The following is a 72,089-nucleotide window of genomic DNA, read 5'->3' as shown; positions in this document are numbered from 1 at the left end:
TGGGACCATAGGCACAGGCTCAACGTTCAAGTGACTCAGTGCCTTTTGGGCAGACACAAGTTGCAGACTTTTCTTGTTGAGAGAAGAGTATGGGTTGGAGTTGCCCTGTGATTCTATGAAGACTGGTGCCTGAGTGGAAAGATGGCAAAAAGGAGAGTTTAGAGGCCCACCAAGGCAATAAGGAGTGAAGGGATGACCGAAGTTTCCCTAGAGTACTTGGGAGACCTGCTAGCTTTGCATAGAACTGTTCCAGATTCAAAGGGAGCAAGCACTAGGTACATGTCTCTTCTAAGCCCTCTACCCGCAAGGCACACAGGACACCACGACTACAAGCAGAAAACCTTCATGGCCAGACCCACAGAGTCTTAAGAGAGCTTCCTTCCTACAAGAGGAAGTGCGGTGGGTGTGGCTTGGAGTTGGCCCAAGAGAGTATGCAAGAAAGAGGACAGGTTGAGAACTTAGTTTTATATTTGAAAATAGGCTATAGTTTTACAGAGAAGTTTCTGCACAGAGGGAATAATGGAAAGTAAAATAAATAAATAAAGTTCCTTCCCACTAATTAAGAAAACTTTTATTTTTTATGCTATTTAAGAAGTAACTGTCTCTATTTTTAAAAAAGGGTGGTAATTTACATCTAAAATGTTAAGGGGAATGTATATATTTTACTTAATAAAGGGAGTTCTAGGTATTGCTTGAGGTGATTATTAAAAGTTGTCAAATTTCATCAAATTTTTTAATGAAAAACTAGTTTTGTTAACTAAGTAACTAAATGATATTTGATTACATTAAACCATTATGTGGTTACATAAAGAAGATTTAGAAATGAGATGTAACCGGGCTGGGGATGTGGCTCAAGCGGTAGCGCGCTCGCCTGGCATGCATGCGGCCGGGTTCGATCCTCAGCACCACATACCAACAAAGATGTTGTGTCCGCCGAAAACTAAAATAAATAAATAAATATTAAAATTTTTTAAAAAAGAGATGTAACCAATATACCATACAGTATTAATATTAGACCAGATACATTGAATAGTAAGATTATTTTTAACATATAAAGAGAGAAATAGTTAAACTTGTGTTAATTGAGAGATATAAGAAAAAGAAAATCTGAAACAAAATAACAGTTATTTTCTACAAGTAAATAGCAGAAGATCTGTTGAGTAGAGGGAAGGGAACAGGGGGAGGGTAGAGGAAGGGATAGGGGAAGTACTAGGGATTGAATTAGGGCAAGTTATATTCCATACTTTTATAATTATGTCAAAACAAATCCTAATGTTTTGTATAACTATAAAGAACCAATAAAAATAAAATAAAAGTTTTAAAAATAGTTGTTTTGTCTGTAAAAATGTGCGATTATTATGTCTTACTCTAGCTAATACAAAGATAATTAAAATAGTTCCTTAAATTTCACAATTAAAGCATATGAAGAAATACACATTTCTGTGATTTATTTCTAACAACTGTAAGAAAACTATGCATATGAACTAATGATAAACATATTTCTTAATACTATTAACTATAACTTCCATCAAAAGTTAACAGTCGGGGCTGGGGATGTGGCTCAAGCGGTAGGCGAGCGGCCCGGGGTGGATCCTCAGCACCACATACCAACGAAGATGTTGTGTCTGCCGAGAACTAAAAATTCTCTCTCTCTCTCTCTCTCCTCTCTCACTCTCTCTTTAAAAAAAAAAGTTAACAGTCAATGATGGTGAAAAAGGAAAAAGCATGGATAATACTTAGGTTGTTTTATTTAATTTCATATTGGATAACCACTTGGAAAATAAATAACACTAAAAATCCTTTATTGGGATTTGGTTTATGTAGGGATTTGGAAATGAGTTTTTAAATCTAGTTTCCTGTCCTAGTTGACTTTTACACAATTAAATAAAATTTAAAAAAAAAGTTAACAGTCGTATTATTCCAGAATCAATATACAAATATTTCAAATACAGATTATAAACAAGTTTTTTAAACATTTTCTCAGAAATACCTTCCTGAAACAACTCACTCCCCGTCTAAACTATATCTTCCTCTCCTTATTCTTTGTTATAGCATTATTTTACTATCCTAAGCCATCATAATTTTAAATTGTGCATTGATTCATGTGGCTCCTTATTTTACACTGGTATCCTGCTACCCAGCAAGGCTACAAACTGTTGACAACCACTCTTTTTTTCATTATTTTGTTCCAGCTCCTAGAATAGTACCTGACACTGAGTGGGCACTTAATAAATAGTCATTAAATCTATTCATATTTTCCAGTCCCCTTAAATTATTATTTTTTTCACCTTTCCACTTATTAAACCCCTACCCTTGCCAGCTCCCCTAACCCCTGCACAGTATTCACACACTACTGGAACTAAGAGAACATGACTGATAAGAGGAGATTAACTAGGTGGAGAACTGCCTCCGGGATAATACCTCTATCACACCGGTGAAGATGACAGGACTGCATGCTTGGGGCAGGCGGGGGTCACTGGTCCAATGAACTCAGAGATAAACAGCTGACTTTACAGTGGAGTCCTGAGCTCAGTGCCATTGTTCCCCTATGTTGGAGAAGCACTGGCAGCAGATCCTCTGGAGCTGAAAGTGTAGAAGCAAGGCAATGAAGGGCCTGGATTTTAATTCAGATCCTGCCACTTACTAGATAGGTAAACTTAAAAATATGCTTAGGGGCTCGGGATGTGGCTCAAGCGGTAGCGATCCTCAGCACCACATACAAACAAAGATGTTGTGTCCGCCGAAAACTAACTAAATATATAAATAAATAAATATTTTTAAAAAATATGCTTAGGTCCTCAAAGGTTACTTTTTTAATCTGCAAAATGGAGAAATTATTGCCCACCTCATGTGGTCATTGTGCGAATTAAATGAGAGGGTATTTTAGATTTGAACATCGAGAGATACACACTAATGTCTCAGTTAATGGAACACAGTGACCATAGTTATTTGTAACAAGTCTGTAAACATTTAAAATAGACTTTGCATAAATAAGTATTGAACTGGGTGACTCAGTCTCCTTGATCAAATTTTCCTGTTTTGTAGAATGAATCATCTACCCAACTTTTTCTCAATAAGATATCACGTCTGATGTACGCAAAGCAGTTGTTTTTGTTATTTTTGTCAAAGACATTAGTCAAAGAGATATTGTTCTGTTCCTTCTGTACCTTCATACACTTAGCTTGATTACTGGGACAGTTTACAATCTCTCTTGGAAGATAAAAGATGTTTTTCATCTTGCTCCCTGTACTGTGGGCCTGAACCCCTCCTTGAAATACCTCAAATATGTTTTCAGAAATCAGATGGAAAAAGGTCCTGTGCCTTTTATTGACAGCACCTTTAGAGAACTTTCATTTGTAGAGAATTTTTTCCAAAGCATATTCATATATGTTACACAGTATAAACCTCACAATAACCATGAGACAGAGATGGAATTATTATCCTTTCCAATTTCATTGCTTCTGATTATTTAAAAAATATTTTTCCCCAGAACTTGGGCTAAGAGGTTAACTTATTTGCCAAAGGCTTATCACTAGCATGTTAATGTTTTGAAGGAGTCAATGAGCTAATAAGTAAGGAATCCAACCACTGATCCAAACTGTTTTCCCTTTTCTTTCCTTCTGTTCTCTTTTCCTCTCCCCACCTCTCTTGCTCTTTTTCCTTTTCATTTTCTGGTAATTTTTCATAATCTCCATGTCAGTTTTTATGTCATTCCTCTGGAATTCTGGAATGTAATACTAATATAATTACTAAAACTATAAGCCTCACAGAAAAAATAAGCATAAAAGCCATTGTTTTTATATTATTCAACAGTATTCTAAGTAGTTAAAAGAAACCTAGCTTTCCATAATCATGCAACAACACGTTACTTGAATTGAGCCGTTAACAGACTTTACATGTTGAAGTAAATGTTTGCAGACTTACCTTGGCATTTCTTTTTGCCTTTTAAGTAAGTTACCTTATAATCATCTCAATATAAAACATCCCATAATTGTAGAAACTGGCCATAACTTGAAAACTAAAATTTGGAAACCACAAAACATATTACTATAATTAAAATGTAATGATTCTGAATCTCCCTTTTCCATCTAGAAATTACAGGGAGAGAGGAAAGCTTTATTAAGGTTTCTGTTTTCAAAAAGATTTTATATTACTGTATTATAAGGAAAAAAAAACCCAGGACTTATAAGTCAGCTTGAGTGTAATACAATTTAATGACAATTAAATTGCTTGTTTCTTGTAAATTTAACATCATCAAAACTACTAAAGTCCTTAAAAACAGGACTATTTGTACTTTTTCCCTCTTATTTTACATTCTAGTCTACCCCATCCTCTGCCAGGAACCTTATATCAACATAGTCTTCCTGCAGAATATGATAGTGTAATATTATTGAAGGCATGTCATTAATTACTCAAATATTCCTTTTGACATTTTTACACTACTTTGGCTTATGTAAATATCATAAATGTCTCACAACCTCTTCACAATTTAGAAACTGGTTAAGCATTATGTTTTTAAGGATCTGTAGATTCATATAGAAACTAGGGACTATCAAAAGGAATAAAGGAATCTTTTAATGACAGTTACATACTCTGATTATCTCACTTTGCATTTATGAGGGGAGTTATACACCCTATCTAAAGAAAAATGGGGGGAAATTTTCTACTTATGTCATATTTCAACTCCAGCAAAAGCAAAGGAAAAATATTTCAAGAGCTGGAAGCTCTTCTGGCCTGCAGAATCACAACACAGATTTAATTTAATTCTAAACCATGAGAAAAATTAACCAGAAGACAGTGTAGCAAAAATCCTCATGAGAACAGTAAATGCTATTACTTTCTTCAGAATGACATCTGAAATGATTCAATTTTATTGTCTTCCAAAAGGAAACTTTCATGAGAGCAGAAAGGCTTTCTTTCTCATTCATTCACAGACTATCCCAGAACCTACAGAATGGATGCCAAGGAAGTATTTGTTAAATAAACAACTGTCATTAATGTCTCTAACAGAGAATTACCTTAGTTGTATAACTATGCTATTTTACATTCTGTCCAAACATTCACACTAAGTTCTTTGTAGCCCAGATCAACATTGCTACTCATTTCACAACTAATTTATGAAAATATTTATTCCAAGTGATTGATTAAATATTAGAAAACATCTGTAAAAGATTTCTTCTGTTTTTTTTTTTTTTGGTGTGTGTGTGTGTGTGTGTGTGTGTGTGTATTTATTTTTTGTTTTTATTTTTTAGAGCTGAGGATCAGACCCAGGGTCTTGACCATGCTAGGCAAGCACTCTACCACTGAGCTATATCCCCAACCCTGTTAAACGTTTTTGTTGTTGTCATTTTGTTTTATGGTGCTGGCACTGGAACCCAGGGCCTCTTGTGCTTGCTAGGAAGATTTCTTAATTATTTGTTTTGCATAATGAATACAAAAAGATAGTGCCAAGTATAACCTCTGTCATCTACTTTCAAAGGCAAATTCTTACATTCAAGGTTTTAACTATTGCTGTCACACTGCAATCAAATTATGACTCCAAAAAAAAACTGAATTTCCCCATCACACATGCCTGCAACCAAGGGATGTAGCCCTTGACCTTACTGAGGACAGTATAAACAATGATTAGTTCCCAGTATGTGGAAATAGTTCATGATTTCTCAGAAAAGTTACGCTTGGTTTTCCTGGACAAGAAAAAGTTGCTTTATTGAGTGCTTGAGAGACATCTCTGGATAGAGAATTTTCATTTTTGATATCATGAATTTTAGTGAATGATATTATGAAATATTACTAAAATGTAGTGGCCTGGTTTACTTCCACAGATTTCCTATAAGGATCATACTTAGAGTAGATTTTCCTTTAAAAAAGAAAAAAAAAACTCACTGTGGGTCTCTGAGATATACTAGCTCCCACGTTACTTTCATCTCTCAAAGTATTGATTCAAGTTCTGATCTGCCATTTGGTCTTTCCTATATCTTCTCTAATCAGCACATGATGTAGATATTGTTCTCAAATCCTAGAATTGTGTACAAAGAATTCAAAAGGTACATAGAAAAAGTGAAACATAAAAAATAAAAATGTCAAATTTAATAATTTTCTTTTGTACAGTCATATACTGAATGAATTATACCATCACACAGTCTAAAGGTTTGAGATTAAGTGCAATTTTTATCATCAACATTTCTCTTGAGAACTGAATCCTCTGTTTTCTAAGAACTAAGTCAGTTCTTAGAATTAATGAGGCATACAGAGAACATTACAAAAGAGCAAATTAAATTCATAAAAAACCCCAAGGCTGTCCACTATTAGTTTATGTGTAAGTTAAAGCTATTAAGAAAACTGAATAATATTCTTAATGTAAAGCACCAGGGATATTGTAGATATAAGACATGTTTATTCCCTCACTTTTAATTTCCCCCTTTTCTGTCAAAGCACTCTCTGTAAGACAGGCCTATTCTAATTTCAGTTTTGATTTTAGAGATGTGAGGAAAGTGGAAATTAACTTAAGACTTTGAAGTCAAACAGATCTGAATCAAACCTGGTTCTGTTTACAAACTTGCTCTATTATTGTATTTCCTGATCTGTGGTTTTGTTTTCCTCCTCAATAAATTGTGCTGATACTTCATAATAGCCTTTTCTAACCTTTTTCATAATATTGTACTCCTTAAAAATAAGAGTATTTTTTACTGCAAAGGATGTTGCTTTGCATAGTAAGCTGTGAACAAGGAGCCCAGACCACTCAAATTAACTTTTGCTTTGCCATCACAAAAGTGAAGAGGAAACAGCATTTTGGCATCCTGTAACTAGTCAGGGCACAAAACTGTCCTAGGGCATACTGGGAAGCTATTCTGCCTTTTTTGGTTTGTAGGGAAGAATAAATATAAATCTGATCATAACAAATTTTGAGTAATTTCTTAATTCTCCCTCCATGTCCAGATCAGAGACAAATAGAGCAACCAGCTTACCTGGTGCCCATCCCCTTTGCTGAATACTCCTCTGAAGGGTGGAGTGAGTGTGAGTGTGTATGTATGTGTGTGTGTGTGTGTGTGTGTGTGTGAGAGAGAGAGAGAGAGAGAGAGAGATGCAAATAAAATGATGCTAATCATTGTGTATGTTCAGTTCTTTTCAACTAACCATTTTGATGACCTTAGAAATATTTGCAAATATTTAAGGAAAAGCACCCATGGAACACTTACTATATCCTGATACAACAGACCTAGATTTCTCAATTTCATACTTCATAGTATTGACATTGCGAGCAGGATATTCATTGTTGTGGGGCTGTTCTGTGCATTTTAGGAAATTTTTTTTTTTTAGGTAAGTCAAATTTCTTTTCCTAAGGTACCTACTACATTTAAACCCAAGTGCTAAAATAAGTGGAAGAGAGTAAAGTGTGGAAAGTAACTTATAGAAGTACAATTATGTTATCATTCTTTTGTTTTCTTTCAGGAACTGGTCTTACCTGAGTAAAATTGCCCAATATGAAGTACAACTACCTTTCTACACAGATGCAATTATGTTTACATTAAAACATTTTTTAAACATCTTATTATCTATGCACAGATAGATAATCTATGTACCTCAGAATATTGCTGCATGAGACCAGGCCAATTGTCAATTATTTGGTATTATCTAGAATGAAGTTTACATATATTATATGAATTTAGGTAAGTAAAATAAAAGCAAAAGTGTGGAACTAGATTAGGAATCCTTAAAAGGGTAAATACATATCTTAATGACTTTACCTTTGAACACTTGACCTACTTTAACAATAATAATTGTCCATGCCAATCATTGTGAAACAGTTTTATTACATGTGACAAGCATGGGTTTTGGGGTTTTATTTGTATATTCAAAGTCCCATAATTTAGAATAGCTAGATAATTTGGAATAAAAGACAAGTGGCTAAGGAATGTCTACAGTCTCCATTTTCAGGATTGTGGTGGTCAGTCTTCTGCTGATGTGACCAAATACCTGAAGAAAAAAAAAAAAACAATTTAAAGGGAAAAAAATGTATTGGGGCTTATGGTTTCAGTTCGTGATCACCTTGGCTCCATTGCTTCTGGGTCAATGATAAGGCAGATAGATCATCATGGAGGAAAGCATATGGTAGACCACAGCTGCTTGCTTCATGGTGGACAGGAATCAAAGAGAAAGAAAGGAAGGGGCTAGGAAAATGATAAAGTCCCATTCCCTTCAACTAGGTCCCACTTCCTACAGTTTCTACCACCTCTACTCAGCAATCAATCTAGCAATGGATTAATCCACTGATAAAGTTAGAACCCTCATGATGCAATCACTTCCTGAGAACCCCACCTCAGAACATTGCTGCATGCAGACCTTTAGCACATGAGCCTTTGGGGGTCATTCCAGACCCAAACAAGGATAAAGGAAACTGAATTCTGTTAAGGCATTAGCTTATCTTATCGGTTATTCCTTTCCATTTTCCTGGTCTCCATTTCTGTTACTGAAACCATCTCTTACTTTCTGCTTTCTTCAACCATTGGAAATAATAACAGAGCTCCTACCCCAGTGAGATTTACTTTTAACTAATGGGGGAGGAGACAAGGGTAAATAACTAAAACAAGATGAGTCATGTGATGATTCCAAAGATGGGTAATAGGTACATGAGGAGTCATTCCACTATGTTCTCTCTGCTTTTGTTATTGGAAATGTACATAATAAAAAAGTTGTTTTCTTTAACCATACTCCATAACCATTGATTTAGAAGAGTAAGTCTACTGAACTAAGCTTTCACCCTTCCCAACCCATCCCATCATCTTTTTTTTTTTAAAGAGAGAGTGAGAGAGGAGAGAGAGAAAGAATTTTTAATATTTATTTTTTAGTTCTCCGCGGACACAACATCTTTGTTGGTATGTGGTGCTGAGGATCGAACCCGGGCCGCACGCATGCCAGGCGAGTGCGCTACCGCTTGAGCCACATCCCCAGCCCCCCATCCCATCATCTTGACACCCATATCTTCTTCCTTAGCATCTCATAGGAAGACAATGAGTTCTGAATCCCATCAAGTCATGTCTCCTTAAATATCTTGATTCTAAAACCATAATTTCTTACTCCCACATCTTTAGTCTTGTACCCTGTTGACTCATTTTTTACTGTATTTTTTTTTTAAAGGGCTTCACTCAACTATACAGACCTTATTAAGTAAATGAAAATAAGCATGTTTATATTTTTCAAAAACCCACATAAACTAAAAATTGACTTAAAAATAAAAGCTTTTTTTTGCACTTCTGACTTAAAATAACAATAACACATCTCAGTAACAGGTGTTAGAAATACTACTCAATGCAAAAAATACTTGTACATTTTCACCTCAGTAGTATTGGCAAACCTTGTCTCTTCCAAATCCTCATTTGAACAGGTGAGGAGAGAGATGCCCATACTTATGATAAACACAACTGTGCTTATCCCCTAAGCAGAAGACCCCCCAACCCCTTTTAAAAATCTATTGCTCTCCTATTAAAAGTGTTACCGCTTGTTGACGGGTGACAAGTTCTTGCTTCCCCGATGTTGAAGAATAACACCAAAGAAGCACGCTGAGGCAAGGTCAGAGTAGAAATTAGAAGTTTATTAAAGGACAGCAGAAAAGACTTTTCCCGGAGGAAGAAGGGGACCCCAGAGGTGGAATCCGTGGAAGTGCGGTTGTTTCCCCTTCTTACAGTTTTGGGGATGGAATGTAGGTTGGAAGGCCCGAGGGTGGGACACTTCTTTGTGATGGGCTATCTTTAAGTTTGCTGGGGGCTGTTCATTAACACTTCTTTGAGGTGGACTTTGGCCTAGGGCCTTTTTGGGACTTCATTAACATTCCATGAGTTGTCCTGTGTTTTCCCTGAGTCATTCCCAGCATGGCCTCCATTTTAGATTTCACTCGGTATTAGACCCGATTTACCTAACTACACTGACTACCTAACTTTAAATCTGGCTTCAAAAGGACCTGGAAACCTCCTTGAATATGATCAAATTCCAAGTATAATTCAATTTATATCTTTTGTAGTTTAGTACCATGCACTGTTAAGAAATAACTTTCTACCAGCTAAGAATTTAAAAGAAAGTCACTATCTGAAACCCTGGAGGTGGTCTGGAGACTTGTAAGAGTTCCACTGAAAAGGGCCATCAGCTTCACCCAGGCTCTGTGGAGTAAAAGAAAGCACACAAGCTTTGAAACTACAGTTGAGTTCAGATCCCAGGGTAGTCACTACCTGTGCTTAGTATTATTAGTATCTCGGTGGCCTCATCCAGAAAACGCAGCAATCCAGGACAGCCAGCACTGCTCTTTGGATTCCAGATGAAACCAAGAGTCCAGCATGAAGCTGGTGTGCTGTGCACAGTAATTTGTTGAGACCTGAGAAAACTTCAGGGACAAGGTACACTCAGGCCAAAGAGTGCAGTAAGGCAGGGGTAGGTGGCCTCAAGTGACTTAATCCAGGAATGCCCTCCTCAGAGACCCCTGGGCACTATCTCTATGCTTTTCTTATTTGATCTCCGAGAAACCGAGATGAGGGGGAAATGGGTAACGAGGGGACTACAGAGCCTCCTTGCCTGGAGGCCTGGCGTAGCTGAAGTGTGACCACGGCGATAGAGGCATCCGCAGCCCGGGGGCAGGAATAACCACCAAGACTTTGCCCCAAATCAGCCTCCCCGGGATAGACCTTCGGCTCCGAGCCCGCACAAAGTGCTGAGTCACCGTGAGGAGGCACCGCGCGCAGGGAAGGCGGGCCCCGCGCAGTCACGTGGCGGAGGCTGTACCACAACAACGGCGCGGCGTGCAGCGCCCGCAGCCCGCGCCGCTTCCTCCCGCGACAGACCCGCTCTCCGAGCATGCTCAGCGCGGTCGCCCAGTTCCCCAGCGGTCTGGCTCCACTGCCCGGGTTTTTCCAGCTTCCCTGGAGGCGGGCCTTGTGCCCGCGCTGGGTGCTAGCTGGCGAGGATGTGCTACTCAGACCACCACTAGGCAGGGTGGGTTCCAGTGGACCGATTCCAGTATTGTCCCGTGGAAGAAATGACCTTGGATCGACCTTTAATCGTGGCCTAGGGAAGATCTGATTCTGCAAGATATGAGTTTCTGCATCTCCCTTTAGCAATGGTTAAATCCCTATTGCGCCTGTCAGCTGAAAACGCTCTCCCAAGTGTCCGAAACGGAGCCCCGAGTAATCTACAGAATGAATTCGAGAAGTAGACCTGTAAATGTAAAGCACTGTCAAATGTGACCCTTTGATCCGTGGTCTGTCTTTCTTTCTTTCTTTCTTTCTTTCTTTCTTTCTTTCTTTCTTTCTTTCTTTCTTTCTTTCTTTCTTTCTTTTTTTCTTTCTTTCTTTCTTTCTTTCTTTCCTTTTCTTTTCTTTTCTTTTCTTTTCTTTCTTTTCTTTTTCTTTCTTTTTCTTTTAACAGAAATAACTAAAGGTACTAAGAAGACCATGACTTAAACTTGACATGACTCAATGCCGGACCCAATTTAGGGTTGTCCAGAGCCCATAGGCTTTGGTTCGTATTTCAGGGGCAATTTGGGAGAGGCCCCCTTAAGTAAGTTTGAACCAGAATCTGAGGCTCAATTAACAGTGTTAACTGTTAATTCGTTTAGTATAGCGTAGGACTTCTGCTGTATTACAACTTGGTCTTTTTACTGAACCACGCAATTCCGTATTTCCTCATTAAAATGAAGTTCACAGTCTCCTAAGAGACCGGCTGCACTGGGTCACTGTGAGGAAACAGCAGGTGTATGTAAAGGTCTATGCCAGCGCTGTTTCAACGAAGTGGCATGCAAAACACATATGTAACCTTAAATTTTTCAGTAGCTACCTTTAATAGCTAAAAAAGAAACGGATGAATTAATATGAATAATTATCTTAGTTACTCGGGATGTCTTAAATACTATCGTATCAACATGTAATCAGTGTAAAAAAAATTTTGCGGTCCTTTTATTTTTTTAATTTTGAGACAGGGTCTCCTTAAGTGCTGAGACTGGCCCCTAACTTGAGATCTTCCTGCCTCAGCCTGAGGAGGCGCTGCAGTTCAGTAGGCCTGTGCTGCAGTAGCCATCAAAATAAACTTTTTAATGAAATGTTTACATTTTTTGTATTAAGTCTTTCAATCTGTGTGTATTACATTCAGTGCATCTCCGGGGCCATACATTTACCTTGGAAATACTTGATTTGCATTTAAATTTCATAAAATTTACACTGAAAATTCAGTGAACTCACATTCCTAGCTTGTTCCAAATTTGAAGTTTTCCAATTACCAAATGAAATACCAATTTTCAAAGTATATTTAGATCACTTAAATTAACTAAAAGTTAAGTTTTCAGTCATGTTATCCACATATTAGATGCTCAGTTACCACCTATGGTCCATGGCTGTCATGTTGATAAAGGTGGGTCTATGAAAATGTAGGATGAGATTATGAGAATGATCAGATAGTCTTTTAGATGCCTCAATCTGTGGGTGAAACATGTTTCTCTTCCAGCCCAACTTTCTACATTCCACAAAAAATTAACACTTATTAGGCACCTGCTGTATACTAGACACTTTCCTAGAATTAAATGTCCAAGCATAAGTCATCTTTATCCCAAAGGAAGTCACTACCTAGTGTAGACATTTTTAAATTATTTTTAAATATTTTTAAAATTATTCATCATTATTACAAATATAGGCATGCAAAATTCAACTAAAATAAAGAGAGAGGTAACTGGGATCAAAGGGTGAGCAGAAATATGTGAGGTTGGAAAATTCTGAGCAGGAAGAAAGCCAAGACCATCTACAGGTCTGGTGAGGTTGGTGGAGAGGGCATTACAATAAGTTGGGACAGTAGCTGTAGTTGTTGAATGGATTGAGGAAAACTTAGAAGGAGCCTTGGTTTTTATTCCAGTTGTACGGTAGGAATTGAAATATCAACTCCTGATTTCAAACATCACCTTTCCTATTTTCACAGTCCCCCACATACATACACATATCCCACTGTGAAAATCACAGCCAGACCTTCAGTATCTTTGTCTCCCACCTCTGCAAGAAGACTCGTATTATACAGTTACTCAGCAATTGAATGTTTATTAAATGTTAACTCTATATTCAAGAGAAGGAGGCCTAATAAATACACACTTTCTGGCCTCAGTACATGTATGATCTAGTTGCTGACACTTTCCCCCTGACGTGTCATATAATTTCTGTCAGCACTACTTATTGAACAAATTACTTAGGGGCAAGGTGGCAACTTCAGTTGTTCCTAGTAGTTTCCGTATCTGTGATAATCTCATGTAAACATCACTGTGATCACTTGGTGGACAAATCTTAGGTTTGGATGGAGAATAAATTAGGAAATGATTCCTTCATATGTTCTATCTGGAAATGTTCACAAAACCCCTTTTACTGCAGTGAATAATGTCTGTGCCATCTAGAAAATATGTCATCAAATAGAGGATACACAAATAATGAAAATATATACATGTATCAAAAACCTTGTAGACAAATTGATTCCTCCTAATAACCAGGTGGATTTACTGACAATCAACTCTATTCATATCTACACTATGTACATCCTTACAAGATTCCATAAAAGTTGTGATTAATTTAATCTTAAACAGGTATAAGTTTTTTGTCAGTAAGTGGTAGAGCCTAGATTTGTATTTGTATTTCATCTAACTTCCCCAAATTAATATTTTTCACAACATATCTGCTGCTCTCACCCTCTTCTTACAGGTGTGAGACTTTTTCCACCTAAAAAGTAATCTGGTGTATTCTTCATTAATTCATTTAACCAATCTTCTTCAACTATCAAGTTTTGCTTAATTGAGGCCTGGGTCACTCCGCCCTCTCCCCTCCCCTTCTCTCAACCCCTCCCCTTTTCCCCGCCCCGCCTCCCGAGAGCACCGCCCTACGACTCCGTCCCAGCCACGCCTGCCACGCCTCCTCCGCAGCCCCTAGCGACCCCTTGGGTTCTCAGCCACGCCTCCCTTTCTCGCACCGCCTCCTTTCTCCGCCCCCGCCCGCAGTCTATAAAATCTGGAACGCCGGATCACGTCCGGGAGCGGCGAGCCAGCGGACGCGGAGACTGGGCATGCTCCGCAGCGGCGCAGGTTTTGGACACAAGTAGGAAGAAACCAGTGCAGGACACCGGCACCGAGAATCGGGAGCCGCCACCGGTGACTTAAAGCCGAAGCAGGCGGGATTCGGAGCGGGCTGAGATCCGCCGAGACTGTCCTGCCGCCTTTTGCCTCTGTCTGCGCGGTGCTTCGGACCCGGGGTCTGTCACCTGGGCGGCAGGGATCCCAGCGCCGGGAGCCAGAACGGATAGGACCCTCCTTCTGTCTGCTGCGGCCGGAGGGCGCCCCCCTGAGTGGAGCAGCCGCCGCCTTCTGCGGACCGCTGAGTGTCCGGCTTGCGCCCGGCACCGGGAGCTAGCGACTGCCACCGTCAGCTCGAGGAGGAGGGGGCGGCCATGGGGCTGCTGTCCCAGGGCTCGCCTCTGAGCTGGGAAGAGACCAAGCGCTACGCTGACCACGTGCGGCGGCACGGGATCCTCCAGTTCCTGCACATCTACCACGCCGTCAAGGACCGGCACAAGGACGTGCTCAAGTGGGGCGACGAGGTGAGCGCTGCGACCGGTGCCCCTGCCAGGTCACCGCGCTCCTTTGTTCCGCCAGGCGGGACCCGCACCCTCATCCCCGGCCCATCTCTGTCGGTCTCCTGTCCTGCGCCCCGGCGCTGTCTCTGCCCTTACGGACCGGTGTGCAGGGCCACAGGCCCTGGGGGCCCTGCCTGAGCCCCGTAGCCAGACTCCCATCTCTCCCCAGCTCTCGTTTGTTCGTTTATTCATGCATTCATTCATTCATTTAAGCCTTCCCCTTCATTCAAGAAATGCGGATTGGGTGCTGGGAGGACGTGAGCATGAAAAAGTATGTATATACATGCGTGTGTGTATATATATACGTATACAAAAAAGTTTTGTGTAGCTGCTGACTGAAGGCTACCGCCACCCACTGTCCCATCTCAAAATTCATCTTTGCGATTAATGTGAAAGGCACTAAATTGTTCTAGGAGGCCTCTTACTTTTAGAAATCAGGTCTAAAGGATGTACATCCTTACATCATACAGCCCTACCTCATCTAGGTGTTTTTGTTAAACTTCTCTGTCTTTAACCGCCAACTTTATAGCTATAAATTGGAACAAGTTACAGCTCAGTTTTCCTAAAGGAGGAAGGAACCTTCGGTTCCTGTTTAAGCATAAGTGGGAATGTTTTAAGTCTTCAAAGTTATGATTCTAAAGTGCTTTCCCAGGATGATCTGAGTCCTGCACCTAAACTTCACCATTCAGCGCTTTAGCATGTGTTCTGCCTGGAGATGAAATCTTTAGATTTTTCAGTGTTGAAACATTATTTATTGGAATGATCTGGAAAGCAGCAATGTTAAAAATTGTTACATTTAGTCTTTTCTGCCAAAGGTTTTTGTGCCCTTCCTGTTTTTAAAAAACATTACTATGCAGTACATATTATTAAAAGACTTCTTGAGAAGTCTGTGTCTGTTTTGTATGGTTTGGGCACTTGCTGTACATGTTTTGCTACTCCTGTAATTTATCTTCTGGTCAGTGTTGTTATCACTCTTGGTCCAAGTGTGGAAGTGCTGCCATACCAATGCAGAGTACCTAATTGCAAAAAGTTAGTTTTTCGTGTTTCTAAGATTGGTAGATAACTCTGCTGATTTAAATTAGAAAAGTAATAATGGCTAGTAATTCCTGTTTCTACAAAGTGTTCTCTCACACTTTGGACAGAAAAAGGATACATAAAATGTGTTTGGTAGTTCTTCAGTTTTAATCTAAAATTCAGTATTTCTTTACAACATCTGCATTTATACATTTATTTGTGTATTCCATATCACAGGAAAATATCAGCCCTGGGAGGAGGGACTGATATTTAGGAGGGACACCATGCTTCTTGCTTACCTGTTTTTCTAGGATTTAACCTTGTGCCTGGTATGGTTGGTATCAGGTACTTGTGCAACTAGTTAGAATTTTACTTGTGCAACTAGTTAGAATTTTACTTGTGCCTGTTTCACATCAAATTAGGACTACCTTTATAGTCACTGTCCCAGATAAAACTGTATATCAACAGACTTTCAACACAGTTGGAGCTCAGGAGCTCACTCTGGAGAACCCTCTTTGCTACTTATCTCCATTCATGGAGAAGTTTTGAAATGTATTTCTCCTGTTGGCAGAAAGAACATTTAAAACTACCTACTGTAAGTGACTTGTAGTGGTTGAATGAACTGGTGTGAGAAGAGTGAAGTGTGGGCCTTGACATGTGATAACATACATATGTCTCTACTTCAAAAGACTCATGGAGAGAGATTTACTTCTCCTTCCTACCCCAAAAGATGAAGAGAAGCGAAAAAGAGTGGCAGTAATGTGTACTTGTAGTTTGCTTTTATAAAGGGGAGAAAATTGGGCACAGCATTTCAGCCAGGTAACAAACTTCTTAAAAAGATGATGATGTGCACATATATTGAATAATTAAGACTTCAGGTTTGTCATGATTAATAAGCTGACTGAATAGCCCTGCTCTTACATTAGAATGTGCCAAAGATCTATGAAAACTTTCATTAGTGACTGTTGAAACTTGATCTTCAAATTTCATGTTCCAGATATCTGTTATATATTGTAAATGAAATACAAAGCTACAGATTGCTTTTTAAAAACTTGAACTGCTTCTCCTTTAACTAGTATTTTTCTGTTTATTTCATGATCTTTTCTATCCCTTAGATTTTTTCCTAAAAAAAAATCCTTTGACCCCTCCCCACTAACAAATCAGCATCCTTCAGAGTGGAGAGTTGACTGTTTAACAGAAACTTGAGGTTGAAAAGTTATCTTAAATGAAAAAAAATCTGCTCACTTATTATTATATTAGATTTTTCTGTCATCTCTCTGGTTGGAGTATAAAATTTTTCAAGACTAGTGTTCCCGTCTGTTGGAAATGGGTAGCCTGTCACAGGGAAAGGATTGTGAAATTTGCCTGGATGGTTAGAAAAAATGCTCCACTCTACTTTTTATTTCTGAAATGTCACTTTAGTGATGCCCCATATCCTTCAACTCCCATCTTATGGACAGGGAGAAAGTGTGACATTCCCTAGGGGATCTCATGTCTAAGGATTTGTCGACCTCTAACTATTCCTCGTCTTCTTACCAAAGTAATCACCTCTTATGAGTTAGAGGATTATTTTTCACACTGAGGCCATGATCCATAGTGGGTTGAGAAATTTTGAAAACTTCAACCAAGACTGTTTATTTTTGTATAGGAACACTTATCATGCAATCTACCTTCTTAACAATTTTTAAGTATGCAGTAAAGTGTTGTTAACTACAGGAACAATGTCCTACAAATCTGCAGAATTTGTTTATCTTGCATAATGGAGACATCATGCTTGTGGATTAGCAACTCTTCATTTTCCCCTCATCTTAGCCCTTGGCAACCACTATTCTACTCTCCGATTCTAGGAGTTTAGGTATTTTAGCTATCTTATATAAGTGAAATAATACATTATTTGTCCTGTGACAGATTTATTTTACTTAGCATAATATTCTCAATGGTCAGTCATCCAAGTTGTCACATAATGAAGGAGTTCCTTTTTTAAAGCTAAATAACATTCCATTGTTCGTATATACCGAATTTTCTTTATCCATTCTTCTGAGGATGAATATTTAGATTGTTCCCACATCTTGGCCATTGTGAACAGTGCTGCAGTGAACCCTGAAGCGCTAATATCTCTGTCAACCAAAACATTTTGAAAATGAAATTGAATAGTATGAAGAATATTGCTGCCCATGCCTGCAATTACAAGTTACTGGGGAGGCTAAGGGAAGAGGATCACAGGCTCAAGGCTATCTCAAGAGGATCACAAACTTAGCTAGGTCCTGTCTCAAAAATAAAAAGGGCTGGGAATATAGTACAGTGTGGTAGAGCAACCCTGGGGTTTAGTCTCCAGTACTGCCAAAAAAAACAAAACAAAAAAACCCAAACCCACACACACAAAATAATTTATCATATATTGTAAGATTATGTCAAACTTTTGAGTTGCTTTTTTGAGAGTGTGTAAACAGGGTAAGTTGCAGGTAAATTCTTACTGTGGTTCACAGGTGAAGGAGTTTGAAAGCCTTTCTTGTTGAAGTGAGCACTATGGGAAAAGCTGGAGGTTGGCATGAGTCCTTGCACAGAGCAGGAACTCACTGTTGCCTGTACTGACTACAATTCTGAAGACTGGGTTAGAAGCCTTGGGAAGTTCCTGAGAAATAGGCTGAGCAGATAAAAGTAGAGAAAGGTGTGGTGAGTGGTGTGGCCCCTGGAGATGAGGGATGGTCCTGCTAGACAGAAAGTAGTGTTTTGGATGTGATAAGTTGTAGTGTATGGGCTTGATACCAAATACTGCTTTTCATGGTTTGTTGTTGCATTTATAGGGCCATGCTTGCTTTTTTTTTTTTTTTTTTTTTTTTAAGGAAAGAATCAAACAAAAACTCTTAAAACTTAATGTAGGTATGGTTGGAAGAGCGCCTTCAGCTTTAGAAATGCTGAGCCCTACCTACCAGAGCATTATTTACATCTTCATACCAGAAAGAACCCTGGATTTAGGGTTCATTTGTGTTCTAGTCCAAGGTCTGCCAAATGCCCTGTGTAATCTAGAGCTTCAGTTTCCTTATTTGGAAAAGGAGAGGGTTGTACTCTCTTACCCCTTCCAGCTTTTATAGTTTAATTAATTACATTTTGAAAAGGTTTTTAATAATGTACATATTTTAAGCCCTAATATGTTAACTCTGAGATTCACCTGAAGGTGCCAACAACCAGTCACTGGTAAAGTGGATTGTGTTGTGAAGACCCATATATGCTGGCTTATGGGAACTCAAAAGTATTTTCCTAGGGGAACCTTATAAGTCCATAGATTCCCAAATCAGCATACAGATGCCTGTTTTACCTTTAATATTATAGGTCCGAACCTTATTATGTATTATGCTCTTACAGTGGGAAATAAAAGTCCTAACTCCAATACAAGATACCTTGTATTACTCCAGGATTGCTGATGATGGAAAGGGTATTTAGGCCACTGATTTTTCTTTTGTTTTTTTTTAAATGCAAAAAAATCAATCAATCAGTAAGGATAAACACTTGTTTTTGCATAGCTCACACACAATTTTTAGATATTTTATTCATAACTTGGTATGGGCAATTGAAAGAGTGATCTAGGAGATCTGTGATATAAATATGGTAACAAATCTGTCTCTCTATTGTTCCTAATCACACTGGTAGTAGGTGTTAGCTGCCTCCCAGGCCTTTTCAACTACCTAGTAGAAGAGACATCAGAATTGAAATTGTCTGATTCCACGTCCATTTCTTATACACTTTATACCAGGTTTTAGAATATGTGAGATTTTTATAAAATCTTTTACAGAGTTTATAAAGTATAACGTTGTAAAGGTATCAGAAGACGGCATGTACAAATGAATGTTATTTTTCTAGTTTTTAAGCCAAATGTAATGGTTCTCAAAGGCAAGAAGGTAAACTGTCTTCTAGTTGACAGGAAAGTCCATACGAATCTGGAGAGGAAAATACAGTGTATAGTTACTTGGGAATTTCAGTATAACCTGTGTATCTCATTTGCTGCTGCTTCTTCTTTTTTTTTTTTTTCTTTTTTGTGGTGCTGGGGATTGAACCTAGAAACTTGTTCATTCAAGGCTATATTCCCAGCTCTAGTGTATCTCACTTAAATAGCCATGGTCATTGGGGAATGAAGCTTTTCATGATTATGGGCTTTTTTTCCCAATTAACTGAATTTTTGCACAGCAGGTATAATATTTTTTAAAAAATATTTTTAGTTGTAAATAGACACAATACCTTTATTTTATTTATTTTATTTTCATGTGGTGCTAAGGATTGAACCCAGTGCCCCACATGTGCCAGGCAAGCATTTACAATCCCAGCCCTAATTATTTTTTCATTAGTAATTTTTTTATGGAATTTCTAAATTGCATTTCAAAATCTAGAGTGACTTTTTATGTATATATTTACTTTATTTATTTAATTTTTATGTGGTGCTCCAAAAGATCAAACCCAGTGCTTTATATGTGCTAGGCAGGCACTCTGCCACTGAACTACAGCCCCAACCCCCTAGATTGACTTCTTAGAATAAGATATTGGATATGAATTATTTGTTAATAAGCATCACAAAGATTTAGGTTTCTTCTGTATTTTCATTGTATATTCTGTAGCACAAAAAGAAAATTGTTTCATCTTTATATCTCCTTTGGCCATCACAGGACCTGGATTCAACAGCATTTATTGACCTCATCCAAACAGTGGTGAAATCTAGGGAAAAAAAGTCAGACATTGTTTGGAACCTTCTGGGTTTTTTTTTTTTTTTTTTTTTTTTTTTTTGGTGGTGGTGGTATTGTGGATTGAACCCAGGAGTGCTCTATCACTGGGCTATATCTTTAGCCCTTTTTTATTTGAGACTGGGTCTTGATAAATTGCCATAGCAACCAGCAACAAGAGGTTCCTTTTTTAAAGTTAGAAAACCATATAACTGATCCTTTGTGTATATATAAGGAATTGAAGCTAAGGTCTTTTTTAGTTGGCTGTTTTTGTCTCTGTGACCAAAAAACTGGATAAGAACAATTTTAGAGGAGGAGAAGTTTATTTGGCACTTAAAATTTCAGAGGTCTCAGTTTATTGACCTCTGTCTCCATTGCTGTGGGTCCAAGGTGAGGCAGAACACTATGGCAGAAGGGTATGGTAGAGGAAAGCCGCTCTGGACATGCCAATCAAGAAGCAGAGTGTTCTCACCTTGAACAAAGTATATACCCCAAAGGCATGTTCTCAATGACCTAGTCCTCCAGCCACACCCTACCTGCCTATAATTACCACCCAGTTAATACATTGAAGAGGATCAATCCACTGATTAGATAGATTAGATTAGGTTAGATTAAGGCTTTCATAAAATAATCATTTCGCTTCTGAACTTTCTTGCATTGTCTGACGCAAGAGCATTTGGGAGACACCTCATATATAAACCATAACAGATCTCCTGTTCCTTCCCTGCCCCTACCCCCATGCTGGGGATCAAACTCAGGGCCTCTAGAACACTAGGCAAGTGCTGTCCCACTGAACTACATACACCCCTAAGGTTGAAATTTTAAACTTGCCTTAGATGTGACCTTGACTATGAGTTTTGGTATTCATCTCAATTTTGTTGTTGCTTTAGTGTTCTTTTTGTGTTTTATAAATTTTGCATTTTCTTTTTAAACCCAATTTTATTGAGTATGAAATTAATGTACATCCATTTAAAACATACAGTTCATTTTTTTTTTTTTTTGGTACTGCGGTTGAACCCAGAGGTACTTGACCACTGAGCACATCCCCGGCCCTTTTTTATATTTTATTTAGAAACATGGTCTCACTGAGTTACTTAGTCCTTCACTAAGTCTCTGAGGCACTAAGCTTTTCCATAGCATCCCAGAAATTCCTAAGTCCATGGCAGATGTGTGCATGTAGGTGTGCTTGAGAGAGAGAAAGGCTAAAGGAACTCATTTCAGGTGATTGTGAGCCTTTTTTTTTTTTTTTTTTTTTTTTTTTTTTAGTTGTAGGTGGACACTATACCTTTATTTTATTTATTTATATGTGATGCTGAGGATCGAATCCAGGGCCTCACATGTGTCAGGTTAGCGTTCTACCGCTGAGTCACAATCCCAGCCCTGTGAGTCTTCTTTCAGTGCCACTTTTAGAAAGTGCCTTGAAAAACTTGTATTCATTAATTGTGTGAAGCTCTCTGTGCATTTTGGTGGTGTAAATGTGATGAATAGGTATGGCCAGTTTGTAGAGGTGATGTAGCTCAGTGGTAGAGCACTTGCCTTGTGTTCTGGAGGCCTTATGTTCAATCCCCAGGATAAGTAGCGGGTTCATACTCCACCATATCCCTGTTGAATTTCTCCATGTGAAGTCCCTACTGTCTAGAAGAGGTAAGAACAGAGTGTAGCTCAGTGCAGAGTGCCTGCCTGCCAAGCATGTAGAAGGCTTTGGGTTTGTTTGCAGCACCACCACAAAGGAAGAAAGGAAGGAAAGAAAGAAAGGAAAAAGAAGGAAGAAGTTTTAGCACTATATTCATTTATCAGTACTCTGACTCACCATTTTGAAACATAAACTTGCTTCATTAAGACCGTATATTTTTAGAACAGATGTCACAATATTAACTGAACCTCTAATATCAGAATTTGTGTATATAAGGCATCTGAAAGTATTATTAAAGATAGAAAACTATATGGGCATTACTGATATTGGTGGCATCCTAATGAGTTTGCTAATTAGTACTCTGTTTGACATTTAATATAACCAAGTTGTTTTTTTAAAAAAAAAAATCTTAACAGCTTTATTAAGGTATAATTAACAGAAAATAAACTACCTTTATTTAAATGAACTATCTGATAAGTTTCTGGTTTTTGGTGGTGGTGGGGGGGTTGAACCCAAGGCCTTACACATGCTAAACATGTGCTCTACCACTGAACCATATCTCCAGCATCAGTAAGTTTTGATACACAAGTGTGTATGTGTCAAGATGAACAAACATATCCATTATCTTCAAAAATGTCTTTGCCCCTTTTTATTTATTTATTTTTTTTGAGAGGAGAGAGAGAGAATTTTTATTTTTATTTTTTTAAAGAGAGAGTGAGAGAGGAGAGAGAGAGAGAGAGAGAGAGAGAGAGAGAGAGAGAGGAAATTTTTTAATATTTATTTTTTAGTTCTCGGCGGACACAACATCTTTGTTGGTATGTGGTGCTGAGGATCGAACCCGGGCCGCACGCATGCCAGGCGAGCGCTACTTGAGCCACATCCCCAGCCCTCTTTGCCCCTTTTTAGTTCTTCCCTCTCCCTACCCTCTGGCAACCTCATATCTGCTCTCCATCACTGTAGCTTGGTTTGCATTTCCTAGAATTTTTTCTATCTAGGAACTCTTACAGTATATACTTTCAATCTGACTTTTCTTTACTTTTTCTTTTTTAGAAACAGTCTTATTATATTGCCCAGGCCAGCTCCAAATTTCTGGGATTAAGCAATCTTCCTGTTTCGAGTTTCCCAAGTAGCTAGGACTACAGGCATATGACAGCCTGTAATGGTCTGGCTTTTAACTCTGTATATTTTGAAATTTATCCGTGTTGTATTGTTCAGTAGTTTATTCCTTTTATTTGCTGAATAATATTCTGTTCTATGGATATACCACCATTTGTTTATTTGCCATTTGTGTTGGATCCAATTTTTAGCTATTACGAACAAAACTTTGAACATTAGCTTATAAGTCTTTGTATGGACATATTCTTTCCTTGTTTTGATTATTACCTACAAGAGGTGTATTTTAACTTTTTAAGGAAATTACTGAACTTCTCTAAAGTGGTTGTACCATTTTGCATTCTTAACAGCAAGGTATGCCAGTTCCAGTTCATTTACATCCTTGGTATAGGCAGTCTCATTAATTTTAGACATTCCATTAGTTGTTGTGTGGTATTTCATTGTATTTTTTAAAATACTTATTTTTTAGTTGTAGTTGGACATAATACTTTCATTTATTTATTTTTATATGGTGCTGAGGATTGAACCCAGGGCCGCACTGGTGCGAAGTGAGCACTCTACCACTGAGCCACAACCCCAACCCCCTTGTATTTTGAATATGCATTTCCCTAAAGACCAATGATGTTGATTATCTTTTCATGTAGTTAATGCCTTCTGTCTTGTGGAACATGTTAAAAACATTTGTCTATTTGAGTTCTTTTCAAACTATTTCATTTTAAGAGTTCTGTGTATGTTCTGGATGCGGTTTCAGATACATGCTTTACAAATTTTTTTTCCCAGTCCGTTTTCATTCTCTTAATAGTATATTTTGAAGAATAGAAGTTTATTTTGTTGAATTCCAGTTCACCCATTTGTTCTTTGTGGGTTATACTGTTGGTATGGTATCTAAAGATTAATCTTTGCCTAATCTAAGTTTACAAAGATGTTCTCCTGTGCTTTCTTCAAGAAGTATTATAACTTTAGATTTTACATTAGTTCTCTAGTCCATTTTAAGATATAGTTTATATACATATATAAACTCTATGTATGTATATGTATATTTTATATATGTATATATGGTTCCTGATGCAAAATGGTGTGCTAAAGGTTTTGTTTGCATGTTGCTCCAGAATTTTCTGTTTAAAAGTCTATCCTTTCCTCACTTTCAAAGGTGTATTACCTTTACACCTTTGTTCAGTATTGGTTGTCTGTATATGTATGGATTTATTTTGGGACTCTGTACTATTCCATTGACCTAATTGTCTGTCTTTATGCCAGTAGCACACTCTTTTAATCACTATGTCTTTATAAGAAGTCATGAGATCAGAGAGTGTCAACTCTCCAACTTTGTTCTTTTTCCAACTGGTTTGATTTTTTTAGACACTTTGAGCATTTCTACATGAATTTTAGAACCAGATTGACAATTTCTACCAAAAACAGCAACAACAGCAAAAAATCCACAAACCCTGATGGGATTGCCTTGAATTTATAGATTAATATCTTAATAATATTGAGTCTTCCTATTAACAAGTAAGTCTCTCCACCTATCTCCTTTAATTTCTCTCAGCAGTGATTTGTAGTTTTCAGGGGTAGGTCTTTAACATCTTTTTTGTCATATTTCTCCTTGAGTGTTTCATGTGTTTTGATTCTATCATAAATGTTTGTAAATTATTTTTTAAAAATTTCAATTTCTGATTAATTTCTTTGCTAGTCTGTTAGAATAATATTGACTTTGTGTATTTGTCTTCTACCCAGTGACCCTAAACTCACTTATTTAAACATGTACAGTTCTCAACTGTGTTTAATGGCATTGGCTGCTCATTCTGTCATCTTTGTCATTTCAGGTCAGGTGCAATTGGTTGATTTTTCTCTTCATTTCAAGGATGTTTCTCTGCATCTTTGAACAAATGGTATGCATGCATTCAATCACTGATTGGATGCTAGACATTGTGAATTTTACCTTGTTGTATACTTGATATTTGTTTATTCTGTAAGTATTCTTAAACTTTGTTCCTTTCAGGAGTTGCATTTACAGTTTATTATGCAGATTCAGAGAAGTCTAGGTTTAGGGCTGTTTCTGAGTACTCTACTCAGAATGCCTGAATTATGATTTATATTGCTGGTGAGGACATACCTTGCCCTGATATGGGGTACTAAGGTCCCATTTCAGTAGTTGATTTACTACTGAATCCTTCAGGAGAAATTCTGCTTATCTCTGGAGTTCTCTGTATCATTCTCTTCTTTCCAGTAGCCTTTCCCATGAACTATAGTTGACTCAATTTCCCCATACTTCCAGCTTTATCTTTTCAATTTTAGGGAGTCCACTAGACTCTGCCTACCTCCCTGTCCATGACCTAGAGTCTCTTTTCAAGCAGTGGGTTGGGGCATTTGTAGGGCTCACTTAATTTTTTTCACCCTAACCCAAGGATCTCTGTCCTTTGTTATCTGATTTTCAGTGTCTTTAAAACAATTATTTTATATTTTATCTCTTTCTCCCTCTTCTTTCTTTTGTTGTTGTTTCAGGTGGGAGAGTAAATTTTGGTTCCCCTTATTCCATCTTGATTGGAAGAGGATGTTTTTCTCACTTTTTCTATTATCTTTTCATCTCTGTTCTCCTTTGTCTTTCCCCAAAAGCTAATAGTCCTGTTGTTATAAGACACCTACCAACAACCAAGGTTTAGTCAAGTTTTCCTAGTCAGATTTTATTTGCTTTTGTGCTATTAATGTTTGGTATTTAGTATTACTGTTATCATTTGTTGTCTGACTATTTGGTAAGAGCACTATTATTTATAAGTTTGTATATATATCCCCAACCCTTTTGTTTTGTGTTGTTTTGAGACAGGGTCTCACCAAGTGAGGAGAGGGACTAGAGCAACATCTGAGTTGCCTATGTGGGTTTGGCAGCCACAAACTTGAAGGTGGTGGTTAAAAAGTGCCTCTGGGTTCAATCCCTAGTAGTAAATAAATAAATAACAAGGAGGAGGGTGAGGTTGCTAAGGCTGACCTTGAATTTGCAATCCTCCTGCCTCAGCCTTCTGAGTCACTGGGATTACAGGCATACACCACTGCTTGGCTAAAACTAAAATTCTTTGGGCTACAATTTCCTCATCTGTAAGACTGATTTTTAAAATGCCTATCATTTGATTTTGAATTGCATGCTTACACATACATTTTTGTCTTTTGACAATTTTATAGTTCTTTAAAAAAATATTTTTTTTCCAATGCTGGGAATTGAACTCAGAGCCTTGCACATGCTAGGCAAATGCTTTTAGCATTGTAGCTGCTTCAGAATACTCTAAACTCCATATAATATCAGGAAAATATCAGGAAATGCATATGTGAACTGGTAGAATTTTTTTGCCCATCACCTATTGGATGTTAGTATTTCTCTTGAAGTAATATGCTTTAATGACAATTGAAAAAGTAATCTTCAATAGAAAGCTATATAGGTTAAATTTCTAGAAATTTTTTTTTTATCTTTCTAAATAAACCTATTTGAGTCTCACAGCTTTTTTGTAACAAGCAAAATGGTGTAAACTGTTTCCTCCAGAAGCTGATACTTAAGCTTTATTCATGTATGGCAAAGTACTAAAGGGTTTATTCTTATGATGGATAACTTTTAAATTAAGAAGTATTTATTGAGTACTTCCTATATATTGAATACTTCCTGTGCTAGATCATAAGATTGAAGAGAGAAGCTCTCTGCCCTTGAAGAATTCAGTGGCTGGGGTGGGGGGAAGACAAATGGGGACAAAAGGGAGGGAAGAAAGGAGGAATTTGCTCTGTAGGTAGAGATCCTAAGACTTGTACATGGAGAGGCCCTTCTGTTGGAATCTGAAAGGAAGGTTAAGAAGGTCAGGAAAGAACCTACCAAATGTGTGACTGTGAAGGTGCCTGGAGTTGATGGAGTGTCAATTAGTATTGCTTTGATATAGGGCCAAAGCAGAGAATAGGAAATGGCTAGAGGTTGAGGCAAGAAAGGCACATTGAATCCAGGCTAGTGAAGGTACCTTATAATAGGCCATATTAGGAGACACAGTGTTCTAAATCCCCAAATGGTAGAAAGATGTTTCTTGTAGTTCATTTTGGTAGTAAAAAATGGTTTAGGAGACACTAGAGATAAGAAGCCCACAATGCAGGTTGTAATCTTTGCTAGCAGAGAAAAAAAGAGTCTGGCCCAAGGCTCCAGAGAAAGAATTTTGCATGTTAAAAAAACTGCTGGGGAGGACCCAGCACTGGAGTGGGTCCTCTCATCCAGGTTTCTAGTGTAGATGATCACAAGAATACCTGTAGGAATAGTTCCTGGGGGAACTAGAGTGCACATGCTGGTTTAAAGCCCTTGGAGCCTGTCTTTTTTATGCAGTAGAAATACCAGGTACACAATGAGGAAAGGGAGCTAGAGCACATCTGAGTTAACTGTGTGGGTTTGGCAGCCACAAACTTGAAGGTGGTGGTTAAAAAGTGCCTCTGGGTTCAATTCCTAGTAGTGAATAAATAAATAAATAGCAAGAAGGAGGGTGAGGGTGAGGTAACCCATACAAGAGTGCCTCAGAACCCTAGTGACTATACACTTAAGGAACAGGAATATAGCATGGGATCTTGAGGACACCATGTACTGGAAGAATGGTGGCACTTTCAAGAGGATGGGTAGAATGAGAACTGAAATGTAGCCCCTGGAGTTGCCAGTTGCCAGTTATTGATGACTTGGGATGGAGCAAAACTTAGTTAGAATGATACTCTTGAATCTCCACTTATTTCCCAGACATTAAGAAGATATTAAGCCTTAACCCTCTAGTTAAGAGGGGTTTGTTCTGGGTTTTTTTTTTGGGGGGGGGTTATTTAATTATTTTTGGTTTTGTGTGTGTGTGTGTGTGTGTGTTTTGTGGTGCTGGGGATTGCCCTCTACCATGGAGCTATATCCTCAGCCCTAAGCGTTTGTTTTTGATATAGTTTCATGGGTAACCAGAAAATTGGTCATCTGGATTCGTCTATTCGTAGAGAGTTCATGTGGCCATGGTTCTACTCTGTTGTGTGTTCTTTAGAGAACTTTTTATGTTCTTAGGTATTTGTGACTGTTATGGTCAGGATTTAGTTGTTGAACTGATTTCCACAATAAGATTACAACTCCAACCCCCTCAACCAGATGTTCCTGATTACATAACTGTTCATAGGGACTGAATCCTGCCAGATCTTTGTTGTTCTTTGGATTCAGTTAATTCCTTAGATTCTGAACCAATGCTGATTTAGCAGAATTAAAGCAAAACTGTAAGGTGCGAGACTCCATGGTCTTTCCTCAAAATTATTAAGAATCTGGGAAGTGTTTCTGCCCCATTTGGATTAACCACAGGTGTCAGGAGCTTGGATTTCACAAAGATAGGAAAGGTCTTTGGAATACCTGTGAAAGCTGGTTAGTACCTCTCTGAAGTGTTTGAAAGAGTTAGGGATTGCAGCTCGCCTTAAAAACTAGAAAGTTAACATTAAAATCTCAGTAAGTGTGTTCTCTGAGAACTGTAAGCTAAAGTGGTTCTATGGATGAGCTTCACTCATATCCTTCTCTAAATATTCATGTGTTCACCCAAATCAGGTGCTTAGAAGCTGTATTGTTATCCAGTACATTTTTTAACCATTCTCCCCATGCTGAGCATGGAAACACTCTGGCCTGCCATGGTGGTGTTAGGTATAGGGGTTATGATCTGTTGACTCTCCTACTCCAATAAAGCAAGAACTAGGAAGTAAACATAAGTCCTGTAAGCCTAAGGTTCCTGCATATCTACAGCCCTTACACAGATACTTTATACACAGTTCTTGCAGACTTGGTCATCTAGTTCCTCAGCTCAAGATTGAGACAAAAATGAAAGGAACCAATTCTGAGAGCAGCTGCAAAAAACTGAGTAGCTGTGGCTGCTGCAAGGGTTTTGTGGTGTTTAAACTCTAGTTAAAGAAATAGGGCTGGGGTTGTGGCTCAGCGGGAGCATGCTCGCCTACTGCACTGCAAGGCCCTGGCTTTGATCCTCAGCACCACATAAAAATAAATAAATAAGGGTATTGTCTAAAACTAAAAAAAAAAAAAAAAAAAAAAAAAAAAAGAAATGAAATTGCCAATGAAGTCTGAAGTCCTAATAAAAAGTGAAAGTATGTTTAGTATCTTCTTATTGATAGCAGAAGGGAATGTAATCAGTTTTAGAAAGTTTTCCATCCATATACATAAAATTTTTTAGAAGATCATACTTCTGAGAAGATTAACCTTGGGTGACAAGACAGTGCACTTGAATAAAATGACCTTCCTGGCAGTTCAGAGTAGGTAATCCATTTGGTACTAGTGTTGGTGGCTCTCCTCAGGGGTAGGAATCACAGTGTTGTGAAGTGAGCAAAGGTCTCTCTGAAGAAGTGGCATTTGAGCAGCCAGCTCTCTGAAGGGCTAAGGTAAAATCTTTCTGGCAGAGGGAACAGCAGTGCTTCAGAGGCCCTGGAGTGTTTGCTAGAGAAACAAAAAGGCCAATGTGCTGCAGCTGGGTGAGGAGGGGGTTGAAAAGGAGGCTGAGGAGGTTGGCCCTATGCTGTCAGAGAGGATTGCTGGGGTTTATTTTGGTCTGCTGTTGGCCATTTAAGAGTGTCAGGAGGGGCATGACTTATCTGCAGTGAAGGACCCTGAGACTGGCTGACTGCAGTTAGTTTCCAAGTTAGTAACTTTCAGTATTTCACTCTAGTAACTTTCATTTTTTTTACTAAGACCAGTCAGTGCACCTAAAACAAATGCTGTGTGAAACAGATTTTTTTTTTTTTTAAATAGTACTTCTTTTGCCATGAGTGACATTCTGATATTTCTATTCTACTCAATTTTTTTCCCTAATATTGATCACAGTCCACTGTGGTCGACTAAGGCATTATAAGTAGCCTTTGAAAAACACTTCCAAGACAGTATTTTGCCTCCGTCAGTGTCACTGCACTAGAGCTAGTAAATAATAACCACTGGCAAATGCGTGTTTTATGTATTACTCTCCAGGGGAGGTATTGTTTTTATTTTATAAAAGAAAAAACTGAAGCACTGAGAAGGTACCAGGGTTCAAATGGATTGCTGCACTTTTACTGCTCCCTCACACATGGCTTCCCAGATAGTAAGGAAAAGAGCTCTGTGACTGTTTTAATAGGTTCCAACCAGAGATGAGGTTGAGGGTGGAAAGTATAGAGGAAGTGATGGTGGTAATGCAGGAAGTGACCTTTTTCTTTCTTTTCTTTCTATTTTTTTTTTTTTTAATGATACTGTGAATGTGTCTTGGAACCATAGATGCAGACCTCAGCATTTTTCATTACCAGATGGCTAGTAATTCTCAGTGAAATGCCAGCACTCTCAAAATGAGACTATTGAATGTACTTGGTAAATTTCTCGGTCCACAGGACAAATGCTAACAAGTTTAGTAATGTGACTGCAGCCTTCCCAGCTAATCTTCTGCTGGCAGGCGAGCCCTGTGAAAAGGCAGATGCAGGATGAGCCCTTTATAAGAAAATCAGGCTGACCTCACTTGAAAGCTATGCAGCCTGTGCTGACCTCTTCCCAGGCAGCAGGTAGCCAGTCAAAATCAGCCCCAAGCCAGGAGCTCCGACTACCTCTTCAAGATTTTTCATCCCATAGCATGATTCCATACATATATGGTGGGGAAGGAATTTAATTAACAAACCTAAATCTTCTAAATCCTGTTTGAAGCAAGTTAGAATTACTCTGTTGGTAGAATCTGCTATAAACTCCAGATACAGTTCCTGAATGGGGCCCTGATGCTGCCTTTGTAAGATGTGATAGAAGGTTTTAATTAAGTTTCTAAATTGCAGAGTGCCTACATCATGCTGGTGACCACAACAAGCATCTTATCACATTGTTAATTCGATGTCTTGCCTTTTCTGAGGTCGGTTTCTGTGAGAAGACTGGTTAGGTTCAAAATAAGGTAGGAATACTGCAGTTTTATGTATCAGAAAATCAAAACAGACATGTTAGAGGTATAGTCTTAACAATTAAATTATCCAAAGAAGCACAGAAAATAAATGTCTCGTGCCATCTGTAAAGCACGAAAGAGCAGATCTACATTCAAGAATTTCCTCTGTGCCAACATCAGTATGTCCAAGCCAATTGCATTAGTGTGTCCAGATAAAATTAATCCCAGAGCTGTGGTTTCTCTTGAGTTTTAGTCCAGTGCTGTCCAGTACAGTTTTCTGCAGCAATAGAAATGTTTTACTCTGCACTGTCCAATAGGAACTAGAGAATTGAATTCTTACTTTTGGTTTATGTTAATTATTCTAAAATCTCACCACATATGCCTAGTGGCTAACATAATGGACAGCACAATTTGTTTCGTTAGTGAAGGGTGCTATTTTCTGCTCTCTGTGAGATTCACCACAATCTTCCTTGCAACTATTTTCTTTGACTCTTTTGAAAGTTTTGAAATTTTTCACATCAGCCTTATATTACTAATCTAGGCATGTGAAGAATGTCTTCTCTGTGTGGGCCAACATACTGCTTCAAGGAAGTTATACCATATCATATATGCTAATCATATGAGAAAATCATTGATTTTTATGCAGTGTTAAAATTGAGATTAATATGTTGTAAATAAAAAGCAGCCTACTCTATAAGCTAAAGTTTTAGTCTAGCATGCCAGCAGAAGCCCAGGTCAGGGTGAGGCCATGTTTATTTTAGTTTCTAGAAATTTAAACTTCCCCTGAAGTGTATCATGTGCAGTTCTGTGGTATAAATTGTCATTTTAAAGCAAAACCTATCTTCTCAAAATACATAAAATGTTTTGAGAACTTAATATAAATTTTATTGCTGAAACATTGTCTTTTTGGGACTTTAGGCAGTTTAATATAACATCTCAACAGTTACCAGTTTAAGATATTACCCCATATACTGAATATCACAGACAAAACAAATTATAGTTTCTACTCTGTACTGTCACCACTTGGTACCTCAACTGCTCAAACATGACCATGGAAACAATGGTTATGATATTTGTAATATTATTACTAGATAGATATGCCTAACATGGGAGTACACCTTAAACCACATTCTGAGCCATATCAGATTTTTTTTTGCCATGTCAGATTTTATTACACCTGTATTAGAATTTTTTACTCATTTTTGTGCTATTCTGTATTTTTTTTAAATAAATGACAGTAGAATGCATTACAATTCTTATTACACATATATACCACAATTTTTAATATCTCCGGTTGTATATAAAGTATGTTGATACCAATTTGTGTCTTCATACATGTACTTTGGATAATGATGTCGCTATCACATTCCACCATCATTTCTAACCCCCTGCCCCTTTCCTTTCCCTCCCACCCCTCTGCCCTATCTAGAGTTCGTCTATTCCTCCCATGTTCTCCCTTCCCATCCCACTATGAATCAGCCTCCTTATATCAGAGAAAACATTTGGCATTTGTTTTTTTGGGATTGGCTAACTTCACTTAGCATTATTTTTTGTGCTATTTTAAACAGTTTTTTTGGGGGGGTGGGATGGGTGGCGGCTACTAGGGATTGTACTCCAGGGGACCCTCAGCCATTGAGCCACATCCCCAGTCCTATTTTGTATTTTATTTAGAGACAGAGTCTCACTGAGTTGTTTAGCACCTCGCTGTTGCTGAAGCTAGCTTTGAACTTGTCATCCTCCTGCCTCAGCCTTTCGTGTTGTTGGGATTATAGGCGTGTGCCACTGTACCTGGCCAAACAGTTTTTCTTTCAGTCTTGCCATCTAAGTCTTTCCTATGATTGATTAAAAATTAAGTAGTATCATTTTGGTTAGTACCTTTGGGTGTTACAAGTTTGGGTGTCATGCTACATCAGGAAATGGAGCCATCCAACTTGATGGTTGAGAGTGCTCAAAAAAAAAGGTCAAATGTTCTCTCTGATAAGTGGATGCTGATCCATAATTTGCCTGGGGGGGGTGTCATGGGAAAAATGGAGGAACTTTGGGCAAAGAGGAGGTCAGCATGGGGGTAGGAAAGATGGTGGAATGAGATGGACATCATTACCCTAGGTACATGTATGACTGCACATATGGTTTGACGCTACATCATGTACAACCAGAGAAATGAAAAGTTCTGTTGCATTTGTACAATGAATCAAAATGCATTCTGTTGTCATATATACCTAATTAAAATAAATTAATTTTAAAAATGCGATTGTTACTATTTGCTGGCTGAGGAAACAGTCTCCTGGACCAAAGGAGTGGTTCTGGACTTTAAAAGAACTTGTAATGTGGTGGGGAACTGTTGTGGCATGATCTCTCAAGGATGGGCTCACTTTATCTGCATCCCTGACATGCCCAACAGCAGCTCCCCAGGGGAATGGGTATGCTGGGCCTGCTGTAGGAAGTTGTATTTATGTTAAAGGATCTATAGGCCCTCACCTTGCCTGGTTAGTCCCCACCCCAGGAATCAGCTTAAATTTAAATGCCACCTCCTTTGGGAAGCCTTCTGATTTTCTAAACCAAATTGGACTCTGCTATTACAAGTGCACAACTGTTTGACATTTTGAATCCTTACTCAAGTAGTTAAGCTATCTTGTATTATTGGTTGTCTTTTCACCTACTTAAGAATTTTCAGAGCAGGAACTACATCTACCTGGTTTTTCACAATATTCCCAGCACCTGCCTAGCACAGGACTTCGCTGAAGGATGAAAAAACACAGTATTGAAAGAAGGGCAGCAAGATGTGCTTTGGCACTGATGAGTCATCTGCTAGAGACTTTACCATCAAAGTGAATTGTTTTTTTTAGGAATTAGTATAGGAGAAAACTAGGTCTTTTTTCATAGACCAGTGGAAGAGAGCCAACAGGGGAATGGAGGAGATGCCCCTGAGCCCTCAACTTCAGTAGAATGGCTGGAGACCCTGCCATACATGCCTACTCTTCCTAGCTAAGTTTGTGGAGCCTTTTTCACTATCTTGCCCTCCTAGACCTGATCATCTCACACACTCCCGCCCCAGGGTTGTGAGGAATCTCGCCCCACTGTCCCCAAAGAATGTAGTGCCTTGTGACTCATTGACCAGCAAGGATTTGGTGGTAAATTCCTTGGTCAGGTATGTGATGGGTTAAATACTTTTAAGCCTTAGTTCTAATTTATATGCAGACTGACAAAGGAACTTTCTCAAAGAATAATTTTCCTAAATGGGGAGCTGACTTTAATTGACCTTAATGAAATTTTATTATTTCCTAATTAAGCAATGTTTTCATCTCTAGGGAGCAGAAATTAAGAAATTAAATAGAAGGAAGACCAATAGAATAGAGGAAGAGGATCAGGGAAGGAGAAGAGGGAAAATACTAGGGAGTGAAATTAACCAAATTATGTTATGTGCATGTATGGATATATAACAATGCACTATTATGTTTAATTATGATGCACCCATAAAAAATTTGTGGTGGTGCATGCCTATAATACCAGCTACCTGGGAGACCGAAGCAAGAGAATTAAAAGATGGAGACCACCCTGGACAACTTAGTGAGACCCAGCTCAAGAAAGGGTTGGGAATGTACCTCAGTTGTAGAGTGCTAATCTAACATGTGCAAGGCCTTGAATGTAATTCCTACTGCTTCAAACAGGAAAAAAAAATGAAGCAAAAATTAGTATTTTATATAAAATGTCTAGCCATGCCTAAAATTCTAAACTCCTAGAAGTTCCTACCTTCAGGGAAGATAATCAAAATGTATAAACTAAGGAGAAAGGAAAATTTTTACTTTGCCCTAGTGGTGAATGTCACTAAAAGACTTTATAAATCCTAAAAATTTGAATATTCATATTAACTATTATTTTAAACTTTTAATACCACAAATATTTTGCTGTGTGTCTATTCTGTATATTCACTATTGTTCTGTGTACTTACATCACCCTCAATTAAGATGTTTTGTTTTTATTGGCCTAATTTCAGATAAACATAAGTTAACTCCTACATTAAATGACTTGAGGATTATTGTGTTGAGGCTGTTCCTAACAACATTGTGTAGCACATAAGGCAAAGAAATGGTAGTTTTATACATGTTTTTGTCCTTGATTCAACAGCTCAGATTAATGTTAATGATTTTTATTCTAGGAATCACCTTTTAGAAACAGAAATATAAGGAATTTTAGTTCTCAATGTAGTATGTTATAGGATGGCTTATAATGTAAAAATACAAGGTTGTTCAAAAAATAGGACACTGGGATAATATAATATTTTAATTGTTAGTAGTAATAAAGGATACATAAGCTCTAGATTATGATTTCCAACTTATTTTAATTCATCTGTGGCATTTTCATTGAAATGTTCACAGAATTGAAAACTTAGAACTTAATGGTTTAATTATGTGAAGTTGAGATAAGTGCTGTCTACCCCATTTATATTGCTCTTTAGGTATTTGCTTTCAAAATTATGTATGTGTACAATGTACATAAGAGATGTTGCTGGAATTATGAATCTGTTCAGAGTTAGGAAGCTGATGTAGTAGTACCCCCCTTATCGTCGGGGAAAACATGCCAAGACCCCACATGGAGGCCTGAAACCATGGATAGTGCCAAACCCTACCTATGCTTTTTTTTTTTTTTTTTTCTATACGGATATATCTATAAGAAAGTTTAATTTATAAATTGGGCACAATAAGAAATTGACAACAACTAATAATAATAAAATACATTATAATATTCTGAAATAAAAGTCATGTGGCTTGTCGGTCTCAAAAGAGTCAAGACAAAAATATTAATATTTGGGGACTTTGAGAAACTGAAACCACAGAAAGCAAAACCTCTAAGGAGAACTACTTTTTGTTTTAATCCATTTCTATACCATGATGTGTGGTATACAGAAGGGTCTCTATATCCTTTTTCATTATTTTCTCTTTGATTTTGTCTGTTCCTCTCTGTTGGATACAAAAAGGAACTTTAGGACAGGACCAAAATCCGAATATAAAATAAATCATTGTGGCTTTAGGTGTTTCTGTTTTGTTTTTTGCTTTAGGTGTTTTATATGTGGAAAGCATTGTCTTATCTGACTGTGTCACTTTTTGTTACTCACTATCTATATTATTGAACCAAACTCCATTTCAATTCTCATTTATCTTTTTAAAAAATGCAGTTAGTTAGCTGGGTATGGCAGCACACAACTGTAATCCCAGCAATTTGGGAGGCTGAAGCAGAAGGATCACAAGTTAAAAGCCAGCGTTAGCAACTTAGTGAACCCCTTCCATCTCAAAAAAATATTTTAATAAATTTTAAAAGGGCTGGGGATGTGGCTCGTGGTTAAGTACCCCTCTCCCCACCCCAGATTCAATCCCTGGTACCCCCCCCCCCAAAAAAAAAAAAGATCCGGTTAATTATTTAAGTTCTTGTATAATGTTGAATTAGAAATAAACAATGTGTTGAAGAGGCAAATGGGATAAAATAAGAAAAAGTAAGAGATTAAAGAACCATTTTGACGACAGATGCAGAGAATCAGTGTGACTGGAGTATTTTAGAAGGCCTTAAATTTGTGTCTGAAAAATGTTCAGGAAATTCTTGAGGCTTCCATCAGAACTTGGGCCTTATCTCTTTCTCCTTTGGTAAATACGCTGATGTTTTCTGTTTCACTTTCTTGCCAAGTTCATGGGATGATTATTGTTTAATTAAGAAGAGTCTGGCTTGTTAACATTTTAAATGTCATCCACTCAGCTGATACTAAGGCTTAGAGCTTGAGCTTTTTGTCCTCTCATGCTTTTGCCCTATTCATGCTTTAAACTTGGACTAAGAATGATTTTGAAAGCTAAGAATTTTATTTTTGTAAACTAGGAAATTAATCAAAGTTATTGTAAGTTAGCCTATTTGTAATGAATACGAAAGTTTTTGCTCATTTTGGAAATGGATAACTTCCAGAGATAGAAACCTAGAAGCTAGGAGTAGGTATCTCTTTATCTTTCTTTCGGGAAGCATGTTATCTGGCTAAGAAGATAACTTCTGTAAACAGATGATGCCAGGAGATGTGTTGCAGACAGTGGGTGAAGAAGGAGATACTATGGGAGGAAGGTTCATTGCAACTGAGAGAGTTAGGAATGATCCATAGATACAGCAATTATCCATAGAAAGAGCAAGCAGGCAAGAACCCTGGGTTCTATCCCTAGTACTGGGGGTAGACCGAAAGATCACTGAAATAAGGGTGGGGGGAATGGGCAAGCAGGCTCCATTCTTGACCTAACAAGATGGACTGATGCATCCATTTAAATCTATGAGTGTAACTATTAGTTACATGTCTGCTTCTCTGACATAATGTTAGACCCAGTTGATAAAATGGGCATGATTCATTTGAGAGATTTTAGCCAGTGCGATAACCCTTTACTGCCTCATTGCTTACAATAATTTCATAGAAAGCCTGTTGTCATTTATCAAGATTGGTATCCTCTGTAGTCTTAGCAGTAAGATCTCGTGGATCTTGAAGTCAGACTGGGGCAGGTTCTAATCTGTAATCAAATCTACTTTTACATGATACCTTTAAAGATTAGTATCCATTTCTGAGTTCAAGGCACACCCTTTCCCATTATGCTCATTTTAAAGACAAACTCATTTCCACACATAGGATCTTTTCATATACCCATCCTGAGCCTTAACAAAGCTTCCTTTTCTGTCAGGTTTTAGTTGTCCAGGAGTGGTTCATCTCTAGATGCTCTCTGTTGGCTCTATGCGCTATAGGAAGCCCTTACAGAGGCCTCAACTTGCAGTTTTCAGCAGTTGACAGCATTTGTGCTGGCGCAGATCTCCTTTCTGCTTCACATACTGGAATCAAACATTCTTACTCATTTTTTGAACTAAAAAATCCTATCAGGAACCTAAACTCATCAATAAGATGACGAGTAAATATAAATTTTATTTTGTTGTTGTTTGGCTGCTGTTTAAACCTGCCTCGTTATTTCCTGTGGTCACCAGTATTTCTCCCTCTTAGCTGCAAGCCAGAACAGTCTCTTAACCATTAAACATTACCTTTCCTCTGATGGGGATGGCTGACTCAGATGCCTTCAAGACTTGGCAAGTATACGTAAGTAAGGGAACAGGCACTGCACACTGCAGTGTGCATCCCCAGAAGAGAGCAACCAGTCCCAGCCTGCAGCTGAGTGCTGTCCTCCAGGTCAGCATGCTTCCCGAATCTGGGTTTACATGAGATGTGTCAGGAAAATAGTGTATATACTACTTCCTATTATCTTATGAATCTAGGGCTGGTGTGCCTGTGGGGTCCCACTTTGCCATCTCTCCTCTATAGTCACTGTCTTGGTGCCTTGTACAAAGGGTACTTTCAAGTGTTTGAATATCCCAGCTCTATTCTTTTTTACTTCCTTGTGGATAATGGATGTTTTATCTACATCCCGGGTAGGAATTCATAATCATCACTGTTCATGTTGGCTATCATGGTTTAAAGCACACTATTTCAGGGAAAACAAAAGCAGGTGATAGTTGTACTCTGTCCAGAAGTTTTCACTGATACGTAACTCTCAGTTTTTATCAGAATTCCACCAGGCATTGTTGTAAATGCAATAGCATGTCCTACACTGGAATTTTTTTACCATTTCAGAGTAGAAAAGTTGTCTTATTTGTTATATGCCAAGACCAAATTGTTAGAATCCCTAAAATATCCAAATTGATGGAGTCCACTTTTTTAAGTTCAATTTTTTGGAGTCCATTTGGTGGAGTCCACTTGGAGTACAGGTCTAGAAGTGGGATTTGTAGCAGGGTTATTAAAGCATTTGCTGGTAAGTGACATCTCCCTCAAATTTTAAAATTCAACTTCTTTACAACCTCAGTTTACAGCATCTTAGCTTAAAAATATGTTTTAAAGTAAAATTTGTCAAAAGGGAACATCTTGAACTTTCTATGAGATGTTATAGGGAATAGAAGAAAGGAATAGGGAAAAGCAGGGCTCAAAGAATGAGTCTTTGTCCTCAGACAAAGCCTCTATTGACTTACCATCTTTTGCAGGTTTTCATATTATGCAAATTAGACTTATTATACGCTGGGAGTAAAGCAAATGTGACTATCTCACGTTGTTGTGAATCCTTTCCAACCTTCATATTTCCCTGCCCTTATTTTTATAGATCATCTGAGCTTGAGTCTGGAAAAATGTTAGTCTTTCTCACCTTTATTATTTTCAATAGGTGGAGTACATGTTGGTGTCTTTTGATCACGAAAATAAAAAAGTCCAGTTGGTCCTATCTGGAGAAGATGTTCTTGAAACTTTACAAGAGAAGGGGGAAAGAACAAACCCAAAGTAAGTTGATGTGCTGAAGGCTTAGTGTTTCTGAGACTGTAGAACTACTAAGACTTAGCATCTTTTCTCAGATTTATAAAAGGCAGATGGCACAGGAGTTAAGACCACAGGCCCTATTTCTATGTTGCCTGGGTTTCAAAATACTGGTTCCTCTGCTCAATAGCTGAATAACCTTTTACCAGAGAGTTATTTAACCTCTCTGTGCCTTAGTTTCCTCATCTGTAGAGATAATTCCTACATCTGAAATGTTGAGATTAAATTCATTAATATTTCAAAATACTTATACATTAAGCTAAACATTCTATTCATTACTATTAAATGCTTTTTAAGAAATGCATTGCTGAAACATAATTGGGATCACACACCATAGTGCCAGATAAAACTTGCAAATGGATTTTGTGGCATGGTGTTTTCAAAATATTTATTTAAAAGCATAAAGAAGGTGAGAAAGTGTATACTCTCTAGTTCATTTTCTTCTCCATAGTTTTTGAGAAGCTGTTAAAAAAAAAAAAAGTTTAGACTCCCAAGTTTAAAATTGAAAGCGCTTAAGGCCACAGTTTTATTCCTGCAGAATAGATTATCTTTGTCCTATGTAGTGAATGAGTACCCTGAGTGTGTTTTCAGTTACTTATAAATACTTTGAACCCCTTTTGAAAAGCTATAGAAAAATTAATAGCCTTATAAAGGAGTTCTTGGCTTTGTTTGTACCTAACAGCTTTCAAATTTTTAAAGCATCTAGATGAAATTAAAACTGTTTCTCCTCTGTAGCCATCCTACCCTTTGGAGACCAGAGTATGGGAGTTACATGATTGAAGGAACACCTGGGCAGCCCTATGGAGGAACGATGTCTGAGTTCAACACAGTTGAGGACAACATGAGAAAACGCCGGAAGGAGGCTACTTCTGTACTAGAAGAAAATCAGGCTCTTTGCACTATAACTTCATTTCCCAGGTTAGTTCCCATGTTAACATGTCTGAGCAGGTGTATTAAAACTGTAGGTTATTAGGAAAGCAAATTGTGACCCTAAAACATGTTACCCTTCAATTCTCATTCTTTATAGACAGTTGAGACTTTATATACCACCATTTGGGGGTAGGCTGTCACATTAGAGCTGCAGCAAAAGTTACATCAGTTTTGATCGCTGGGTGGCAGCCTCACAGGATGCTGTGATGAGAGTGCTATCTGGACCAGTGGGAGATATGGTGTGACTATGATGACCGACTGGCAGAGTGGAGGGAGCGCATGTCTGCTGAGCGCTTCTGACGAGCTAAGTCTCTGGGTGACTGTCAGGTGCTCTTCTCACTGGACTATAGTGGTCAGCCCCTCGGGCACATTCAAAAAGGATCATTTGCCCTCTATTATGTATCAGAGCATTCTTGGCCATGGAAACCAACCTCTCAAAGCTCATCTGAACTTTGAGGAGGTGAGCATTCTTTCACAATCTGATAGATCTCTAGCACAGATCAGATTTACGATCAGGCAGAACTGCATTCTTACACAGAGGTGCTGTGTTTAATAGGTAGGCTATTCATGCACCTCATTCTAAGCTGAGAACATGCCAGAGCAGTACTGGAGGACATCAGAGGGTCACCTGTGCCCTCAGTGTACTGTGGGTATGTCTTCACTTGAGCAAGATGAATCACTTTTGGATATGGTGCTGAGAAGTCAACTGAATCAGGATTTGTGATCAGATCTAGTTATAACTGAAAGTACCTGAAAGGAAATATAGTAGTGAAATCATGTTTTCATTCTAGAATGAGGTGCATGAATATCCTGTATATTAAACACAGTACCTCTGTGTAAGAATGCAGTTGTAACTGAACATAAACCTGATGTGTTTGTGCTAGAGATATATCAGATTATGAGAGTACACTCACCTACTCAAGAGTTCGGAAGAGCTTTGGGATGTGGTTTCCATGGCCAAGAACACTTTGAGCTATTTTAATACCTCTTTCTTCTGACAAATGTCTGTAATGAACACAGGCCTTCAGAGTCATACAGGTGATTTTAGAGAGACATTTAAATGGGAACTTTTTTATTAATTAATTTTGTTTGTTAGTTTTTGAGGTGGGGTCTCACTATGTTATTCAGATTGGTCTCCAACTTGTGATCCTCCCATCTCAGCCTTCTGAGTAGCTGAGACTACAGGCAAATGCCACCATACCCAGCCAGGAATTTTATTTTTTTAAGATCTAAATACAGTAGTGAAACCATAAGTAAATCAGCAAAACACCTGTAATCCCACTACTTGGAAGGCTCTGAAGTTCAAGGCCAGCTGGGACAACCTAGCAAAACTCTTTCAGCAAGTAACACTTCAAGAAGTATCTCTTATTTTATGTGATTCCTTCATTCTACTTGCAGCTGCTGTTTTCCTGCCCCCCACACCCCCGTCCCCCCCCCCCCAAAAGCCCTGAGTTTAGCAAGGGTAGATAGGTTTGTTTTGATAGCAGTTGGCACATTCCTTCATCCTAATGCAACATCCTAGGCCCTGAGTGCCTGCTCCACATCAGATCCAAGCTGTGTGGACACACCACCATGAACAAATCAGACAGGCTTTGCTCTGTGGAATTGGGGGAAGACAAAGATTAATGAATACCCACACATTTGATGAGTATAAATTAGGGAGGGCTGTGAGAGAGAGATGCGAAGCCCAGAAAGTGTGACATGGCTGCTGATAAACTCTGGGATAGGAGAATGTTTCTCTTAGGAAAGATGATTGAAGTGATGTCCAAATCCTTAAGAAGAGTTTCACTGGAGTGGAGAGCGGAGGAGTGTCCTGGGGAAGGGGAATGACATACACACAAGTCCTGGGAGAAGCCAGGCAAGCTGGAAACTAGAAGAAAGCAAGTGAGCTGGTTGTGACCAGGAAGCTGAGAATGAAGTGCAGGTGTGGTAGGGTGAGGCTGGGTGGGTAGGTAGTTCGTGGCCAGATCAGATTAACTAAGTATTTTAGTTATTATCCTGAAAGCAGTAGGAGGCCCAGGAAGGTGGGATTGGGTGTACAGTATCACATTTTTGCTTCTCACCCTCCTGTGGACTATAGCACGAGAATGGCTGTGGACAGGAGCCTGGGCTTACGAGGAGGCGTCTAAGAGGGCTGAGGGAACACCCTGGTGGCTTGGATAAGTGTGGCTGGAGGAGATGAAAACAGTGGATGGATCAAAACTTGGCAAAGTCAGCCAATTGACTGGAAGAGAGAAGAGATGTCAGGGCTGTTGTTGCAGATAATTATTGTGAAAGTCTTAGAATAATAGAGTTGTGGCCTAGAAGCAGGCTGGATGTTATTTGACAACTTAGTGAATTTGAAAATTCGGGATCTTACATTTTTTCTTTTTCCCTACTAAAATTAATAGCAACAAGGGGTTGTAACACAATCCAAAAATGTTTTATATTTTAAAATTTAAGAATATGTAGTTTTTTATTTGTTTCATAGCACTGGGGATTGAACCCAGTGGTGCTCTGCTCTGCCACTGAGCTACTTCCCCAATCTTTTTTTAAATTTTGAGACAGGGTCTTGCTAAGTTGTGCAGGCTGGCTTCAACTTGCAATCCTCCTGCCTCAGCCTCCTGAGTAGCTGAGATTACCAGAATGCTTTTACCACACCAGCCAGAATGTGTAGTATTGATAGGTGATGCTTTTAATGGGTATAGTATTGATGGGTGGTTCTTTCTGGGCCATAAAATATTTGGTTAAGTCCCACTGTATCTATTAGCTTAACTGAGAGTACCTCATTGATGTTCTTTTTAAAAAAGGTTTTGGCGTCTTGAGCCATTGTGAAGGGAGAATTGAGACAGGAATAGATTTTGTTGTAAAAATTTGTAATTAAAAAAAATAGCCATTAGAATGGAGGGTATTTGGGGATTTGTAAACAAAATAAGAAAAATTATTAATCATTTAGTTCTTAGAAACCTCACTTCATATTGATAGTGAATGATAAAGTTACAGCCGCAAAAGAGAAAGGATGCTTTGTTTAAATGTAAGCAATGTGATTTTCTCTGTAAAGAAGCAAAGCTCTGTAGTGTGGAACAGTAATCCAAAACAACAGACACGTGACTATTTAAATAAATTAAATAAAATGAAATTCTGACTGGCATGTCATGCTGGCCTCATTTCAAATGCTCAGTAGCACTCGTGGCTAGCAATCTCCACCGTGGTTTGGACAGCACAGGCATTAAACATTTCCATCATTGCAGACAATTCTGTTGGCAGACTCTGGTCTAGAAGGCAATACTGTTGGTGCCTGAGGATCCTATTGCAATTCTGCCTTCCCCTGCCTGATTTTTTTAGTAAGAAATCCTCCAGATTGCCATTTTATTCTTCTAAAGGACTTTTCCTAAAGTTGCAGGCTCACAGCAAGTGATACACACAATTCTCAGGATCCCTTACAACTGGAAACTGTTTTCCAGATAAGATCAGCCACTTCAGTAGTTGCTTATATGTTGCATGTAGGCAGCCAGCAGGTACCTTAGGAAAGGTAGGAGTTAAAGATACGGTGTGGGCTAGTCTTGGCCCTCAAGTTAAAAGTTTCCTACACTGATCTAAAACCTAGACAAGAGCCTGCCTTGTTTTGCTTTCACTAATCTTGTTAGTCTTTTTCCTCATAGCACTTAACATTGACCTTATAGTTCCAAACTGGAAAGAACTGGTAGCCTTAATACAAGTGAGGTGGAATTTGAGCTTTACATTTAGGTACAAATTTGGAGCTTCATTTTTCTACATTGAAATTAGAGTTGTTCTTAAGGTCAAGTAAGATAATATGTTGGGTGACTTCAGAGTGAACTCTTGATGGTAGATGGGGACACCAGAGACACTGGCTAAACTAGAAGGGTTCCTGAGTAGACTGTAGAAGCGAAAACCTGGAGATCACCTCCAGATTCAGATGAAGCCTATCAGGAGGTTGGGACAGGTGTTGTACAGGCTCAAAAGATAACGTGAGTTTAGCTGATGAAGGACACCATGGAAGGTGGGTATGGGTACCTGTAACCAGAAACAGCATCGCCAAGGAGAGTAACTTCCATGCTATCAGTTCTCAGAAAAACCTAAATAAATATTATATAGATGTTGAGTGAGTAGAGACTCAAAGTCACTGACGGGCTGGAATCACAAAAGCAGGTTCTGAAGCAAGGTGATGAAGAACAGGGAGTATGGTAGTTCAGGCATTGCTCTGGGGATCACAAAACCTGTGCTAGACCCTATAAAGGAAAATAATAGAAATGAGTATTTTTAACAGATGCAAATTATAGCAAGACTATAGGCAGTTAATTCTCATCTGATTAGTTTTCAATTTGTTGTAGATTAGGCTGTCCGGGGTTCACCCTGCCTGAGTACAAACCCAACCCAGTTGAAGGAGGAGCTTCCAAGTCCCTCTTCTTTCCAGATGAAGCGATAAACAAGCACCCCCGCTTCAGGTGAGTATGTCTGTGTTGAAATGCCCCTCTGAGTATTAGCCTGGGAATCTGCTTTGAGCTGTTTCCTGAGTCATACAGAAGGCAGCAGACATGCTTCTGCTCACACCTCAGAAGCCAATAAGTGTTGCTTCTTGCATCCAGGTTTGATTTGTTCATTTTCCAAGTCATCTTAAAATGCATAAGTTTAGCTACTGTCCTCTTTTAGTGAGCAGATTGTTTCCAGTCCTAGTTCTATAAACAAACTGATTTGGGGACATATTTCCTTCAGTTATTCCTATCTTTCCCATCTCTAAGTGATCACCAGGAGCTGTGATCTACTTATCTCATTCTGTATCCCACGACAATAAGGCAAAACCTGTACACCACCTGGCATATATGAGTCACACTTCTCCTTGGGTTCTGCTAACTTCTAGCTCTGTTACATTGTAGTTGAATTTTTCACTCTGTGTGGGGGTGGGGTTGGGGGTGGTACTGGGAATTGAACCTAGGGCCTCACACCTGTTGAGCACATATTCTACCAATGAGCAGCATCCTGCCTTTGGGAGTTTAATTCTTAGGTTTTTAAATTGCTTCAGGGACTACACCAGCTTGGCTTTGTATCTTTGAGTACTCGATAGTATCCTGAGGAAAGTTTACTGATCCATGGATGCTGTGCTCATTCCGTTAACAGGCATCCATATCTGCTACATGCAGAATCTTTTGTGGGAGACAGATATTATAAACATAGTTTCCAATTTCAAGTGTTGTCATGTGTTTAAAGGAACATAAAAATATTAATCTGCAAAAAAAATAGATTGTGACAGGTATTGAAAGATGGCAGCATCAGAGATTCCCCTTGGAGAAAAGAGGGTGCTTCTGACTGAGGGGATTAAAGCAGGGTTCATGGAAGAGGTGGTGTTTAGCTGAGTCAGTCAACACCTCCAGTAGAAGCATATACTGTGAGCTACAAATGTAATTGTAGATTTTCTAATAGTTATGTTAAAATTAAAAAGAGCTGAACATGATTTTATAAAATATTTTATTTAAACCAGTGTATCCAAACTTATTTCAACATGTATTGGGTATTTTTCAATTATTAAGAAGAGCTTTTACTTTTTTTTTTTTTTTTAACCAGATGTTCAGACTCTGGTGTGTATTACTCTCATAATGAGTTCAATTAGGTCTGGTCATATTTTAAGTACTCAGTGGCCCTAATGCGTCTGGTGGCTTCTGGATTAGACATCCAGCATGGGTCTCAAGGTTGGGGTAGAGGAAGAGTAGGCATTGGGGCTCAAGACATGTCTTGGGAAATGAATATTTAAATTTGACTATAATCTTTGTAATTAATGTGGTAAGTGTTAGAAACAGTGAATCAGCCCATGCAGACCTTGAACAGCTGATCTTGATTTGGTGAATAACTGGAAGCCTTGAAAGTACAGGGTTGAGCAGGGGAGAAAATGGCATTCTCAAGTAAGAACCAAGGAGTTAATATAATGCAAAACCTTCTTTCAGAAAGTCCCCTTAGACTATCTTGACACATGCATTTTCTGTAGGATTATCTTAGAATATTAGTTTGAAGTAGGATTTTATTCCATTTTCAAGTTGTTAGTGGTCAGATTCTTCTTATATATGATGGAGCTTACGTAACCAATTTATGACATTTGGTTGTCTGTTTTAGTACCTTAACAAGAAATATCCGGCATAGGAGAGGAGAAAAGGTTGTCATCAATGTACCAAGTAAGTCTACAGAGAGGAGGTGGTGTGGGAAAGAGACCTCTTTAATCCTTGATTCTCACCATTTCCTTTTTTTCTCCCCTAATTAATAATACAGTATTTAAGGACAAGAACACACCATCTCCATTCATAGAAACATTTCCAGATGATGAGGCAGCAAAGGCTTCCAAGCCAGATCATATTTACATGGATGCCATGGGATTTGGGATGGGAAATTGCTGTCTTCAGGTATTGTTTCAAATCTATGGAGAGGCAAAGTGTCCTCACCCATTACTTATTTACTTATTTTCTTTATATATGCATGTCTCCTGTTTTAAAAATCACATTTTAACTAGATTGAAATAGCAGCTGGTATGCCTTTCTAGAAAGTATTGATTGTTTTAGTAAATTCATTTAAATTTTTGACCAAGAATTCCGGAGTCTACAGTTCATCACAAAGGTATATAGTGTTAAAACGTAGAGCATCTCTGATCATTGTCTGCATTCTCTTTATATGTCTGATTTTTACTGCCACCTAATGGCAGAGTGGTGAGGTTGTTAACCTCAAATCTATTATTTCTGAAAATGAGCTGGGATATAACTACTCCAGTGAATTTGTGATCCAAGGGAAAGACTGTTTGAAATTGAAATTTTTGTATTCATACAAAGCCACCCAGTAGTATAAATGAATAACTATTTATCAGCCTGTGTTTGCCTTGCCCTGGCTAAGTTACACAGGAGGTAAAATAGCCCTTCTTCGTTTACTCATTTAAAAATTTTCCTGGATCTGATTGAGTCACTGATGCCCCTGGCAGTGATTGTGCTCAAGTCACTCTGGACCCAGGGAGGGAGAGCACAGGGCCTGTCACACATGGTTTTGCAGTCACTTGTTGGCTCTTGCTGTGCAGGTATCTGGGTGACTCCCTTCGTTTCTCCTCAGTTTTTTTGTTTTCAGTTGAAAGAAGGGTTTATGTTAAGGCCCTTTTGGTCTCACTCTGTTTTATTTCATTGTTTTATTAATAAATACTTGATTTTAGCTTTAATTTGACTAAAATCATATTACAGCAAGAGTAAAAAGTTATATAAAGCATGAATTTTCAAATTGAGAATTTCAAATTTCATTCAGTGTTTGTTGCCCAAGCAGATTTTTCTCCAGTTGTAATTACTTCAGCTGATTAGAGAGTCTTTAGGGGTCTGCAGTAGTGCGAAACCTAATGGCTGTCAGCACAGAGACCAAGAAACCCAGCTTTCTTCTTACCTCAGCACATCTCGTGTCTTCTTGCCCAAATACCTCCAGCTTGTTTATTTTTAAAGCTGTATAACACAACTTGAATGTGCAGGTCATTTTTCTCCAGGCTGATTATGGTTAACATGGACAAGCATAAGGTTTTTTCTTTTTCTTTTTTCCTTCTCTTTTTTCCTGACATATAAGGCATAGGATTTGTGGCATAAGCTTTTAAACAAACAAGGGCCAGTAAGTTTCCTTACAAATGGTTATACCTAATTTAAAAAGAGACCCTTTGACTTTTAACTGCATATCTGCTTTCCTATCTTAATTACAAATATTTCTAAAGAGAGCCATTAAGCTCAGGCACTTATTGTGTGTGGCTTTAAAATTGTGTGAGTGCTCTCCAAGTACCATTACCTTTTCTTGGTTTAATAATAAACCAGGGTGTTCCACCAAGGACAGCACAATTGCTCTGATATAGTTCTAAAGGTGTATTCTTTCCCTTGAAACACTATATTTGTACAAATAAATGTGCTTTAATGGTAGGTGATAAACATTTTCATTGTGTGAAGATATAGCTGTCTATCCAATTTAAGCTTTGTCATGAGTTTAGTATTAAGCTTTCCTTTTTCCCAGTGACATGTCCAGTTTCAATACTCCATTCAAAAAAATGATTAACACAGATAATGTTTAGTATGTGCCAAGTGAGGTGGATTCCACAAATAGCCACAGAAATTGCTGCTTTTGTATCTTAAGTGAAACAAGAAAAATTGTTTATTATAGTAAAGCAGCAAAAAAAAAAAATAATTTCAAAGTTAATTCTTTTTTTTTTTTTTTTAACTAGGGATTGAACTCATGCTATTTATTTTTTTATTTTGGGAAGAGCCTCAGTAAGTTGCTGAGGCTGGCCTCAAACTTGCAGTCTTCTCGCCTCAGCCTCTTAAGTCACTGGGAATGCAGGCATGCGGCACCACACCCAGCCTTACCATAATTTTTTAAGGTTAATGGAAGACTTACTGTACAAGACAAAAAAAAAGCATTTTAACTGCAAAATTTTTAATACTTTCTGGGCTTTTTATGAAACATTTAATAAGTTCCTGACATGTTATGATAGTTTTTTTTTTTCTGCCTCAGAAAATCATGTGGCTTCAAAAATTTTAGAAAAGGTTTCTGACATCTACTTTTCACAGTTCTTCCTTAGTCACCCCTCTTGTCAGTTTCCTAGTGACATGTGTTTCTTCTTTATATGATGCAAGGACACCAAAAGGCCAATTGTAGTTCACATACCTGTAGTCTCAGGAAGAAAGAGACAGGAAGATCACAAATTTAAAAGCCAGCCTCAGGAACATAGTGAGGTCCTAAGCAATTAGTGAGATCATGTCTTTAAATAAAATATAAAAAGGATTTGGTTCAGTGATTAAGCACCCCTGGTACCAAAAAAAAAAAAAAAAAAAAAAAAAAAATGACACCAGAAGCCAAAACTGTTCATATATTCATACCTTTTTAAGTTATAAGAGCTTTTTTTGTTCCCCATTAAAACCATCATTATGATGATGCTCTGTTTAATTTGATAAACTTGTTGTATCAGTTCTAGAGTAAGAAAGGTCATTACTAAATGTATTTAAAGTGACCAAAATAACTTAGTCACGGTTGTAAACTGAACTATCAAATTCCATTTGATGCTTTTCTTAAGTAGACTTTTCTAGGGTTGGCTTTTTCAAGATTTGCCTAGGGATTTACTAAGGTGTCCTAGGCCATCTCAGAGTAGTCAATCAAAACACAGGAAAGGAGAAGTATTTATCATAGTGTCTTTGAAAAATCAAGAAGAGTAACTAACACATTCTAAAATATCATGAAAAGGACCTAAGAAAACTAAAAGATGTATATTCAACAGAATTCTTTAGCCAAAATACTTCAAGATTTAGGTATTGAAAAATCTCAATCCCTTGTAAATTTGGCCCTTTAGAATCATGGTTTTCCAGTGTCTCAACATTATCTTTGCCCCTGTCTTCTCTTTAGCAGCTCTTTCCTTCTCAGTACTCTTGTTAATTTAATAAATATTTTTAAAGCAGTAAGTAGGTGTCAGATACTGTCCCAACATACTTGGTATCCCAACATACTTGGACTATTAGGGCAAGACAGATCCCTCCTGGTGCTTATATTTAAGTGATGTGGTCACAGCAAACAAATACACGAATACTTTATCATCATTTTCTTCATGTTTAATGCTCACCACACACAAGTTAATTTCTCAGTTTCTAATTTGCAGAAACTTTCCTTGCTTTGGTTGTCAGTGACCCAACTGTCAGTCCCCCTTTATCTTTATTTTAACCTTTGAAACTCCTTGATGTTATTAACACAGCACTTCTCCATGTTGAATTAATCTGTAATGGCTGGTTAATTATCATTGCCTTTTAATGGAACTAATGTACCAATTTGAGCATTGACATAGGAATTATAGGAAAGTCAAGACATATAAATTGTTTTAAATTATTTTTGTAGTTACCATACTGACATAAAATTCAATTATAATTTAGCAGGTATACTTGTGAGTCTCCCACAAAAGTTTTCTGCTCTTACAATGCAAAGTTGGGACATAGCTGAAATTGTTGGAATTAATGGGTTGAGATTGTAAACATAAACCATTTAGCTGCTGTATTTCAGCTCTTAAGCATCTAAATTATTTTCTGCACCAACACTGAACTTAAGCTGTCATTACTTAATAACAGTAGTGGAAAAAAAATAAAGCAGTTCCAAATTTGCAGTGAAAAATATATTAATAGAAACACAATTCTCATGACCACCACCCTTTCCCATGGAAGAAGGCAGGACATGTTTTGGCTTCCTTTGGGTGATTATTTTAGAGGATTTGTGCTCACCAATTGTGTGATCTTTTTCTCTAACTTTTCAGTGTCCTGCTTATCCTTCACATGGGTCTCCCTATCTTCAGGACATGGTCTGACCCTGCTCCCCAAGTATTTCTTCAGCTCTGATTTCTCCCCTGGACAACATCCCTGGAGACCTAGCCCCTTATAGGGCCTCTATAAGCTAATCATGTCATTACGCACTCCCTTCTCTGTAAACTTTTCTTATATGTCCTAAAAACACCTCAACGAAAACCTGAGTCTTCTCATCACTGTACCATGGTCACCAGAGCCTGTTGCTTTGATTTGTCACTCCTTTGCCAACCTTCCCCTAGCCCTACTGATTCTTCAGTGTCAGCTCTAGGGTTTTAACTGCTTTCCCTTCTTTCTAGTCTTGCCCACTTTCAAACCTTCTTTTTCCTGCTACCTGTGTACTTTTGAAGATATTCTTTAGCATCTTCAAATCCCTTTTATATCAAAATTTCAATAAGCCCTCTGCTAACTGCAGTGATGGGAAACCTATAGAAGGAAACAATCCAGAAGAGGAAATGCCTTGCTGAACTTCACCATGCTGCCTGTGTCTGATTTCTCTTCCTAACTTCTTAGTCTGTTTCACTTAGGAACATGGTTGTTTATGAGTTGTCCATATACAACAGAAGATGATTAAATACCATTTTCTAGTTAAATTCACCCAAGACAGCATTGAAACAAAACTCCTGCATTAAACATTGTCATTTTCTCCAGCCATCTTCCTTCTCAGACTTTACTGCTTGGGAAGAACGCTGGGGATTTTTTAATTGTTGTTAATAACTTGCATTCTTCACAGGTGACATTCCAAGCCTGCAGCATATCTGAGGCAAGATACCTTTATGATCAGTTGGCCACTATCTGTCCAATTGTTGTAAGTAGAAAGTATATCTTATTTTATAACTTTGTATATAACTTTGTATAAAATAAGACCACATGTGCAGAATTTGCTGATAGCATACTATTTAAGTCCAGTTAAGACTTCATTGAGAAATGAACTAATTTAAATAGTATGTAGATGTAAAGCTAATGGATAGTCTAAATTGTAGACTCTTTCTTTTCCTAGTAAAACATGTGTTTGGCCACTCTCAAACTTGACATTAAACTTGACATTTATTTAACATTCTCCCTCTCCCATTGTGCCCTCATGTTATATAGAGGATAATTTAAATGAATCCAAAGACTTGGGTTGTTCCTGGTATTTTCACTTATGAAAAACCAGGCTTAGATGCATATGGTAGAACTCACTGTGGATTACATAAACTGGTCTTTTTGATCAGAAAATGAGTGCATGGGGCTTTTTTCAATGTAAATGATACATTGAACCTGCAGGAGCTGACTTCTGTTTGTTTTTAGATGGCTTTGAGTGCTGCATCTCCTTTTTACCGAGGCTATGTGTCAGACATTGATTGTCGCTGGGGAGTGATTTCTGCATCTGTAGATGATAGAACTCGAGAGGAGAGAGGACTGGAGGTGGGAATGATTTTTCCTTCATAGCTCTTTTAAATCAAGCAGGTAAAATGGGTTATTGTAACCACTTACAATTTTGAAATCTCTCTTACATTTTTATCTTGAGTGGATTAGGGTCACACATAGGAAGAAATATACCATCTTTGTTTTGGGGTAAATATATGGGGAAGTGATTTGGTTTGGGGAGTCAGCTTTTATCATTTGTTAAAATCTGGGTTTGTTTTGACTTAAAAAAAAATAGTACATTTTGGAAGTCATTGCTGATCAGCGACTACTTTTACCAAAAGGCTTTGGAATGCTTCATATAAGATGCTCTCCTCTGTGGAAGAGTAGTTTGCTGTCAGAGATGGTTTTTCCATGTACAGGGTCAGACATTTCCTGGTAAACATAGGTTAGTACTTCTTGTTTGCATGTTGAACTATAACACTGCATCACTCCAAACAAGAGTGTGCTCCACAAACACCTATGAAGATCTTTAAAAATAGGTACTCAGGTTCCTCTTCGACTGAGTAAATGGGAATCTCCAGGACTGGGACCTGGGATGAGAACAAGGGTGTTTTCAAAGAAGCCCCCCCCCCCACCCTGCCCCAATGATTTTGATGTTTTCAACCAGGCTGTTCTGCTGTGGTCTTTATATAATTATCACAAATTATTAAATATGCTGTCTAAATAGAAGTAAACATTTTATATTTTGTTATGTATAAAGTATATTTTTATATAATTAGTTTGTTAATTTTTTGTGGCATTCATTCATACTTCTTATATTTTAGCCACTGAAGAAGAATAATTATAGGATTAGTAAATCCCGATATGATTCAATAGACAGCTACTTATCTAAGTGTGGTGAGAAGTACAATGACATCGACTTGACCATAGATAAAGAAATTTACCAGCAACTGCTTCAGGAAGGTGAGTGTTCCTTCTGTTTTTCTAGGTTTGATTGTACGCCTTTTGTCTTCAAAGCACTTTTAAACTTCTTTTCTGACTCGTGGTCTGGTTTCTATTTTTAGTGTGAAGTCTCTAACTTTTCTTATGAGGCTGCTTGTTCCTAAAGTTTCAAGTTCCAAATACTTGTGAGATCTTCTTGACTTTTAGCAAAAGGAACTTACTTTGGAGCTCTGTATCTAGGTCCACACCAGTGCCCCAGCAGGCATTGTGTAAGTAATGAATAAATCTCTGACTCTTCTCCAGTGTCCATAGGATAAAATCCTGGGCCAGGTGAGAATTCTGAACAATCCAGCCATTTCCTAAACTTCTAGCACCCCTTCTTCATACTGTGGACTTAGAACAAGTGGTGTCTCATGCTTTGCAGTTAGCCCTGTGTGCTCTGTCTTTGCAGGCATTGATCATCTCCTGGCCCAACATGTTGCCCATCTCTTTATTAGAGACCCACTGACTCTGTTTGAGGAGAAAATACATCTGGATGATGCCAATGAGTCTGACCATTTTGAGGTATCACCTCTTTTTTAAATGTATTTCCCTTCAAGAGGCAGTTTTCTTAGCTATGAGAAATTGGTGACAATAGAAATCTCATATGCCTTTTGTTACCTAGTATAGTGAACAACCAAGAAAAATTAATTGGTTTTAAGTATTCTTACTTTATGAAAATAAAATCAATCACAGTTATCCTCTGATCATACATTTTTGTTTGGTATTTTCTCTTTTTTTGCCTAGTGATAAAAAAATTCAAACATACTCCACAAAAAGTAACCTGGTCCATTACTTCAGTGCTGCAGACATCACTGACTTTTACTAAACACCTGCTGTTTGGTTTCCTAACAGGTCACACTCAGTAAAATCTTAAATTGTCGTTTTTGTATTTGTAAATTGAAACTATTTGACATAGACAATGAATAATTTTCTTCCCTACTTAAATACCAAATTATTATAATGTTCCCCTGACTGCAGAAAGTTGATTTTATCCTCTACTTTTTTTATTTTAGAATATTCAGTCCACAAATTGGCAGACAATGAGATTTAAGCCCCCTCCTCCAAACTCAGACATTGGATGGAGAGTAGAATTCCGACCCATGGAGGTGAGACACATGCATCGGCAGGAACTGACCCTAAGCTCTCTTCTGACTGCTTTTCACTCTTCTGGTACTCTTGCCATAGGCTCTTAAGTTTCTTATAAGGCAATAGAAATTGAGAATGTGTCTGTTAAAAGTCAGTCCAAATGCTAAGGAAGGTTGATTTCTGAGCATAGATGTGGGCAAGGAGTTTCTAGCCCTAGATGGGGAGGGATGGGTGGCTTGGGAATATTGTAGTCTGAAGAGGTACTAGAGAGAAGGAAGACCAGAGCTGGGTTGTTGGTCTCTTAACATCTCTGGGCTTCTGTTTGTCTAGGTGCAGTTAACAGACTTTGAGAACTCTGCCTATGTGGTGTTTGTGGTCCTGCTCACCAGGGTGATCCTATCATACAAATTGGATTTTCTAATTCCACTGTCAAAGGTAAGGATGTAGTTTATTATAGTCCTGGATGTAGATACTTGCACTTGTATTTACTCATTTATTTATACCATGTATTTCCAGCCTTACTCTTCAGGATAAAATGCCCTTTTCATTTCCTTTTAAACCTAAGCCTTATTTCTTTTCTTTATCTTTTTTATTTTTATTTCTTACATACATGACAATAGTGGAATGCATTACATTCATAATTATCCATTCATAGCACAATTTTTTATAACTCTGTATATAAAGTATGTTCACGCCAAATTATGCCATTATACATGAGCTCTTTTTTTTTTTTTTTGCATTACAATTCTTAAGCCTTATTTCTAGAGGTTTCCATTCATGACAATGACTGGAGGCAGCTCTAGAAATTGGTTTTATCTACCCAAGAACCCCATTTGTATGACAATGTTAAAATTAGGATAGGAAGGGAAAGAGTAGCTGTTAGAATGCAGGAAAGGTTTTCCTCAATTGAATCAAACTTGTCTGGAGTATGTAGATGACATTGGACTATCAGAAAAATAAACTGGAGTTAATCAGCCCCAAGACAGCAATGACCAAAGAAAGAGCTTCTTGGAGGAAGTTTTCTAGCAGAGCCTTGGAAGCTGTGAGGCAGGAAAGCCATGTGTCCGGGGGCAGCTGCTAAGGAAGTTGAGGTCTTGTGTTTCTGGGCCCATGCCCAGAAACAGCAACGATGCCTGTCACCACAGACATAGAGGAAAGCATGAGGCTATTCAGCTCCAGCCTTTGCCCCAGGAAAACCTTTCTCTCTGGTCCTCCCAAAAGGGGCTTGCCAGCTTACACCTGTCCCCTCTCACATACACTCTGGCTGTTAGCCTGTCTGTGCCTGTGCATCATACCCAGGCAAGAGGTACCCTCTAGAGTTCTGTGTGCCCATGTTGCCCTTATTGGTGTATGTGTTGGGGAAGTCAAGAGTCCTCCAAGGGAGAATCCATGTCAGCTACTAGCCTAAGCTGTTTATTAATATGAGTAGATGTCTGAAAGCCAATAGAAAGTTGAGAACCATCAGCATCCTAATGAGAAGGTCCAGCCAGGCCTGCAGTGATACTGTCCTCAATGAAACAGTTAATTTAAGAAACTGGAAAGAGTTCATAAGGAAATTCTGGTTATTGTATTCAGAAAATTCTATGGAAAGGGTTGATTTCTGAGCACAGATGAAATCCACAAAATAAATAAGATCTATGGACCAAAGAGTATTTGAACCATAAAAGTTCCACACAAACACTTTTAAAACTCAGTGTGCTCTCCAGTAAAGCAGGTGGGTTGCTAGGGACAGTTAATGACTTCAGAGACCAAATTCTTGAAATTGTGGAATAACTGAATCATGGAGAATTGCACTAGAAAGTATCAGTGTTTTGTCTAATAATTTAGAAGAAGAGAATGGTTTATATAGAAGAGATGTGAGATAACAGTAATCAAGGAAATAATGGACAGAGCTTTTCCTTAATATAGGAGTCCATAAGAATGAGATTTGGGGGTGGGGGGTGGTACTTGAGGTTAAACCCAGGAGCATTCTACCTCTGAGGCATATCCATAGCCCTAGCCCCTTTTTATCTTATTTCAAGACGGGGTCTTGCTACATTTCCATGCTGGCCTCAAACTTGAGATCCAAACTTCCTCGGTCTCTTAAGTAGCTTGGATTATAGACATGAACCACTGCATCAGTGGGACAGAGATATTTAAAGAAGAACCCAAATATGGGAATTTCTGGATCTCAAGGAGAATATCATCTGTCCAGACAGAAGAGAAAATTAGGATACCTGCCAAGGAGGAAAAATAACAGATATGACTTCTCCTTTTAGCATTAAATGCTAGAAGAGATGGAAAGAAGTCCAGAATCCTGAGCAGTAAAGAATTATGACTATTGAATTCTCTCCCACCCAAATTTTCTTTGTATTCCAGGGGATTCTAGCAAAACTTCATGGGTTAATTTAAGACTAAAAGCATACCAGAAGTCTTATTGAGTCTTAGTCTGTTAGGGCTGCTACAACCATAAAAGATAGAAATTTATTTTTCACTGTTCTCAGGGCTAGGAAGTTTAAGATCACCAGGCGATTCAGGGTCTGGTGAGAGTTCACTCTGCTTCTTAGCTTGCACCTTGTCACTGTGTCCTCACTGATGGACAGGACTAGCTTGCTGAGCAATTGCAAAATATACTTTTAAACAGGAATTTATGAAAACAAATTAAAACCAATGGTCCATATGAACTTTTGTCAAGACTAAGGAAAAAAAACAAATATCATTAGAAATGAAAACCTTAGAGGGAGCTATAGTGGAATTTGAGACATATGTGAACATGCTCCTAGAAGTGTCTAGTTTATTCAAAAGGTGCTGTGTGACTTAAAAATAACAAGACAGTAACAGGTCCCCTCTCCCATAGTTAACATGGGAGAATGCAAAGAATCAATACAGATTGTACCAACCATCCTGCTTCACCCTGGCCCTCTAACTTGTGTCTATTTTTATATTAAGGTTTCATATAAGATAGCATTATAGAAAATAAGGGAAACACTAAGAAGCTTTAAAAGGTCTGCTTGAAGGGTCTTAAAAAGTCACTGGAGAAATTTAGAATTCACAAATAAATAGGATATTTTCAGCCTCATGAATGAGTCTATGTGGTCAGAGCCACCAGGTTGGCAAATAGCCCAGTGACCCTCTGCCCTTGGAGGGCCATAAACTTATCCCAAGTCTGACAGCCTGTTGACCCTTTCACTCTCCTTACTCAAGTGAAGCAACAAAACCCCAGGGCAGAGAATAGAGAGCACTGCATTGGAGGTCAGGGGAACTGGACTCTAGTCCTGTTCTGCCTTCATTGCACTGGACCTTAGGAGAGCTGCTGTGTAAAGGGAACCAACCACCTGCCTTTTCAGCACTGTAGATTTATGGCATGATCATTCACAAAGATGTTTTAAAATGCAGGTTTCCTGTGTGACTATGTTATCTCCCATTGTATTAAAAAGCACAAACCTGTTGCATGGTGGTGAGTGACATGCCCCATATAGATGAGAGATGTATTCTCAAGGGCTAGAGAGTAGAGTTCTCATGGGGAAGAGCAAGGTTCTACAACCTCTAGGTTTGGTCAAGAGTGTCTTGACTTAGACATGATTCTTTTCTCCCTTAGGTTGATGAAAACATGAAAGTAGCACAGAAACGAGATGCTGTCCTGCAGGGAATGTTTTATTTCAGGAAAGATATTTGCAAAGGTATTACATTTTCTCAGATTTCTGAGGTCAGTTAATGCTGTTTCAAGCCACTAAAGCTTCTCTGCCCTGTCCTCCACAGGTGGTAATGCTGTAGTGGACGGGTGTGGCAAAGCCCAGAGCACCTCGGAGCCGGCTACAGAGGAGTACACCCTCATGAGCATAGACACCATCATCAATGGGAAGGTAAGGTTCCCTCAGTGCCCCTTGCTATGTTACCAGCTGGCTGGGCATTCATAGTGTGTCTTGCTTCTTGTAGGAAGGTGTGTTTCCTGGACTCATACCGATTCTGAACTCTTATCTTGAAAACATGGAAGTGGATGTGGATACCAGATGTAGTATTCTGAACTACTTAAAGCTAATTAAGAAGAGAGCATCTGGTATAGTAACTTCCTTTTCTTTTTCTTATTCTCATAATGTAGATAGAACAGACTCTTACATTATTAGATTCCTGAAAGTACCCTTTAAAGTAGACTACATCTTATCCATGCACACTTTTTCACATTTTAACAACTCTGCAATTGGATATGCCTTATAATCTCTGGCAATTAATAGTTTAAATGAGAAGAGTTGGTTATTGTTTTTTTACTGCTTGTAAAAATAGCAGAGTATCTGAAGATACATTATCTGGACTGCCTGTTTGTCATTTATGTCCAACTGTGTGCGTTGTGTATCGTCTCGGGCTCTTCTATAGGACTAAGTAACTTTGTAGGTTAAATGAGCTGCACAGCTAAGATGTTCTTCAGCCTTCTTCTGTACAATAAGCATCCTCAGGATGCTCTTTCCTGGTTAGCTTCAAGGAGATCGCATTTGCAGTGCCTGATAGTGGAGAGCCTCCAGCTGTTCATGAAAGTAACAGTAGTACTTATAATGGCATGTGTGTTTTACTTCTGTGGTCACAAGAAAGGATCATCTGTAGAAGCCGGTATCAGCCCTCCCCAAAATGGTGTATCTGTCAGTTTCCCTCTTAATTCACTGTGCTTACTAGTCTTTTATTCTCTCCACCTCTTTGATCAAAGTTTACTCTAGGGACCCTTCAGTCCTCTGAGGCATCTCATGACAGCGGCATATGTAGTCTTAACCCTCTGGCCGAGTGGGAGGACACATGGTCTTGTGCTGGCTCCTGTCCCTTAATAGCTGGCAATGTTGGCATGTGGGTAACATCTAACAGGTACCATAGAAACTTGATGTAGATGTTCTCATTGCCGTCTGCACCCTAAAATTCTTCCCCTGGAGGAATTCTTTAAACACTATGACAGACATGTTCTTCCCAGCCCCTGCCAGGTGGCTATACTGACAGGTCCTATTTTTACAGAATCATGTTTATGCTGGCCACTAAATATCAACATATTTTTTAAAATATGTGTTTTATGTTATCCTAAATTTTTTTCCAGGTGAACTGATGACGGTTGCTAAATGGATGAGAGAATTTATAGCACACCATCCTGACTACAAGCAAGATAGCGTAATAACTGATGAAATGAACTATAGCCTTATTTTGAAGTGTAACCAAATTGCAAATGAATTATGTGAATGCCCAGAGTTACTAGGACCAGCATTTAGGAAAGTAAAATACAGTGGAAGTAAAACTGACTCTTCCAACTAAACTTCCTGCAGAAAGAGAAATGCATTACTGTTTGATTGAAGGACTGACTGCAGGGACACTGACTCTCAGCCTATGTGTATGGTATGAAGACCAAGTGATAAAACTGCAGTGTTGCCTGGGCCAGAAATTGATTTAGAGACTTCCTTCAGTAGGTAAATATAGAGTTTATACAGTGTACATGTACATAGTAAAGTATTTTTATGATTAACAATGTATTTTAATAACATTGTATCTAAAGTCATTGTGAATTGGCTTGTACATTTTTGAATTCTTACTCTGGAGCAAATACTGTCTAAGCAGTTTTCTAAATGTAATGTGCTGATAATTGTACAATACATTCCAGAGTTTAAAATGTTTACTGTAAATGTTCCTTTAAAGACTACCTGGGACCTGATTCACCAAGATTCATAACTTTACTTTACACTTTTCTTTTTTTAAAGTCTTCTTTGTATGTACATAAAATTGCTGGAATCCATTAAGGCACCCAATGGTGATCTTGGATTCCTGGCACCTCATTTATGATGCAGCTGACCACCTTACCCCAGGCTTTCCCCACTGATAGGACCCATTGAACTCTGGAGGCTATGTAAAGAAACTTTCCTCCTTTGTTGTTTTAAATTTGCTGACTCAGGCATTAAGTTGAGAGACAATGCTGTTGGAGGAAGGGAGACTGTTGCCCAGAGTTCCTATGTAGATTTTGGGTGGTGTTTTTTGTTTGTTTGTTTTTGAACTAAAAAGGCGAGGGGCTCATTTGTCATCCTGTACACAGGCAGTCTGTCAAAAGCAGCATCAGCTCTTCTGTTTGTTGGCCTGATGTTCTGATAGCTGCTCTTTGCTTAAATTTCAAATCAATTGCAGTTGGTGAAGTTTGGTTTTGTTATTCTTTCTCTGGTTTTCAGTAAGCATAGTGATGAATTTTCTTCTAAAAGCTGATTGCTCCAGAATTTACCTGGGGTTAGGGTAAATACATATTGCTTATCTTTATAAAACTCATAAATAAATCATGAAATGCACTAAGTTTTGTGAATCAGGACCCTAAATGTTTAATTGTAAATAATTTAAGTTTCTGATAATTTTTGTTATAGCTTTTTGTTGAAGTTTTGTTGGTATTTTTCCCCCAGTTTATCAAAAGTCTGAACAGCTTCAGAAATAACTGTTAAATTATAGATTATGCAAAACCTTACAGGCACAGATATTTAAAGTGTAAAGCTAATTTTAAGAGATTGCAATAAAGCTGCTTCAGCTAAAACTTTATGTTTAAATACTAGGGTCTGTTATATATTTCATACATGTATTTTAGAGGATGAAAGAATGTTTTTCCTTTGCTATTCACTTGTATAAATCAAGTTGTAAAAAGGCTGATAAACTAAAATGTTTGTGGTATGAGGAAATAAAAGAATGAAATTAGCATTCAGAAGAACTCTTGAATGTATGTGAGTTGTACAACTATAGATAGCAGTAGAGATTTTTGTTTTCTTTAATTAGCCCAGATTCCATGAAATTGTTTTTTCATCGTAGCAATCTTCAGATGAGTTAGAAGGAAACATAGTAATAAAGACAAGCAGATGCCCACCGCTGCTGAGAGGAAAACGCCTTGAAGTGTGGCTGATACACTGAAGTGAATTTTTCTTTCACCTCTGCACTGGGTCCATGGTGACATGGGGAACATTGAGTGCTCAGGATGTTGTATGCACTTGCTAATTGAAACTGGAGACAGACTGAGAATCAGCAAGTGCTACAGAGAGCTGTTCCCAGCCCATGTCTTTGAATCAATATCTCCAGCCATCCTGCCACCATTCACACACACAGTTCACGGAATAATGTGCTTCCCCTAAGGCAGTACACTTCCAGAGCTCTGAACTTCTTTATCTGAAGGATCCTAGGGCAGTGCTTATCAAATTAATCTGCCTATGAAGCTCTTGGGGGTCTTACTCTGCTCAGTGAGTCTGGGGAGGGGCCTGTGTTTCTCATCTCTGCATTTCTAACAAGCTTCCGGTAATACTGACAGCTGCTGGTCTGTCTGTGGGCCTCAAGAATAACAAGGATTTGGTACTTTTTGTACCAAAGTTCTTAGATGTATTTAACATCTCCTATAATTGCCTTTAATTCTAATGGGATATGTCTAGATTTTTCTCTTTCTTACTAAATTTTAAACCACGGAATACTGCTCTTTCCCCAAGAGGAAGTCAACCAAGCCCTCCAACTTTTATGAACTTTGCCATATGAACATAGCTGAGGACTCAGAATTATGAATGTTGAAATAAAAGGTATTTTCCCCTTGGTAGAGATACCCGTTGTTGAGCCCAGACTCTCAGACCCTCACTTTGAACACACTGTTATGTAAGACTGCTTCTAACAACCCAAAATCTGGCTTCCTGCTGCTCACTCTCCTGCATTGGTAAGAGGTTCCCCCTGGTCCTTGATGCTTCTGTCATCCAGCCCCATCTCTGAGACTGCTTGTAAGCCCTTCTGTTCATAAATGGAGTTGATATAAAAACCAAGAGATGGAGAAGTCTGGGACATGGTGCAGGTTAGACCATGTCTCTGAGGATTTGGGAGCTTTCTCTAGGACCTGAAACCTTGCAAACAGAAAAGGTAGAATTAGCTTTCAAGCTTCTTGTGGCAATGACATGAGGGAAGGAAGCAGGAGGGAAGTGGGTCTGTGATGTTAGAGCCTTTCAAGGTACAGTTAGATGAGAGACCCTTAGTTGCCTGTTTTCAGAGATCCTGATGAGTTTTTCCATTGAGGTTAAGGCTCCCACACTCCATGAAGATGAGCCATGAGTTCTACCAATTGCTCTCTCTAAATTGCTTTTATGTAAATATTTAATTTTCCCTATAAACACTTTGGGAATATATGCCAAGTAATACTTGGAAAAGTACAAGTGGGAAGAATATCTCAGAGTGCTCGAACAGAATTCTGTGGACTGAGTGACTTAAACAACAGACATATATTTCCCATGGTTTTGAAGGCTGGAAGTCCAAGATCAGTAATGACCAAATTTGTTCCTGGTAAGGACTCTTCCTGATTTGCTGCCTTTGTACAGTATCCTGGTCATCTCTGTGTCTCTGATAAGGGAACTAATCCCGTTTTTGAGGGCTCCACCCACATGAACTAATCACCTCCCAAAGGCCCTCCCCCACTCCAAATGCCTTCACATTGAAGTTAGGCTTTGTTGTCTTTTGAACATGTTAATGCAGGAATATTCCAAGGCAAATTGGTTAGATTATGGGAGCAGTAACCTAATTAGTCCATTCTAGTTTGATTGGGCTGACTGGGTGGCAACTGAGGACAGGCAAGGCATGGCTGGAGGAGGTGCATAACTGGGGGCATGCTCTGGAAAGATGCATCTTCCCTGTGCTTCTTTCATTCCCCTTTTCTCTCTGCTTCATGGCCCTGCCATGAGCTGAGCAGCTTCCCTCCGTCGGGGGCCTTCCCCCATGATGTGCTGCCTCACTTTGGGCCCAGAGCAGTGGCGACAGCCATCTATGGACTGAGATCTCCAAAGCTATAAACCCCAATAAGCTTTTCCTCAGGTCTTTTTGGTCACGGCAATGCAAAAGCTGACTAAAGCAGGCTTCAACCTAGGAACTTTAGGGATACACAAACCAAACGAATTGGTAAGAAGTGAGCTAAAATTGAGACTTTGGTGGGTGACCTTTGGCTGGAAAAGATACACTCCTTGGATTGTTGCTTTCTCAGTAAGCAGAGGCTAAAATAGACTGGATAATCCCCAGGCCCTCTTTTAACACTTTTAACACTAAACAGTCCGTAAAATGAAACAAAGCTAACTACGCAAGATAGATTGAAAAAGAACAATGAAGGACAGAACAGTGATACAAAGGAACTGCCAGGCAAGGATGTGTTGAGTGAAGGAAGCCAGAGGCAGAGGAATGTGTGCTGTGTGCTGCATTAACAAGTTCATGAAGAGAATGCCAAGTGATGTTGAAGTCCTACTAGTGATCACCTCTGAACAGCAGTGAGCAAGTACTGACTAGAGGCAGAAACTGGGCTGCTAGACATGTTTTATTTCTTAATCTCAGTGATGAGTCATGGTAGGCTTCAAAATCACTGAGCTGTTCACTTAAGATGGGGCACTTGACACATTTTTATTAGTTCGCTACACCTCAAACAAAAAAAGTGAGTAAAAAGAAAGGACGTGAAAGCCAGGCTCAGTGGCTCGGCTCCGGAGGCTGAGACAGGAGGATTGCAAGTTCAAAGCCAGCCTCATCAAAAGCAAGTGCTAAGCAACTCACTGAGACTCTGTCTCTAAATAAAATACAAAATAGGGCTGGGGATGTGGCTCAGTAGTCAAGTACCCCTGAGTTAATCCCCAGTTACCCCAATCCCCCAAAAAGGAGAAAAGCAAAAAAGAAAATGAGAGAAAACTTGTTCTCTGCCTGTGGGTTGTGTGTTGAATAAGTGCTTTTTTTACACTCCTTGAATATATTATGCATTTATTATAGTATCTTTGGTGAAAGCAGTTGAAGAGCTAAGAATCTCCATCAAAATTGTCAGGTTCTGAAATTCACAGGAAGCTTTTCAGGACTGGGTTCAGATAGGACAAAAGTATTTTTGGCAAGTAAGTAAGAATAGAGAACTAAAATGTAGTTCAAATCCTAATATTTTCACGTAGTAGCTGTGTGACTTCACGCAATTTACAGAACTATCCTCTGTCTCCATTTCATCTGTAAAAGATCTGAGAATACCATGCAGAGTTGCAATGAGGAGGGAATGAGTGACCACGTCAAAGTCAAGTACATAGACTATCTCAGGCAAGCTTATTTTTACCTCTAAGAGTCTGAGGACACTGGTATTAATGATGAAACAACCTGCATCAACTTTCTATCAACAGAACTTTTTTTTAAAATATTTACCTTTTAGTTGTAGTTGGACACAATACCTTTATTTTATTTTTATGTGGTGCCAAGGAACGAACCCAGGGCCTCACACGTTTAGGTGAGCACTCTACCGCTGAGCTATAACATCAGTCCCCCAACATAACATTGTCTTAACAGTTTTCTTTAAAATAGTTTACCCTTCCAACCATGCAAGAGAGATAGAGAAAATCAATTATACTGATAATTTGAGAACTAAGATATCTGGAGGCAAACATGAAACTTGAGAAGCTTCTGATGTGAGTGGGTGTTTTTTTTTTCTGTCACATGACCTCTCAAACCTGGTCCTGATGAGTTTCCTAAAAAAATAAAATTGACTTAGTCCAAAATGTGTTTTGAATACTATTAACCTTCTGATGAAGTAGAGATTAGAGATACCTGGCAAATTCAGGACACTTGGATATAAATGACGGAACACTCCCATACCAACCCATTTTAAATAAAAAAGAAATCTTTCTGCTTGCATAACCAAAATGTCCAAAAGGTGGCACTAGCTGCAAGCATAAGTTATTGTAGCCCAAGTGCCAAGTCCTTGACTCTCCATCTTTGGCCTGCACTTTCTATTTAAAATGTTTTTATTCCGAGACAGTCTTCATCCATGGAACATTCTTCCTGACCCTGTGTCCTCCAACCCCTCAACAGCTTCAGCAACTCCAGTTGTTCATCACAGTAGCTGGGCAACCCCCACTGGATAAGAGGGTCATTGGCCCTAAGTGCATAGGAAAGTCGGTCAGTGAATCTGCAAAAAAAACATGTGTTAGAGTCAGGATACTGAGTTATAGTTCTGACTATGACTAGTCTTTCTGTAACACTCAGTGTTGAGAGCCACAGCCAAAGGGGCCCCAGCAAACTTCCAGCTGCCAGCAAACTTCCAGCTGCCGGCTGATGATTGGCTCACAGCAGCCCCAGCAACATCTAGCTGATTGGCTCCTCTGCGGTGATGTTCATTGGGCTGTTTCCCTGCCCTTCAGACTGCCAGCTGGTGATTGGCTCACAGCGCCCCAGCAGCATCTAGCTGATTGGCTCCTCCACGGAGCTGCTCATTGGGGGACTTCTTTGGCTCCGCCCACGCAACCCAGCCAATCGGCCTCAAGAGCAGGAGGCTGGTGTGGGGGTGAGAGGCTTGTGGGAAGTCGGTGGTGGCAGTTGGGCTCTGAGGGTTTTTTCCTGAGGAGCTGTTTTGTTTGGCGTTTGTAGTTCTAAAAATAAAGTTAGTTTCTTTTGACAAGTGGCTCCTGAATTGTGCCCAGCCAGACTGTGGCAACTCAGCAAGTCATTTGCTCCCTCTGGACTTCAATCATCTCATTTGCAAAATGGATAAAATCTCTGCTACCTTGGTTCTGTGCCACAGCTAATATTTCTGAAGTTTCTACACTAAATCTTTTTCCTCTGAAAGTGAGATATTAGTGCCCTCTAGTGTTCTCGTCAGTTGGTACCTTGTTATTTATTTAGGATTTGTTGTACAAATATCCCCTAATTCAGAGACGTTCCAAGAAAAATTTGCTGTAAAATAAAATTCCATACTAAAATGTTTTATTTCTATTCTAATTTTTGCATATAAAAGGGCTTTTCTCTAACATAAGCTGTTAAAGCTATTGGTTTCATTTTCATTACTGTCCTAGCTGCATCCCCATCATTTTGTTACTGTTATTCAGTCATAAGTATTTTCTAATAGTCCCTGTGGTTTCCTGTTTGGCCAGGGGTTATTTTGTAGTGTGGCTTCATTTCAAAATCTTTGGGGATTTTCTAGATATTTTTTGTATTATGGATATCTAGCACAATTTCAATTTCTATCTAGCACAAATATTCTCTATGACTTCAGTGCTTTAAATTTGTGACATTTTAATAGCCCAACACGTGGCCTTTCTTGATGAATATTTTGTAAGCACTGCAAAATAACATGCATTTGGCATCTTTAGTATCTTTATTTACTAGTGTGAATTTTTTACTGTGTTGTTCAAATCTTCTGTATTCTTACTACTTCTCCTTGCTCTTCTTTCAATTACTGAGAGTAGAGTGTTAAAACCCCAAAATGTGATTGTGGATCTGTTTATTTCTCTATTTAGTTTTGTCTGCTTTTCCTCATATAATTTGAAGTTGCATGGATAGGAACCTTTACATTTAGGATCTCCCCCAACTTCCTTAATGACTCCTATAGCACAAGAATTAAAATCAATAATCAATAAATGGGATGTATTCAAACTAAAAAGTTTTTCCCCAGCAAAAGAAACAATCTGTGAGGTGAACAGAAAGCCTACACCTTGGGAGCAAATCTTTAACCCTAGCACATCAGATAGAGCACTAATATCTAGGGTATATAAAGAATTCAAAAAGCTAAGCGCGCGTGTGTGTGCGCGCACACACACACACACAAAATAACCTAATCAATAAATGGGCCAAAGACCTGAACAGACACTTCTCAGAAGATGATATACAATCAATCAACAAATATATGAAAAAATGTTTATCATCTCTAGCAATAGGGAAATGCAAATCAAAACTACTCTAAGATTTCATCTCACTCTAGTCAGAATGTTAACTATTATGCATACAAACAATAAGTGTTGTCGAGGATATGGGGAAAAAGGAATAATCATACACTGCTGGTGGGACTGCAAATTGGTGCAGCCAATATGGAAAGCAGTATGGAGATTTCTTGGAAAATTGGGAATGGAACCACCATTTGACCCAGCTATCCCTCTCCTTGGTCTATGCCCAAAACAGCATACTACAGAGATACAGCCATATCAATGTTTAAAGCAGCACAATTCAAAATATGATTGGTATATCTTATTCTTTTTTAAATTTTAAGTGGTTGAGGACATTTATTTATTTATTTATATACGGTGCTGAGAATCAAATCCAGTGCCTCGCACATGCTAGGCAAGCACTCTACCACTGAGCCACAACCCAGCCCTGGTATATATTCTTGATAAAGTATGCTATAAGTTGTCATAAGAAAGCATCCTTTTTCTCTCTGGCAGTATTCCTGCTTTGAACTTTATTTTATCTGATATTAGTATAGCCACACTAATTTACAATTAGTGCTTATATAATAAATATTTTCTATTCTTTTACTTGCAATCTGATTTTATAATTAAAATGTATCATAAAAAACAGCTCATAGTTGGGTCCCAATTTTAAATCCTTTTTAGTTGGAGTACTTAGTCATTAACATTTACTGTAATACTTGGTATGGTTAGGTTTAAGTCCTTCCTCTTCTTTCATCTTTGTTTCTGCTATTCTCTGTTTGTTTGATTCACATTTTCCCCACCTTTTGGTATTCCATTTTAACTTCTCTTTTGACTCAGTTATATTTCTCTGGTGTTTTCTTAATGGTTCTTCTTTGTGTATTTTCCAAATTAGTATGATACATGATACACATCTCTAATGTATCACAGTTAAGCATGGGCTCACCACATCCGTTCATATGTGAATGAAGAACCATGCCACAGTACAACCATTGGCCACCTCACTTTCTTTGTGACAGTGTTGTCATATATTTTACTACTCCAAATATTATGTTTAGCTTTGTGTCTAAAATATGTAAAGAACTTTCAAAACCCAACAGTGTAAAGCAAGCAATTCAACTATCAAATGGGCAAAGACATGAAAAGGTGCTTTATCAAAGAAGAGGGGCAGAGTATGAAAAGATGTTGAACATCAGTAGCCATTAGAAAAGTACAAATTAAAACCACAATGAATATTACCACATACCTATTTGAAAATCTAAAATAGAAAACAGTGATAATCCCAAATGTTGGCAAGGACACAGAGAAACTGTATCATTCATACATTGTTTGTGGGATGTAAAATAGTATAGCCACTCGGGGGAAATGATTTGGCATTTTATAAAACCAAGGATGTAATTACCATTGGATACAACAGTTGTACTCCTGGAAATATATCCCAGGGAAATAAAAACTTATGTTTATGCAAAAAAAAAAAAAAAAAAAAAAACAAACCTGTACATAAATCCTCAGAGCAGTTTTATTTGTAGTAGCTAAACACAAGAAATAACCCAAAAGCCCTTCAAGCAGTGAATGGTTGAGCAAACGGTGCTACTTCTGCATCATCCACAACTGCTCAGCAATAAAAAGAAACAGACTAGTGATACAAGCAACAATCTGGATGAAAGTATAGCGAATTATGCTGAGTGGGAAAAGTCCAATATCAATTGGGCTTCTAGAGTTCAGGGACAAGAGATGGGTGGAAGGAGGAGGTTACTGTGGTTAAGACCTGTTAGTGTAGGGGATCCTAGAGGATGATGGAACTGTTTAGTGTCTTGATTGTGATAGTAGAGACATGAACCTGTACTAAGCACACAAACTCACTTGAGTAAGGGTAAAACTGGGGAAATCTGAACAGGATTGGTAGATTGGGGTTGTGATACTGTATTATAGTTCTGAAAACTGTTTCCTGAAAGAAAACTGGATAAATGGTACATGGGATTTTCACTGTATTATTTCTTATAACTTCGTATGAATCTCTAATTGCCTCAAAATTAAAGTTTAAGTTTTAAAAAAAATGTGATTGTACAGATGCCAGAAGGAATAAAGAAGTGACAAATTTCCCACCATTAAAGAGCTTACTATCATGGAGACAGAAGTCTGGCTTTAGAGACAGCAAAGCCCACTGATCACATCCAGGAAACAGTTTAACAGATAACAGATGAACTGTATTGTTATATAATCACACTAGTTAACATGCATAACACAATTCTAAATGCTGTACACATAACATCTCATTTGATCTTTACTATAACCCTCTGCAGGAGGACATTATTATCATTGTCATTTTGCCAGTGAAAAAACAAGCACAATCAAGATAATCAAGTTAAATAAATCACCTGTCTTTTCTTCCCCCTCTTCTAGTGCTGGGGATTGAACCCAGGACCTTGGTCATGCTAGGCAAGCGCTCTACCACTAAGCCACATCCCCAGGGTTGTTTTTTTTTAAATCTAGGGTAATCCTGATTTGGCCAATCTTGAGTGATATTTCAGTACTGTATAAAAAACACTGGATTATTTATCAAAAGTTTTATGTTCTAGCCCCACTCTACTACTAACTTCCATTTTCACTTGAGAAGTGATTCAATCACTTGGTTGCTCCAGTTGAAAAGAGAATGGACTACATTTCTAGAATCCATACCACTTTATACTTTTATGATTCCTTATCTCTAAAATTATCAGTGAAAAAAAGAATGTTTTTCATCTCCATCTTGGAAGAGCTATCTCTGGTGACATCATCCTTTTCCTGAACCATTCAGGTGTTCACTGAGCATCCACTCCAGTAGTGGACTTGGCGCTCCGTTTCATTAGGTTACTGGTGCCTTCTTCCTCCACCCCCAGACCCTCACCAGAAGACTCCTCTAAGGTCTTCAGGCAAGGCCAATTTCAGGTAACAACCATTATAGTCATTTATTGAATGTTTTCTAAGTGTTAATGAGTGACACAGACTCTTCATTAATCAATACAAAACCCTATGACATGGGTTCTGTCAGAGGTTCTTTATACTTGTGGCTTAGCAGACTTAAACACTGAGTCAAAGATAATCACTAGTAGTCATAGGTGGAGGCAGGTCTCAAAAGCTTTACTATCTGACTCAGAAACCTGGCAATGTTGTCTATCCATTTAAGCCTTCTAGAAGGTCACATTTTAGGAGGTGGACTTTCTGTTATAAGTTTTTATAAATTTAGAAAAATAATAATTTAATCTAAAGTAAAGTAGTATGAAGTTAACTTGTTCACTCCCTTTTCTGAAAATTGACATAACAAGCCATTTAGCTAAAAGCGCCTTGGAATTCCAGCAGCCTCCTCATGGTGGCGATGTAAGACTAATCCATGTCCTTGCAGTCCTCAGAGCCAACTAGCTAACCTGCAAGCAGCAAGCTTCTCAAGGAATCAGCTTTCAGTCAGCTCTGGAGTTAGGTAAAATGAAAAATGAGGGAACTCTGAAGGGAGAATAAGAGTTGGGCATTTAGTTCACTGAGCCCAGGAACAAAAGAAATTCAACAAACTTGCAAAACAGAGGAAACAACTTCCTACAGGGGAAAACAAAGCACCTACTTGTTGCTGCCCACCCATCTACTAACTGTCCTTGGTAGTCGTCCAGCGCAAACACAATAGCCCTATCCACTAGTGTTTTTGCCATTTCCTCTGTCCCCTTGAAACCAGGCATTTGAGAATAAACAGTTCATTTCTCTTTTCTTGACTTGCTCCAATGGGGGTAAACAAAGTGACAACTGGCATAAAGAAATATCACATATTTTCCTTGAACACTTATGGCCTTATGAACCCCTGCCTAGGAACAGAATGAAAAACAGATGATTCAACCATGTTTTCAAGAGCTTGGTGGAAACTAATAAAAACACCAGGCAATAAGCATTTCTTGAGCTACATCCAACTATAGTAAATACCTTTGGTCCAAGTACAATAGACACCCAGCACCGGATTGGTTTGTTTGTTTGTTTATTCATATGGAGAACTGTCCAATCCACCCACAGAATTAGCCTACAGGGGTCTGGTTGTAACCTCTTGATTCTTGGTCGCAGCTGATTGGACTAGAAGTGAACACCTCATATGGAAGGAGGTAATCCATTGGCCAACTAGAAGCCAGTGAGGTTCTCTCCCTCCAGGACTCCAACTAAGAGACAGAGTGCATGCAGGCCACTGTGTTCAGGCGAGGGTAGAGCCCTAGAGAGAAAGCCTGCAGACTCCTTCTGCTGGGACTTGATGGTTCACCTTTTCTCATATGGTGGGGGAGGACCAGTATCCCTCCCCCCAAAATCACATTTTTGTTTAAGCTTATTTTGTGCCCATTCTGTTACATGCATTTCATGTCACAGACTTCAGGCTCCTGTGAAAAGTTCAGTAGAGGTATAAAAAAAAAAGTTTTTGACTGTTCCCACCACCCATGGAATCTTCCTTGCAATAGGAAGAGAACAGGATCCCTGGAATTCGGTCCAGGTTTGTGACCCCATGAACGTTCTTATTTTTCCTCTCAGAGCCTCAGCCTTGTTCTCAGTAAACATGGAAATGATAACATCTGCCTAACGAAGTCACTTCGCACAGGAAGTGTCCATCTGGCTGGGTGCCCAGAGCATGGCAGATACTCAATAAACGTCAGCTTCCGCAATGCCTTATGAGCAGGCTCTTTGGCTGCTCTCAAATATAAGTCATATAGAGATCGTGGGAATCTTTCAAAATAGAAGATACATCAGTACTGTAAAGAAAAAGAGACAGCCATAATAATAATGGCTCTTTAGAAGGGAATGAGTTCTGTTTGGAGCCTGTGGGGGTGATGGGATACTGTGGATCACTGTTCCTAGAGAACAGGCTTATGAACTACAAGACCAAGGCCCATTTCCTCAAAGAAGGAATGCAACCCCTATATTTTAAGGCAGTGGTGAGGCTTTAGTGGGAAAGTTTACAGGGACCATTGAGCCCACTTTCTTGGAAATATCGGGGCAGGGCAGCAATAACTGTTCAGCTGTCCCCTCCCCTTAGTGGTCTTACTTGTGGAGAAAATATTCACAGATCCACTCATCCTCATGAAGGGCATGAGGGCCCTCTGTGAATACTCCTTCTCTCAGCATTTTCAAAGAATTCAGGATGATTGACAGAAAGGAAAAAAAAAAAAAAAACTCTGTTCATGGAGTTCTATCCATCCAAAGTGAGCATTTTTTTTTTTTTTTTTAGAGTGGCCTTTGGAGTGTCTAAATCACCTCATTATAAATGGGGCATTAAACTGCCTGCTCTGACTTAGAGAAGCTTCCTTGGAAATGTTGGGAGGCTACTGAAGTCCTCACTGCCCTAGTACTGAGAAAGCATAGACAAGGTAATGACATGTTGTATCTGGTAGCAAACAAATGTCTCCTGAGGGTCCACTCATTT

General features: G+C 38.5%; 1 protein-coding gene across 1 annotated transcript; it reads left to right on the top strand.

Moving 5' to 3' along the window:
• The first annotated feature begins 13,880 nt into the window (after positions 1-13,880).
• On the top strand, positions 13,881-60,800 carry GCLC (glutamate-cysteine ligase catalytic subunit). Its single transcript, XM_081293938.1, has 16 exons — positions 13,881-14,598; positions 39,218-39,330; positions 40,099-40,281; positions 44,625-44,738; positions 46,396-46,454; positions 46,549-46,679; positions 51,349-51,423; positions 51,906-52,022; positions 52,790-52,928; positions 53,359-53,471; positions 53,963-54,055; positions 54,366-54,470; positions 57,613-57,694; positions 57,774-57,877; positions 57,951-58,071; positions 59,086-60,800. The coding sequence occupies exons 1-16, from the start codon at positions 14,449-14,451 to the stop codon at positions 59,295-59,297; spliced, it is 1,911 nt and encodes a 636-aa protein (XP_081150064.1). The 5' UTR covers positions 13,881-14,448; the 3' UTR covers positions 59,298-60,800.
• The last annotated feature ends 11,289 nt before the right edge of the window (positions 60,801-72,089 follow it).

This window comes from Spermophilus citellus, assembly GCF_964194105.1.
Source record: "Spermophilus citellus genome assembly, chromosome: 5".
NCBI classification, from domain to species: domain Eukaryota; kingdom Metazoa; phylum Chordata; class Mammalia; order Rodentia; family Sciuridae; genus Spermophilus; species Spermophilus citellus.
Note: the sequence above shows the minus strand (reverse complement) of the source record. Positions and strands in the feature narration are given on the sequence as shown.

Bases quoted from the DNA above. Each gene is read 5' to 3' on its own strand.
- GCLC (XM_081293938.1), top strand. From the start codon at position 14,449: ATGGGGCTGCTGTCCCAGGGCTCGCCTCTGAGCTGGGAAGAGACCAAG. The intron at 40,282-44,624 runs GTTAGTTCCCAT...AATTTGTTGTAG, and splicing joins ACTATAACTTCATTTCCCAG to ATTAGGCTGTCCGGGGTTCA. The intron at 51,424-51,905 runs GTAAGTAGAAAG...GTTTGTTTTTAG, and splicing joins CCACTATCTGTCCAATTGTT to ATGGCTTTGAGTGCTGCATC.